This window comes from Manis javanica, chromosome 12, assembly GCF_040802235.1.
Source record: "Manis javanica isolate MJ-LG chromosome 12, MJ_LKY, whole genome shotgun sequence".
Lineage (NCBI taxonomy): Eukaryota > Metazoa > Chordata > Mammalia > Pholidota > Manidae > Manis > Manis javanica.
This window is the reverse complement of record NC_133167.1, coordinates 88,586,298-88,658,386: the sequence shown is the minus strand read 5'-3', so window position 1 is coordinate 88,658,386 and position 72,089 is coordinate 88,586,298. Positions and strand designations below refer to the sequence as shown.

Below are 72,089 nucleotides of genomic sequence, written 5' to 3'. Positions count from 1 at the left end.
TTATCCTTGGCTCATGTTTAATATGCCTTATCTTTACTATTTGTTTTCTAGAGCCTAGAGTCCAAAAATTCCATGGACATGGTCTCTCAGGCAAAAATAATCCTAAAATTCTTCTCTTGAGCCTAAATAAAGAATAGAATTTGGACGGCTGATTTATTGAGGTAGATTATGCCAGGCTTTAACAATTTAAAACTAGAACTTCATGAGTGCTCAGGAACTGAAAATTTAAGAGGCAAATATTCTGCTCATCAATGCCTAGAAGCCTAGTTATGGAAACACCATCTTGTCCTATAATGAATATTTGCTTTAACCATTTTTTCTCACTAAAATTTTTATGCAGCTGTAGCTTGCCAGCATCCACTTAAGTTTTTTCAAGGCCCATGAAATCTGTGCTAAAGCTAATGCCTTTGAATTCAAGATCAAGCTATAGCGACTTACACCTTAAAGCACTCACTGCTTGGCTCTACCCCTTTGTTAACACTCATGTTTGCTGAAGCAGTATGATCAAACTTGGCTCTATCCCACGCTATCCAGAATCTAGATGAGTCATGTGCACATTAGTATCTGATCATAATCCCCAGTCTATGAGGTTACTGAGGAAAGCTCTTTTTGGTGAGGCCCTCAACCTACTGCTCTGAAACTCCATATTCTCACTTCTCCTACAGTCCACAGACTTTGTCTTGTGGCACTTTCTTTTGCTAAAAGAGGGAAAAGTTTGTAGGTATGTAACTTAAGGACCAGGGTCAGTTGCCTTGCCTTTATAAAAATAGACACATACATGGGATTAAACCAAAAGGAATTATCAATGACCTACCAAAAAGAAAATCCTACAGAGGCAAACACTAAAGCTAATGTCATATGGCCAAGTTACAATAGTTAGTGGCCAAATATCTGACTGTAAGAAGAGGATATGTGACTTAAAAAAACATCTACAAATTTACAAGGTATAAAACGCATTGCTTTTTTGAAAATAAAAATATATAGTCACCATGCTGTACATCTCCAGAACTTATTTATCTTATAACTTATCACATATTCTTACCCATTTATCCCTCAATAGACACTTAGGTTGTTTTCATGTCTTGGCTATTGTAAATAATGCTGCAGTGAACATGAGGTTGCAGGTATCTTTTATAAACAGTGATTTCATTTCCTTTAGATATATACCTTGAGGTGGAATTGCTGGAGTGTATGGTAGTTCCATTTTTAATTTTTTGAGGAACCTCCATACTGTAGTGGTTACACTAGTTTGCATTCTCAGCAGTAGTGCACAAAGGTTCCCTTTTCTCAGCATCCTTACCAGCACTTGCTATTTTTTTTCTTTTTGACAATAACCATTCTAACTTGTGTGAGGTGACATCTCATTGTGGTTTTGATTTGTATTTTCGTGATGATTAGTGATGCTGAGCATCTTTTCATGTGTTTGTTGCCCATCTGTATGTCTTCTTTGGAAGTATGTCTGTTTGGTTCCTCTGCCCAATTTTTCTTGGACATTTTTTGTTGGTGTTATTGAGTTGTAGGAATCCCTTATATATTTTGGATATTAACTCCTCATCAGATGTATGACTTGCAAGTATTTTCTCCCATTCTGTATGTTACCTTTCATTTTGTTGATGGTTTCCTTTGCTGTGCAGAAGCTTTTTAGTTTGATGTGGTCCCACTAGTTTATTTTTGTTTTTGTTGTTTGTGCTTTTGGTGTCAAGTGCAAAAAGTCATTGTCAAGATCCATGTCACATAGCTTACCCCCTGTGTTTTCTTCTACAAGTTTAATGGTTTCAGGTCTCATGTTTAAGTCTTTAATTTCAGTTGGTTTTGTGTATAGTGTAAGATAGGTGTCCAGGTTCATTCTTTTGCATGTGGCTGTCCAGTTTTCCCAACACCATTTATTGAAGAGACTATCTTTTTCCCCATTGTATATTATTTGTTCCTTTGTCATAAATTAATTGACCATTTAAGTGTAGGTTTACTTCTTAAATTCTCATTTCCTCTAAGCACTTCAGAAGCCAAAGACTCTTAACATATTTTTGTTTCTCAAAATTTCATTCCCTGCTTATTTATCAATGCTCTGGGTCCATGCAACAGAGGCTGAACTTTTAATTGAACTTGTCTTCCATAATTCAGGTCTTCTCTCCCTATGAATTCAAGCCCCTTGTAAACTTAAATCGTGAGGAGTAGAACAGAATGCGGTTCACTTCCAAGAAAAAGGTAGAGAAATGAGATGAATTACATATGCCCATTTTCTTCTTCTGAACTCCTCTAAAAAGTATTACAGAGCTCCCTATATACAGAAGGAAATAGCAGAAAGAGAAAGAAAAACATCATTCCCCTGTACCAAAATAGTATTAAAGTCTGGCAAGTAAAAAAAAAAACACTGAGTACCAAAAGTTGTTTAGAGGAACAAAATCAATCAAGGAAGAAAGGCAAAAAGAAAACCCAAAATAAAACAAACCCACATACCCTTAAAAAAAGCAGGCACAGAATTGAATTTTCAACTATCTTCTCATTCCCTTAAAACTACTGGATCTTTCATAATTTAAATTTATATCAACAAGCATTGTTGCTTAAATTCTGAGGGTAATTTAATAATTACCTTGTAGAGAGAGAAAGTAACCAAGAAGAATGGGATTGTACTGTTTGCATACAAGCTCCAGGCCTTAAACAATTGGTAGTTTTTATCTCAATGAGACAGATGTAAACATGCAGACAGAATAGAAGAACAAGTAAACACACAAAACAAGGGGCCATGTAAAGACAATGCAGCTAAAAGGTAATAAACGTGCTTAAAGGAGGATCTAATTTTTCCAACATTTTATTATGAAAATTTTTTAAACACTCAGGCTAATAGAATTATACAACTGTTGTTTACCAGTTGTTGAAATCTCACTGTATTTGTTTATACATATAACTAAACCCTTGAGAGTAGATTGTAGACATCAGGTTTATAATCATCATCTCCTAAGACTAAGACATCTTCCTATGTAACCACAACACCATTATTTTACCAAAGAAATTTGATATCACAGTTTTTTTTATAGTTTTTTAATTTTCACACAAAGATCCAATCATGGTTAACATATTGTATTCGGTTGTTAAGTCTTTTTTCTTTAATCTGGATCACCTTTATTTCATTCCATGATAATGACCTTTGGAAAAGTTCAGGATGATTGTCTCCTAGAGTGGCTCCACATACTGAATCAGTCTGACCATTTCCTCATGGAGTATTTTTACTTATCCTGTTTCCTGGAACCTATAAATTAGCTCAACAAGAACACTTGCCAGTCCAGAAATTGTACAAAAACTGGCATTCTGTTTCAGTTCATAGGTACAGGAAATGTAAACCCTGTTCTACAACATTGCTCCCTCACCTCCAAAGACTGACAAACCCACGTAGCCTGGAAGAAGGAGTCTGAGGTATGGTTGCAATTGATCTTTTCCTAAATAGCTATCCAATTGTCTGTATTTCATATATTAAAAATTTCACACTTTCCTCAGTGATTTGAAATGCCACTTTCATAGTACACTAAATGCTTCTTCATCCATCAGTCTATTTTGGATTTTCTATTTTGTTGCATTTGTTTAGTCGTATACTAATATCACTTGGTTGTAAGTATGGTATGGTATGGTGTAGTGTACTTTATATTTGGTGCAACCATATCTTCTTTGTTACTATTTCTTCTGAAGGGTTTTCCTAACCAATATTTTTTTTCCATATGAATTTTAGAATCAGGTTGCTAGCTTCAGAATAAGAAGTACTTGTGGATATTTTTATTGAGATTGTGACAAATTTATATAGTAACTTTGGGAGAATTGCCATTTTTATGATGTCAGGTGTTCTTATCCAAAATGAAGATATCTTTCTTTATATTCAAATCTACTTGTATGACTTTCAGCAGCTTTTAAAATTCTTCACATGTGAGTTTTATAAATTTCTCTTTAGGTTTATTTCTAAGTATTCCATCTTTTATTGTTCTTGTAAATTAAATCATCTCCTATATTTCTTAACTACTAGTGTTTGTGTAGACAAATACTGATTTTTGTATATTTTATATCCTTCTACATGACTAAATTTTCTTATCATTTGTGTTAGTTTCAGCATTAAACCTACTGTGACTTTCAGACATAAAATTATATCACCTCCAATGAGATATTTTAATATTTTAAAAATGTTTTCTTTAGAGTTGTAATGCCTTTAATTGCTCTTTTCCTTCTGACTACAATGTCTGATGTTTTCAATGCAACATTAAAAAGGAGTAGAGATAGGAGCATTCTTGTCTTATTCCTGATTATAGAAAGCAGTCCTCTAATATTTCTCCATTAAGTTGGACACTGGCTTTTGGAATGAGGCATGTATCTTTTTCTTTTACAATTTTTTTTTTTTTTTTTTTACATGGTGAACAAATTCTTACATAGTGAATAAGTTCTTACATGGTGAACAGTACAAGGGCAGTCATCACAGAAACTTTCGGTTTTGATCACGCATTATGAACTACAGACAATCAGGTCAAATATGAATATTCGTTTGATTTTTATACTTGATTTATATGTGAATCCCACATTTCTCCCTTATTATTATTATTATTATTATTATTATTATTACTTTTATTTTTTATTTTTTTATTTTTATTTTATTTTATTTTATTTTTTTGAGAGGGCCTCTCTTGTATTTATTGATCAAATGGTTGTTAACAACAATAAAATTCAGTATAGGGGGGTCAACGCTCAATGTACAATCATTAATCCATCTCAAGCCTAATTCTCGTCAGTCTCCAATCTTCTGAAGCATAACGAACAAGTTCTTACATGGTGAACGAATTCTTACATAGTGAATAAATTCTTACATGGTGAACAGTACAAGGGCATTCATCACAGAAACTTTCGGTTTTGATCACGCATTATGAACTATAAACAATCAGGTCAAATGTGAATATTCATTTGATTTTTGTACTTGATTTATATGTTGATCCCACATTTCTCCTATTATTATTATTATTTTTATTTTTAATAAAATGCTGAAGTGGTAGGTAGATGCAAGATAAAGGTAGAAAACATAGTTTAGTGCTGTAAGAGGGCAAATGTAGATGATCAGATGATCAGGTGTGTGCCTATGGACTAAGTATTAATCCAAGCTAGACAAGGGCAGCAAGACATCCACGGATGCAGAAGATTTCTCTCAAAGCAGGGGGGGTGAGGTTCTGAGCCTCACCTCTGTTGATCCCCAAATTCTCACCTGATGGCCCCCCTGCGACTGTGCCTGTCTTAGATTGTTCCTCCCTTGAGGAATCTTACCCGTCTCTGGCTAACCAGTCATGTTCCGGGGCCATACAGGGAAATGTAAAGTTGGTAAGTGAGAGAGAAGCCATATTGTTTGCAAAGGTTAGCTTTTTACTTCTTTGCAGATTTATGCCCTGTGGCTTCTATGGCCAGCACTTGTCTCGAGGTATCTTTACCACCTGGAGGAATTATGATACTCGGTAAATTCGATATGAGGCACGAATTCTATTTAAGGGTTGTAATTAGGAAGGAAGAAGAAAAGCTATAGATGTAGCATATGAAGGAAACATGGGAGGATTGATTATTTCTTTGACATATCTTCTTGTATAGTACCTTAAGTATGTATAGGTTTTAAACTACTAACTAATTTGCACACACATATTAACATAATAGGAATACGGTGACATAAACAAAGCAAATCTATAATTACCATCCATCTCCAGTGAAGCCAAGAAAACCATTTAGGCACCCTAGGCATTTGTGAAAATTTATCTATGATATGATGGATATTGTCCAACTGTACTTGAACCATCAGACAAATTAAAGCAGCCCATTTCTGGGATCTGTTCACATCCCATATGTTCTTTTAACCATAGATAGTCTATAGTCATGAGATTTTGGGGTGCTACAACTTGCACCCCTCCCAACTCCTGGTTGAGTTCCAACAGTACAGATCCGGTCAAATTCGTTGTCTCACTGTATGCACATGCCAGCCTAGACATCTCCCTCCTCATTCCTATGGCAAGTCCAGGAGACGGTGGGCTGGATGCAGCCACAACCACAGCATCGTCCGGATCCCTGTGGAGGCTTTTTGATGATCATCCCCCGGCACAAGTCCTCCAGAGAGTGCTGATGCTGGAAGCTCCTCCTCATATCATATCTTAGTTCATTTTCTGGGTATCCAAGCTAGGCCTTGATCTTCTGCATAGAAACAAACAGACCCTTTGCCCACACTTTGACATGCCCTCTATACCACTGTGCAGAACTCATTGGAGGTCAGCACACAGTAACTGCTTTTTTTTTTTTTTAATTAAGAGAAAGGAATATTATCAGAAAAGAGTACCTCCATAGCTGATCATCTGACACCCTTTAAGTGATCAACATTAAGGATATTTAAAGCATGTGTTGATCTTTGATTTACCAATAGTTTTATCCTGTCAAGGAGTAATCCCCCTTTTCTTTCTTTCTTTCTTTTTTTTTTTTTTTAATTTTTAATCTACACTTACATGAAGAATACTATGTTTACTATGCTCTCCCCTATATCAGGTCCCCCCTAACAACCACATTACGGTTGCTGTCCATCAGCTTAGCAAAATGTTGTAGAGTCACTACTTGTCCTCTCTGTGTTGTGCAGCCCACCCTCCCCTTTCTCCCTCCCCCCCATGCATGCTAATCTTAATACCCCCCTTCTTCTCCCCCCCCCCCTTATCCCTCCCTGCCCACCCATCCTCCCCAGTTCCTTTCCCTTTGGTACCTGTTAGTCCATTTTTGGGTTCTGTAATTCTGCTGCTGTTTTGTTCCTTCAGTTTTTCCTTTGTTCCTATACTCCTCAGATGAGTGAAATCATTTGGTATTTCTCTTTCTCCGCTTGGCTTATTTCACTGAGCATAATACTCTCCAGCTCCATCCATGTTGCTGCAAATGGTTGGATTTTTCCACTTCTTATGGCTGAGTAGTATTCCATTGTGTATATGTACCACATCTTCTTTATCCATTCATCTACCGATGGACATTTAGGTTGCTTCCAATTCTTGGCTATTGTAAATAGTGCTGCGATAAACATAGGGGTGCATCTGTCTTTCTCAAACTTGATTGCTGCGTTCTTAGGGTAAATTCCTAGGAGTGGAATTCCTGGGTCAAATGGTAGGTCTGTTTTGAGCATTTTGATGAACCTCCATACTGCTTTCCACAATGGTTGAACTAATTAACATTCCCACTAGCAGTGTAGGAGGGTTCCCCTTTCTCTGCATCCTCACCAGCATTTGCTGTAGCTTTTCTTTTGGATGTTGGACATCCTAACTGCTGTGAGGTGATATCTCATTGTGGTTTCAGTTTGCAGTTTGCATTTCCCTAACAATTAGTGATGTGGAATATTGTTTCATGTGTCTGTTGGCCATGAATTTCTTCTTTGGAGAAGTCTGTTGAGATCCTCTACCCAATTTTTAATCAGGTTATTTGCATTTTGGGTGTTGAGGCATGTGAGTTCTTTATATATTTTGGGTTTTAACCCCTTATTGGATATGTCATTTGTGAATATATTCTCCCATACCATAGGATACCTTTTTGTTCTGCTGATGCTGTCCTTTGCTGTACAGAAGCTTTTTAGTTTGATTTAGTCCCATTTGTCCATTTTTGCTTTTGTTTCCCTTGCTGGAAGAGATGTGTTCAGGAAAAAGTTGCTCATGTTTATATTCAAGAGATATTTGCCTATGTTTCCTTCTAAGAGCTTTATGGTTGCATGACTTATATTCAGGTCTTTGATCCATTCTAAGTTTACTTTTGTGTATGGGGTTAGAAAATAGTCCAGTTTCATTCTCTTGCATGTAGCTTTCCAGTTTTGCCAGCACTAGTTGTTGAAGAGGCTGTCATTTCCCCACTGTATATCCATGGCTCCTTTATTGTATATTAATTGACCATATATGTATGGGTTTATATCCGGGCTCCCTATTCTGTTCTTTTGATCTATGGGTTTGTTCTTGTGCCAGTACCAAATTGTCTTGATAAGTGTGGCTTTGTAGTAGAGCTTGAAGTTAGGGAACATAATTCCCCCAGCCTTCTTCCTTTTCAGGATTCCTTTGGCTATTCAGGGTCTTTTGTGGTTCCATATTATTTTAGAACTATTTGTTCTAGTTCAGTGAAGAATGTCATTGGCATTTTGATAGGGATTGCATTGAATCTGTAGATTGCTTTATACAGGATGGCCATTTTGACAGTATTAATTCTTCCTATCCATGAGCATGGGATGTATTTCCATTTATTGGTGACTTCTTTAATGTCTTGCATGAGTGTCTTGTAGTTTTCAGGGTATAGGTCTTTCATCTCCTTAGTTAGGTTTATTCCTAGGTATTTTATTCTTTTTGTTGCAGTTGTAAATGAAATTGTTTTCCTGATTTCTGTCTGCTAGTTCATCATTAGTATATTGGAATGCAACATATTTCTGTGTATTACTTTTGTATCCTGCAACTCTGCTGAATTCAGTTATTAGTTCCAGTAGTTTTGGAGTGGATTCTTTAGGGTTTTTTATGTACAATATCATGTCATCTGCAAAAAGTGACAGTTTAACTTCTTCCTTAACCAATCTGTATGCCTTTTATTTCTTTATCTTGTCTGATTGCTATAGCTAGGACTTTCAGTACTATGTTGAATAAAAGTGGGGAGAGTGGGCATTGTTGTCTTGTTCTCAATCTTAGAGGAAATGCTTTCAGCTTTTTGCTCTTAAGTATGATGTTTGCTGTAGGTTTATCATATATAGGCTTTATGTTGAGGTTCTTGCCCTCTATAACCATTTTTTTGAGAATTTTTATCATGAATGCGTGTTGAATTTTGTCAAATACTTTTTCAGCATTTATGGAGATGATCGTGTTATTTTTGACCTTCTTTTTGTTGATGTGATATATGATGTTGATGGATTTTCAAATATTGTACCATCCTTGATTCCCTTGAATAAATCCCACTTGATCCTGATGGATGTTCTTTTTGATTTATTTTTTAATTCAGTTTGCTAATATTTTGTTGAGTATTTTTTCATTTTTGTTAATCAGGGATATTTGTCTGTAACTTTCTTTTTTATTTGTGTCTTTGCCTGGTTTCCATATTAGAGTTATGCCTGCTTCATACAATGACTTTGTAAGTATTCCCTCCACCTGTCCTTTCTGGAAAACTTTAAGGAGGATGTGTATTAGATCTTCTCTGTATGTTTGATAAAATTCAGTGATAAAGCCATCTGGTCCAAGGGTTTTGTTCTTAGGTAATTTTTGGATTAGCAATTCAATTTCCTTGCTGGTAATTGGTCTCCTCAGATATTCTGTTTCTTCCTGGTTCAGTCTTGGAAGGTTGTATTTTTCTAGAAAGTTATCCATTTCTTCTAGGTTATCCAATTTATTAGCATATAATTTTTCATAGTATTCTCTAATAATTCTTTGTGTTTCTGTGGTGGTGTCTGTAGTGATTTTTCCTTTCTCATTTCTGATTCAGTTTATATGTGTACATTGTCTTTTTTCTTGGTAAGTTTGGCTAGTGGTTTTCTATTTTGTTTATTTTCTCAAAAATCCAGCACCTGGTTTCATCATTTCTATTGTTTTATTGTTCTCAGTTTTATTTATTTCTGCTCTCATCTTTATTATGTCCCTACTTCTACTGACTTTGGGCCTCATTTGTCCTTCTTTTCTAGTTTTACTAATTGTGAGTTTAAACTGTTCATTTGGGATTGTTGTTTCTTGTCTTAAGCCTGTATTGCAATATACTTTCCTCATAGAACTACCTTCACTGTATTGCACAAGTTTTGAGGTGTTGAGTTGTTCTTTTCATTTGTCTCCATGTAGTGCTTATCTCTGTTTTTATTTGGTCATTGACCCCTTGATTATTTAGGAGCATGTTGTTAAACCTCCATGTGTTTGTGGGCTTTTTTTTTTTTTTGCATAATTTATTTCTAGTTTCATACCTTTCTGGTCTGAGAAGCTGGTTGGCATAATTTCAGTATCTTTGAATTTACTGAGTCTCTTTTTGTGGCTTAGTATGTGATCTATTCTGGAAAACGTTCCATGTGCAATTGAGAGGAATATATATCCTGCTGCTTTTTGGTGGAGTATTCTGTAGATGTCCATTACGTCCATCTGTTCTAACTCATTGTTCAGTGCCTCTTTGTCCTTACCTACTTTGTTTGGTTGATCTGTCTTTTGGAGTGAGTGGTGTGTTGAAGTCTCCTAAAATGAATGCATTGCATTCTATTTCCCACTTTAATTCTGTTAGGATTTGTTTCACATATTCAGTGCTCCTGTGTTGGGTGCACAGATATTTTTAATGGTTATACCCTCTTGATGGACTAACTCCTTTATCAATATATAATGTCCTCCTTTGTCTCTTGTTGCTTTCTTTATTTTGAAATCAATTTTGTCTGATACAAGTACTGCAACTCATGCTTTTTTCTCACTATTATTTGCCTGAAATATCTTTTTCCATCCCTTCTTTCTTGTTCTATGTATGTCTTTGGGTTTGAAGTGAGCATCTTGTAGGCAGCATATAGATGGGTCTTGTTTTTTTGTTCATTCTATAACTCTGTGTTTTGATTGGTGCATTCAGTCCATTTACATTTAGGGTGATTATTGATAGATATGTACTTATTGCCATTGCAGGCTTTAGATTCATGGTTACCAAATGTTCAAGGGCATCTTCTTTACTATCTAACAGTCTAACTTTAGTCACTTATTATGCTATTTCAAACACAATTGGAAGGTGGTTATTTTTTCTCCCTTCTTATTCTTCCTCCTCCTCTCTTTATATATTGGGTATCATATTCTGTACTCTTTGTGTATCCCTTGACTCTCTTTGTGGGTGGTTGATTTAATTGTACATCTGTTTAGTAATTAATTTGTCTACTTCATTTACTGTCGTTTTATTTTCTCTGGTGACATCTATTTAGCCTTAGGTACCCTTCCATCTATAGAAGTCCCTTTAAAATACACTGTAGAGACTGTTTGTGGGAGGTAAATTATCTCAACTTTTGCTTATCAGGAAACTGTTTAATTTCTCCTTCAAATTTAAATGATAGTCTTTCCAGGTAGAGTATTCTTGGTTCGATGCCCTTCTGTTTCATTGCTTAAGATATCATGCCACTCCATTCTGGTCTGGAAGGTTTCTGCTGAGAAATCTTATGATGCCATAATTGGCTTTCCTTTGTATGTTATCTTTTTTCTGAAGTGTTGGTGGGGATCACAGTTGAGGGGCCCTGGTGTCTGCTGGGATGAAAGAGCTCTTTTATGCTTCCTGGCTGCAGTTTCTGTCTCTATTGCCAGGGCCAGTTGGCTGAGTGTGCCGAAGGATCCTCTGCATTATGCCTTTGTAGCTGTGGTAGGTGGAGCCGCCATCCAGCTGGTCTAGCGTGATTGTGGGGGCCACAGTTTTATGAATCAGTGCCATCCAGGACTATGGAGTGGCAGACTGTGTATCACACTTGGGGGCTGTGGCTCTGTATTGCCAGCCTGAGAGATGGAGCTCTTGAAGCTCCAGAAGTTTCCCCACCTATGTGGCTGCATGTGCCAGGACGATTTTGTCTACCTGTTCTTTCTCCTGAGTAGCAAGCTCTGTGAAATCCTTGCCCCTTTATATGCCCTCTCACCATTGGGATGTCTTTCAAAGTGCCTGCCTTTCTTTTGTCCTGAAGTGGCTGGTTGTGGGTACCTGTTCCCACAAGTGGCTGGAATCTCAGTTTCTCCAAATGTTCTGCCTGTCTTAGCTTTCCATCCCAGTAATCTCCACAACAACGTGTAATGTGGGTTCATGCTCCCAGAGCAGATCTCCAGAGGTCAGTGTTTAGCAGTTTATAGCTTCTATTCCCTCCCCACTGTGTTTCTCTTCCTCCCATCTATGAGCTGGGGAGGGCAGAGGAGTTGGGTCCTGCTGGATTGTGGTTTTACTACTTTGCCCTTTTCTTTGAGGTCTTCTCTTTTCCCCAGATGTAGGCCATCTGTTGCAGTCTTCTTCCCAATACTCTTTCAGAATTAGTTGTATTTGCTTTATTTTCATGTTATTTGTGGTTTTTGGAGGAGGTTTCTGCCTCACTTCTCACTGTGCCATCTTTTTCCCCAGGCTCCTGTGATACTTTTAAATCTTCTCTTTAATTTGTATTTCCCATAATTGTTTATTTTTTCTTTTCCTCATTTAGAAAATTAGGTGAACTACTGTTTTAGGATTACTTGTCATTTTTTTATTCTTCTAGTTTCTAGTGTTTGTTTCTTCTCTTATTCTTATAATTTTTTCTGTTTTTTAAAATATATTTTTCTAGTTAAGACAAATATTATAATAATTTAATTCATTATTTAATTGTATTAGTGTGCATACTAAAGATAATAAAAACATTCATTCGAATATCTTTATGGCTAAAGTGTGGTGCTATGCTGTGGATGATCCAAATATTCAAAAAGGTCCTGTCTGTTGCGTGAATCTAACACTGTTTTAAAAAATAGTCTATTTTAAAACAAAAAGGCATGTTTGGTTCTTGGAGGAACAATTCCATATTACAAAAAACAAGGTTGTTTGAAGTAGATGGAGAATGTGAGTACACGGTATTGTCTGATGGTTGATATGATCTTCTCAAAGATTCATGCTGGACCATCGGTTTGATGGCGTGGAGTTGCACACTCTTCTTTTGGCAGCAGCATACTCAGCATAATTAATTTTTATTTAATGTGTTTCAATAGTTATATGATTATGTTGTGTTCCTCAGACAAGTGGAAGAGAAAACATGATAAAAAATGGAGCAAACTTAATTCTTCAAAGGCTATTTTGAGGCACTAACTGATATTTTATATGTATATTCTTTATAGTACTTAGTATGAAAAAGTACCCATGAAGTGGGTCACTTAAATTTTACTCACCTACCATTCACTAATACAAATTCACAGTTTATACACAGTTCATCTATTATATCATTTTGCCCCCAAAAATAGGAGAGAGAGACTAGAGACACCGACTTTTGCTTTTTCTACTGAGAGCTTAGGTTGGTGAGTGAAAAAATAAATCTATTATTGAAAGTTGTATTTCTGAAACCAGAGAAAAACAGTGAATAAGAAAATGAATATTTTATATTTCACCTGCCAGGAACTAAAATCCCAAATGGCATAGCATACCTAAATACAGTTATTAAGGCCATGTAGTATTTGGTCTGTAAGAATATGGCATTTATTAAAAATGTTCAATTGTTAGTTTTCAAATTCATCATATTCATGTGTTTGTTAGTTTTCAAATTCATCATATTCATGTGTATATGTATATATGTATGCATGTGTGTATGTGTGTTCCAAATTCAAAGGCAGCTTCTTTGTACTCAGCCTGTTTTAGGAGAACTGTCAGTTTATGATAGGCTTAAATGCTCTGTACTATATATTGTTTTCTAAGCCACTGCAGGACACTGAGTTGATTTCAGTACAGAGTTATTTCCAGCTGTGTCAAGCTGTGCATTGAATCTTCTAGTTCCTGAGCATGTTTCACTGTAGAACACTTGTCCTGACCAAAGTGAAAAATATTTCCACCAAGCATTCTTGGCTATAGAATTTTAAAACCAGGATCAAATCAGTGTAGTTTAAATTCATTTGGGCAAAATTTCTATAACATAACAGGAAGATCTGTTCCTCCAGTTAGTAAATCTACTCACACACAGAGTCTCTCTATGCAGCCTAACAAGGTTTATGGTTTCCCTAGCACTCGACACACACTCTGCCTTCTCTATTCTCAGGGTATTCTCCCTAAATAAAATGCTTCCCTTTCTTTCCTCTGGCTGTACCCTTCTAATAAGAAACAAAAGTTGTTTCTCAAAGAGTGAAGTATTACCTGCCATAGAGTACAATGTTCTAAAATCCTACTAGCTTGGGCTGTGGTTCCCCCAGGAGCGATTACCACAGGCTTCATTTAGCGTCCCCACCTGCTATGCACACATAGTGAAGCATTGTTTGGTACATTGGTCAAGTGGCAGAACTGCTTGCTCTGCAGCTCAGTCAAGAAAACCACTCATAGTTGGAGTTGGGGGTCCTACCTAAAGCTGATGCTTTATAATTTACTTGCCAAATGTATCAATGTGATATATTTGCCTTCAAGTTTCAAAGAGACCCCCTTAAGGATTGTACTTTCTTTCAGGGTAGTAAGTGTAATAAGGTATAGTGATTTTTCTTTCACTGTGGTGGTGATATACAGCAATGTTATATACCACTAATTTCCTCCATCCCCAAGAATGCCACAGGCATGGCAGAAACCTGAATACTTTCAGAGTTTTTTTCGCATCTTTTGTCAAGCATAGAGGTGTCTGCTTCTTCCTTTGGCATGATGCCATCAATATAGTATACCAGCGGGGTGTCCTGGATTAGTAATCCAAATTCTTGGAAAGTAAATCACGAATGAGAGCTGGAGAGTTGCCATAGTTTTGAGGTAAGACAGTGTTAGTGTTCTATCTGTGTCAGGTGAGTGGAAACTTATTCTACAGTTCTCTGATAACTGCACAGATTTCTGGGGTAGAGTAGAGGCCAACTTGGTATCTGCATTCCAGAGGTAAGGCGTATGTTGTTAACTTCAATGAGGAGACAAGAAATGGAACAGCACTTGTAATTTGTTAATCACTTTATAAAATTTGTGAAGTCCACTGTCATTTTTCGTTTTACCTGTTTATTTTTTTATAACTAAAAAATAATTAAATGGAATTGTGGTAAGATTCACTGACCTGAATCTTTCTGTTATTGAATGATGGCTGTAATCTTTGTTTTCTCACTAGAAACATGGTATTGACTTTGAACATGGCAGAAACCTGAATACTTTCGGAGTTTTTCTTGCATCTTTTGTCAAGCATAGAGGTTGACTCACTAGAAACATGGTATTGACTTTGCATGCTATTTTGGTAGGTAGCATTATTTCTAGGGGCTTCCACTTATTCCTTGATACCACAGTATCACCCATACCATTGTTCAGGAACCAGTGTGGGAAGTCTGCCTATAGCTTATTTCAAGTATACATTCAGCAATCAAAGAAATAATAAGAGCTTGGGTTTTCAGGTTCCCTGGGCTCATAGTTGATTTGACTTGGGCAATAAGTTATTTATCACTTGAATCTCACAACCTTGACTCTGATAAGTGGACCAAAGCGATATTCCTGATCCATAGAGATTAGAATTTGCTCAGAGCTACTTAAGGTTGAGGATTTACTTTCAGTCTATGCACAGATTCCCTGGTAAATATTTACTTGTCTCTCTGGATGTGTCTGTGAGGAAGACTTAGAGCTATAATGTCTCTAATAGGATAATTGTTGAAAGTGTCATAGGCCCTCCTTCCTGCAGAAGCTATTAGTCTGTAAACTAAGTAAATCTGGGGACTGGGTCACAAAGTTAAGCCTGTGTTCAACTGAACTGTAGTGGTTAAGAAGTGTTGCCATGTAGCTTCTGGTACTTGGTGGTCTGATCATTTCTACCAAAATCAGGGAAAACCATTAGGTGGAGCATCTCCTAATTTTATCCTTGGTTTTAGACAGATAGATAGATTGATTGATTTAAGCAGTGCCGATTCTCTCTTCATTCACGTATTTCTTACTTATTTATTTTATTTTTTATTAAGGTATTATTGATATACACTCTTAAGAAGGTTTCACATGAATAAACAATATAGTTACTACATTCACCCATGTTATCATGTCCCCCCCATACCCATTGTATATATGTTACCACATCTTCTTTATACATTCATCTACTGATGGACACTTAGGTTGCTTCCATATCTTAGCTATTGTAAATAGTGCTGCAGTAAACATAGGGGAAACATAGGGGTGCATATGTCTTTTTGAGTCTGAGAAATTATATTCTTTGGGTAAATTCCTAGAAGTGGAATTCTTGGGTATTTCTGTTTTTAGTTTTTTGAGGAACCGCCATATTGCTTTCCACACTGGTTGAACTAGCTTACAATCCCACCAACAATGTAGGAGGGTTCCCCTTTCTCCACATCCTCGCCAGCATTTGTTGTTCTTAGTCTTTTTGATACTGGCCATCCTAAGTGGTGTGAGGTGATACCTCATTGTGGTTTTTGTTGCATTTCCCTGATAATTAGTGATGTGGAGCATCTTTTCATGTGGCTGTTAGCCATCTGAATTTCTTCTTTGGAGAACTGTCTCTTCATATCCTCCTCCCATTTTTTAATTGGGTTATTTGCTTTTTGGGTGTTGAGGTGTGTGAGTTCTTTATATATCTTGGATGTTAACCCCTTATCAGATATGTTATTTACAAACATATTCTCCCATACTGTAGAATGCCATTCATGTATTTCTTAAGCCTTAGTGAAGGAGTGTTGTCCAGATCTTCCAAAGGGGTGGATGTGTGGGCTTAATGTGTAGCTTACACATAATGTGCGCATTGCTTTCTCCCTGAATATTTAGAATCCTTTCTTTCTATTATACCCAGAAGTTTCTGGTGTTTCAACTTCACTTGACATAGTCTGCCCCTGAGTCTAGATTTCAGTCTGTACTGAGAAGCTAGTAAAACCACTACCAGCTCCATAAATTAATTCTTTGAATGCAGAATCTCTGATAAAGATGTCCTAAACTTGGATCAATATAAAATTTTGGTCCTTATACTTAGGTAATGACACAAAAAGTCAATTTACACACATAGTACCTAGATTCTTGCTGATATAAATTAGCAAATCTTTGAAGTTTTTGGTGTATAACTGTCCTTTAAGGTCAAACTTTATTTTTGTCCCCCTGGGGTCTGGTGAGCTATAGGTCTGAGAGGTGGCAATAGAGGTGAGGATAAATGGCTTCCCTTTACAGAATAAATCTTTAGGTGAAGCTGTTTTAGGGTTCAAGTCTAAATAACATGACCTGACTGCACCAGAGGAAATAGGGTTTATTTCTGCTGTCATTGTTCTCGGTCACGGATACTCTGAATCATCCAAATCTGTTTTAAAGTTCTTAAACTCTTGAAGCCCAACTCTTTCTCAAATACTCCCCAGTTTTCAATGGCCAGTTTAAGCATTCAAATTTGTTGTCATTCAGTAGCTCTCAGAATCAGACCCAGCTGTAAACATAAACATATATCTGCCTTAAAGTGAGAAGAAATAAGGTGCTATGTGACAATAATCATAGAAGGTGTCCTGGTCTCCTGTCCCCATGGCTTCAGCTGAGACTATAAAACCATGGGCTTACCATTTGCTTCCTTTAAGCTCTCCATCACATTCACGGTTCTTGTATTCTTGACTTGTGCAATAATGACCCTCAGTGGCGAATAGCCACTTGTCCACTTAATCTTTGCCTTCAACCATCCTTTGTATAATTAAATATAGTGTCTACCATTGGTCCCTTGGATTACAGTGCTAATAGAAACATCTCTTCATGCACACCTAATTGGCTCAGATAATGAAACTCAAATTCTCATGTCCTTTAGTGTCCTACCTACAGTCCCTACTGGTTCCAATTGTAGTTTCAGTCCAGGTTTAGTTTAAGAAAACAGTATCTACTCCAGGTAGTTTGAGCAATACATATTTCCCTATGTTTTAGGACATGGCTTCTAGAATTGTTGGTGGGGCAGAACAGATTCTAACTGAAAGCTCAGGACTGACACCAAAAGATATACTGCAGAACCTGGCCAGCAGTTTACACTGCTATTGCTACTGTGAGTAAGCTATTGAAGTCTAGAAAATGCTTTCATCAGGAAGTAACCACAACTACAAAACTTGCCAGAAAACTCATGAATGAAGTATCCTGCCCTTTTTGAATCATAACAGAAATAACATACTTCACCTTCCCTCTAGACATCTAGGAAGCTAGAGGCTGGATGGATACCAACATCTCTGCTAACACTGACAAAGTGACCCTAATAGCCCATTGACTGCCTACCAGCAGAAACTCAAGAGAACAAAATGAAGCCTCTATTTCCATCTTCCAGAATTCACAAAAATCATCAGAGTGTCCAAACACAAATCATATTTTGCAAAGTACCTATAGGGAAACCTGGGAGGTGAGGTTTTTTGCTTTCTCTCTCCTAAAGTTAAGAAAAGCTCCAAAAAGAGTTGTGCCTCTATTTACCATATTCACCACTTCAAGAGAAAAGGGCAACTGTCAACATTTGGAACATGCATAGCTATTCCTGGCACCAGGGCCTACAAAGGGGACAAGCTCTTAACCTCTGCATGCTTCACATTTCCATCATATGAAATAAACTGAAATTATACAACTCATGAGGACATTGTGATAAGTCAGTGAGAGTGTACTGAATGCCATGCCGTGATGGGTGAGTACAAATAAAGTCACCAAAAACGAGCTGAGGCATTACTTCTTCCTGTACACGCACTGCTTGTGTGTTCCTTTCCTCCTCAAACCCACGGAACACAAAATGCAGCATATAATCCATTCTAAATATCATGCTAGCTAATATTCAAAACATATTCCTTTATTAGATATTAACTCAGATAATGAATGAGTCAGAACCACAATGAAATCATTTGCCTTCCTTTCACTCTCTAGCTGATGCAGGTGGTCTGATATTCAATCCTTGTGTACCAGTAACGAGAGATGTTCACAAGCAGCATCCATTCTGAGTGACCAGTAACTTTGCCTTTCTATTGTTAAGTATTTTGAATACCCCTCAGGAGTAGATATTGGTAAAGAAACAAATCAGAAAGCAAACTGAGCAGCCAGCTTCGGAATATTAACAGGTACCTAAGGGTAAACAGACATTGTTCAACTACTGAATGCATTTCTTCCCTACAAAATAAAATTGTCTTGTTTCAGATTTAAACAGACTTCTCATATTGCTTTACAGCTTACTTAGCATCTTCCTATATGCTATTGTATTTAGCCTTCACAGCCACTTTGTGAACCATGTTGTAGGAGTTTCTACTTGTTAGAATAGTGTTTTTTTTTATCCCTGCTTGACCATTCCACAGCCATAAAATACTTTTTGGACTTTCCTGCTTTTTATATATTGGATCAATACAGGGAAAAATTTGCTCTCTGCATACAGGTGGTAGGACCATAGTTAAAGAAAGAGGTTGTGTGTGTGTGTGTGTGTAAATAGTACTTTTTTCATCATGATCTCAGAATTAAATAAAGTCCTAGGTAGGGAAAGATTAAGAACTCATTTTTGTATTTGAACAAAGAGGACAAGATATCTATGAGATATTTTTTATGTGTGTATTCCATGATAGTTCCTAAAATATGGAGATAGACTTGTAGCTAACAAACAAGAAAAACATAACTTCTATCTGTTCTTTGAAGTGTGTGTGTGTGTGTGTGTGTGTGTGCATCTCCTCAGAGAATAGTTTCCTTTGTCCCTGGGTACAATTAACTGAAGTCAGCATCAGAAACATATGTGTATGTATATCATATGCTAATATAATGTTAGTATTTTTTGTTTCCATCATCATTTTTATTCTCTTTGTGCTTTGAAAGTTCTTTGGAAAAATGCAACCTTTCCTTCTTTGTTATGGTAAGTAGAAACAGGGGAGATATTTTTTTTGCTCAGAGGTCAGATAATTAAAGTGGGGGGGGGAAGAGGGAAGGTGCTAAGGTGTATTTTATCCACAAAATGTAACTCAGTGCAAAAGATTCAGGGAGACAGGTCAGCTCGTTTACCTCACTTGAAGACCAAACTTTTTACTCTTTGTATAGTATGACTCTTCAAAAAGTACATACCCACTGCAAACCCATGATATTTCCTATTGTTAATACTTAATACACATTTCTTCTACATGCATTTCTCTTTTATGAGTAAATAAATCAAAACAAAGATAAATTAATTTTATCCAGATCCCACAGCTAGTATATGTGAGAAACAGGACCAAAACACTTCTGTTCCTATGTGAAAAATCCTGCTTCTGCTTGGGTTCCAGGAAGAAAACTGGGCTTTTCAGATCTCTGAAGCAGGTAGGCATGGCTATAGCTGATATTGAGGTGGCTCGAAACTAAAGAGATCATAGAAACAGCAGCTGTGCAGTGATAAAACATTTCCTCAGGATGCTCATTTGATCCAGATGCCATGAAGCTGATAGATCTGCAAACATAAGAATTGTTCATCTTTCTAGAGTTTTGTGTTATAACATAGATTAACACAAATTGAGATCTCAATTTTTGCACTGTTCATTCACAGATTTGTGCAGCAGTGGATTCTGCTATGAAAAGTTCTCAATATCAAAACAAAATTGCCTTTAAACCTATTTCACATATTTAAGAAACAAATAAAATAAATAAAGCAATGTGAAGAGGAAGAGAGAAAAGGGAGAGGAAAGGAGAAGAAAGGAAAGGAAAGGAAGGAAGGGTGAAGAAAGAAAAAAGGTCCTAATAAATGTGATCACACTGGAATGCGGAGACTGAGAATCCATATCATGTCCTGATCTAAGTATGTTACCCTCTTCCCATCCCATGCAATGAGTGAGTGATAACACAACATTATTTTTTAATAGAGATAATGACAGTGTTCTTTACTCAACATCGACTCAAAAATTTAAAAGGATGTTTTGCATCGTTGAAAATTGTTATTCAAACATTTATTATGGGTATGGTAAGAGCTCATAATGTAGCTGAAAAGATAAACAGTTGTGATATAAGAGGGTGTTTTAAGAAAATGTTACCTTCACATTCTAATTTCTAGAATAATAACAAGTTTTTTTTCAAAAGAAAAAACTCAGATACCTTCCTCTTGATTTCTGCATGTTGGTCAAGGGCACAGACTTGGGCCAAAGGTATAATGAATCAATAAAAAGGGATAAAATTCTCCTTGTCTCTTATCTTATCTTTTGTAGATTTCTTCTTTCTGTATTTCTTTGTCTGCCCTCTTTTCTCTTCTGCTTTGGTAATCTGGGCACACAGCCATTCCTGCATTTGAGAAGTGTCATTCCTTATATTTCTCCTAGTTTTAAAGAAGAGAACTATGAGAAAATGGTATACAGTCAAATAAAATAAAAGAGTTTTAAAACTAAAGCCAATGCAAATGCTATAGAGAAGCTACAAAGACTGGGAACACAATGGGCTTACAGGATTTTTCCTAAGGATGGTGTTGGAAATTAGAAGGTTACAAATGACCTTCTGAAGTTCAGAATTAGTGGTGGGATGTATCATAAGACTCACTTCAGTGGGTTGAATAAAATGAAAGAGAATAATAATACAGTAGTTCTTTATCTATATTTAAGATTTAGATCAAATATAGCTTTTTAGAAGAGAGTTTAGTGTGATCAAATTTCTATCAACTAAAATATCATTTCAGCTACCTATTGTTATATACAACCTAGTGGCTTAAAATTAGATTATTTCCTACAGTCATGTGTGCTGACTGGGTTCAGTGGTGATTGTTGAGATCCCTCATCACTTGCAGTCCAGTATCAGCTGAGGCTGCATTCATTTGAGGACTTTGTTGGGCTGGAATCCCCTATGGCTTCCTCAAATGCATGGCAGATGATACTGACTACAGGCTGCAGGGCGACTGATGCTGTGGACCAGAACTCAATTCATGTCTTCATGTGGCTCTCCAACAATATGGTGGATTCCTACAGGGTCCTCCCAAGAGTGAGTGTTCCCAAATACCAAGATGGAAGCTGCAACATTTCTCGTGGTATGTTACCAAAAGTCATGCAGAATCACTTTTGCCACAGTCTGTTGGTCAAAGCGTGACAGGATCAGCTGCACTTCTAGAACATAAAAGCACTGGGTCCACTTTGAATGTAAACCTTATTATTAGCAACTCAATCACTGCCTCTAAGTTGGTTTTCATATAATACTGTTTTGAAGGACACAAGGCATTAGGTTGTGATCAATATATATATTTTAAGATGAATTTTAAATATTTATCTAATGTTCATGATCAAGATGCTATTTTAGAGATCTATATTATATTCTGTAGTGTGGAAGGGGTAAGATGTAGGAAATCAAGACCTTTTTGCATTTATCCACTTATGTTCTATTCCCAAACCTGGCTGATGTCACTGATGATATGATCATGTCAAAGGAAGCTATCAAGACCAATATAATGAAAGAGTGTTGAATTCAATGCCTTTGGCGAGAGAAAAATCAATGTATACATGTGATAAAAAGAACAAAAGTGATCAAAGAAATGAGTCCTGTCGAGCTTCTAGAGGGGACAAGTCTAATCATTAAAATAAACAAAAGAACTAATATGTAATGAGAGGGTAAATATCTGTTGAAATAAGTGTTAGGAGGCGTTCTTTACAGTAAGGGTCCTTTGGGCCTATAGAGCATCATTGTATATTAGACATTATGTTGAGCTTGCATTCTGAATACGTAAATGGCTGAGAAAGAGTTGATGGATTTTTTTTTTTTGCACATGCACTCCAATGCCTAGATTTGCTGAAGTGTTGTGCTCCCAGTCAATAGTATTCTTGTAGCTTATTTGTTTAATTGATTGCAATGCTATGTCAACCTTCATGACAAAGTGTCAGATATAGCAGACTGCACCAAGTAGTGTTTGGTGCAACTTGGTCCTCCCTGCAATGCTGCTGCAGATGCTCAGTTTACATATTATACTCAGCCAGGCAGCAACTCAAATTTACTAAATTTAACAGAGTTATGTCCACAGGCTTTCTCAAGTCCATCAGCATTTCTAACAATTGTGATTTCAAAGGAAAAGAAAACCCTAGAGTTTCCAACTCATTTATATTGCTGAGTGGTTGTTTTTGATTAATCACCCTTAGTATTTAAAGATTCAATGAAGGGAGAATATTTAGGGAGACAAATATCGGTTCTCTAGTTGTGAAGATCTCTTCTTGGTACCTCATTCCACCTCTAAATATTCATCTGCAATGGATTTTGCTCCATTTGAATGAAAAATGTGAAGTGGAGAATTGCTTTAAATATGTTATTGATACAGCTTTTGTTTGGGAACATCACATGAGTCCCATGCTTAACAATTGTCACTTCAACTCGAACAAGGACAACAGCATCTCAGTGTGTCCATTAGAATCTTAGCAGGGTGGGATCAGTAGAAGCCAAGATGAGGACCATATGGTACAGTGAGGCGGCCCAGACAGCTGCTTCCAGGGGAGCAAGCGGCAGCCCCAGCGTGCGGCTGGCCAGCATGGCACACTGGCACTACATGTGGTTGTTTTTCTCCTCGGCTTCCCCTGCTGCCCACATTGTAAACATAAAGCTTCAAATATGAAAGAGGTCCTCCCTAGAGGATAGATAAAATGAAGGTTGGGGAGTATAAAAAAGGCTGGCTAATGCAGCTTTGGTATTCAGTCTTCAGGAGCTTGCAGGGTAGAAGAACAACACTGCACCAAAGCAGCAGCAGCCCCATCCTATATGATGAAATATGTTCAAGTATGTGAAATAATTTTCCCAAGACCACTGAGAGTTGTGAAGCAGGAAGTCCAACCCAGGTGTGTCAGATTTCAAAGTTCATAATTTTTCCACTCTTCCATGCTAAAAAATATACCTGCATAGAACTCATAATGGTATTTTAATAAGATATACCTACAAAAATGACAGTTGGGGTTTCATATAGTTGATGCAGATTTTTTTTCACTTAGCATAATGTTGGAAGCTTTGTGAAACTAACCAATACCAAGGAACATGTTGTAAGTCTGACAGGGAAGAATAATTTGTGTTTATTTACTCTGTAGAAACCATGAACTCAGTTCAATATGGGTGCTGCTTAAGTGCATGTGTACTGATTGATCTAAGAACTCTCGGATGTAATGATGTAATAATAGTATCAGGTACCATTTTTTACTGCATTGTATGTGTTAGATTCTGTTTTGGGTTTAACTAAACTCTCTGATTTACTCCTTATAATGCAGTAGTATTATTTTATAGTACTTGCACAGCAGTTGTACAGGTACGGAAACAAGTTCAGAATTTGATTAAAAGTAGTGGAAGTGTGATTTAATGTTGCATCTAATTTACTCCAAAACATGTATTCTTAGCCACTATTCAATACAGCCTTCCTCTTTGTTACTTTGGGAAAGTTGATGGAGAGCAGTGCTGTATTGTTAATCTGTGATGAAATTTCATCTGTTAAGAGCACAGTCCTGACAACTCCGATTCTCAGGATGCTGTGAGAGGGCCTTAATTTGGATTGTGCTTCACTCTGATGGGACAAGGCTTTCACAGTGGCTGAACAGACTATGATGTTGCTGAGATTGCCTATATTCTTCCCCAGAGCAAAAATTCCAACTGAATTCTTAGTAAACAGTGCAGGTTATTAAGCTCAGTGCTCTGAGTAATAAGCAACTCAAATTTAGTAAATATGTCCTCAAATTGTCAGGTTGAGACATGGTACTATTACAGGTAGAAAGCTGGTTAATCATGCAGATACTGGCAGTAAGGGGGAGAATGCTTAGGGTCCCTTGTCATTATACTGGATATTCCATGATGTTGATGCTGTTCTCTTTCATTTTAAAAACTAAAATTCTCTAACTACCTAGGGCACTAAGTAAGCACTGTGGTATATGAGGAAAGCATCAAGAGGTTCAGAACTAAAGTCTAGTGCTGGGTCTTAAACCAATTTCTTCCTATCTTTGCAATTTTCTCTTTCTAGGTCTCAGCTCTCTGTAACTAAGTAAACTAGATTATTAAAAGATCTTTTCAACTCCAAATCTTCAATTGAAAAATAAAATTATGGTACTTGGAAAAAATTCTACAGTTTGTAATGATGACAGGAGTTGGACCTGAGTGCACCATTTCTGATTTCTCAGAAACCAGCACATTCCCTCCTCTAGGCCTCCAATCAGGTAGTATGGCATCTGGAAAACAGACCGCGCTCTGGAATTTGAGCCTCTGGAGCTATATGGCCACCTGTCTCGAGAAGTACAGAGACCTTTCACAGGTAGTTCTCCAATTTTGAGATCAGGGAGTGCTAAGGGCAAGTGCACAAAAGATCCATAATTGTGGTGGTCACACCCCTGTATTGGCAGAGATGTCATACTGAATACTCATGGCACCATAGGCATTCCTTACGAAATTAAAGGATTTCTACACACTATCAAAGCACATTTGAGGTAGATTTCTGAAGCTTGCACTTAAAATGTCCTGGCTAATTTGGGCAAATGTGAATTGGGAACCATTCCCTTAGTGGAGATGATACTGAACTTTGGTCTATATTGTTAATAGTGTGATACTGTTAAAATGCTGTTCATAGATGGCTGTAAGCAAAGGCAAAGTCAAAAGCGAGCCCAAACCTAAACTTCTCTCCTCTTCTCTCTCTGAAACAGACACATGCACACACATACACAAATGTCCCTTTGCATTTGGCAAACACCCAGGACTAAGCACACAGTGACAACCACCATGTGAAATCTCCTGTCCATTGGAATTTTTCTATAGAGCTTTAAATAACTCTGGTAATAGTTTCTCTTTTCTTGCTTTTTTTTTGCGGTACCTAGAAAGGCAGCCCTTAGCCTGAACCAATTTATCGGTTTCAAAGGAAAGGATAATAAAACTGTCATTTCCGGCCATAGCACCAAGGGTGCTGCTGATACCCTGATATTAAAGCTTATTAAAAGTAGAGCTCTCTCTTCGTTTTTGATATCAAAATTGCTTCCAAGTCTTGTTAAGACTATATGTTATTGTGGATGGAAAGGAAGTCAAAAAAAGGACGTAAAGTGACCCCAATGGGGCACTGAAGTGACTGAGCTATTAAACACCTAGCTATGTGGATGATTTTGTGCAGTTCTTCAATCTATCACAGATACAACCTGCCAGGAGAAAATTAATTTAAAACTGACTTCCCTCGCAGACCTGTTCAAGATACTCAAAATATAGGAAAGCTTTACAGAAAGAGTCAAAATAACTGTTGACTCCCTAGAGACATCCCTGGTTTCTAGTCATCCAATAACTCGTACCTCTGACAGCCCTTGGTCAACAGGATTTCTGAATGAAGGAAGTAAATTCATTATTTATTCCTAATGTGGAAAAATCCACAGGAAATGGTTTTGCTCGAGGTAGAGCCGACTCAGGGTAAATAATTTCTTCCATCAGCTGACTGAGTGTGAAGGGTCTGGCTTTTCTAATGAGAGGTAGCATGTATTATTGGAAAGAGTTTGGAGTCAAGCAAACCTTTTTTCAAATTCTGGAGCTTCTACTTATTAGTTGTGTAAAGTTTGGCAAGTTCTCTAACACTACTGAGCTTTCTCCTTCATCAATAAAATGGAAATATTAGTGCCCACATATAAGGTACAGGGAGAATACTGAAGAGTTGCTGTAATTACCCCTTTTGTTGGTATTATTATTATTATTATTAAATCATGTTCTATCTATATGTTGACTATGTTAAGATTTTAAATGTGGGTGAAACTTGTAAAGATATTGAATTATGTTTAAGATAGATATTTCTATGGACATAGGGCATTTGTTAGAAATGTTTGTGTGGCCATTAAAATAGAATGCTGATCCTTCTTTCCTAGTCTGCTGTGTTAATTGTATCAGTTCTTTTGTGGCAGAATTTACTTTGATTCCCTGAGAAGTATGTTAGTTTTGTGCCTCCCAACTACCTGTATCCTGGCTGCACAGCATAGCCTGATGTTAACCTCAGAAAAAAATACCAGATTAATGGTGGGAAATAAAGATGCTAAATTCTAGTTTCCAAATATAAGAGCTAAAGATTAAGGTGAGAGAAAGAAGGGATTTGGAAAATACAGCAAATCATTTCTTTCTCCATCCCTTTCACTAACTCCTAGACACTACAAGAACTTCACATGAGAGAAAGAGAGCTAAAGGGATTTGAAATACATGGCAAAACATCAGTCTTTGTGGTCTTCCCCAAACTTCTGTATCAGGGACTGAGCTGCGAGAAAAGGATGGAGTGTTGATAGAAGCCTTCCTTTGAAGTTGGGGGATATGAGGAAAGAGAAATCTGGGCTCTGCTGAAAATTTCTAGAAATCTAATAAGTAGCTATGAAAGGGTGCCCATTCAGAGCCCTGAGTTTTCTGTAGCACCCTAAGTGTCATGGGGTAGCACTCAAAATTTCCTAGAAGCTCAGTGGGGAGTGCAGGTCACTGCTGAGAGGGAGACAGAGAGAGAGGGAGAGAAGAGAGAGACAAAGGCAAAGGCAGAAAGAGAGAGCAGGAGGGAGGGAGGCAAGGAGAATTTTATTTCGGGGGTCAGGGGACACTCACTCTTCAGGATCGTGTGGCATGCACATTCCTCCCTGGGGATTACAGGCATCCTGCTCCCTAGCTCCAACTCCAAAGACCACCAGCATCAAGGCACTGTCCAGCCACCATTCAAGGGCACTTAAACATTATAGAGATCTTGGAAATAAGCAGTGAAGAATTTTTTTTTAATTTAGTTATTGGCTACTTTCCCGAACAAAACTGCTCCAATAGTGTCTTAAGCCTCTCTTTTCCTCTGTCTACTTGCAAATGTTAAAACCATCAGAGGACAGGGATAAAGGAAAAGGAATAGCGGATGGAAGGCACCAAGTTAAGATTTTTAAAATACAAAACACAAGACTTGATATCAGAAAATAAAGTGGAATTATCACAAAATAATCATAATAAATATAATTACAGCCACAGCCATCACTATAAGAGCAGACACGGATATGATGTGTTTTATGCCAGACACTGCTCTAAGTACTTTATATAAATTAATGCACTTAATATTCATAACATGTTATCATTTAGTTAATGTTATTATCCCCACTTTACAAATGGGGAAACTGGAGCACAGTGGGGTTGATGTAACTTGCTTAGGGTGATGAGCTGTAAGTGGCAGAGCACAGTCTTAGCCCCTTAGTCTGTGCTGCTAGACAATAAGACAGCTGCTTTGTATATGAAGTAAGTATCACTCCATCTGCTAGTCAGTTCTGTGACTTTCAGATTTATATGCACTTCCTCAGAGTTGTCCCTGTGATGTCAGTGACAAAATTCCAAATTTTAAGTGTCTGCCAAAAGCTGAGACTCAACATGAAAACATTTATGTGAAGAGGACCTTTCTAATTGCAAACTAAAAAACGGCATATGAAGAAGTGACAGTGGTTTCTAGTCCTAGGTCCTATTTTCTCATCTGATTCTTAGAGCTGCATAAATGATTTGCTTCAGTGAAGTGTTGTCATCAAGCCTTCTCAATTAACCCTTTTCCTCCTTGAGTGTGAGCCATTGGGAAGACGATTGTTGCCAGGTGGACTTGTCTGCTCATTATTTTTAGAGAAAATGTCATGATGAGGTTATAGAAATTCATATATGCCACAAGAAGTTAAAATATAAAATACATAAGTGAACATTGATAGACAATTTGTGTCACTCTCCCTCAACTTTCTCCCTTTCCTCATTGCCCCACATTTAAAAATAAATTTCAAAATTATTTCCAGACCTCTCTCCTGGGAAGAAAAAGTTCCTCCTTGTTTTGCTTCCACTGTTGTGAAAGCTGGAGGGGAGGATTTGGTTAAGAAAAGAGTGTTCGAATCTTGCTGTGTGCTCCGTGTTCCATTGTAGAGTAAACAGCTCGGTCTTTTATTCGAGGCAGATCAAACCGCGGCCACATTATTAGTTATTGTTTAGCTGCCTGGGTTTAGGATGAAATTACCCGGCTGTGCAGGGACCCAGCATTTTAGCTTCAGATCCAGCTGTGCCAATAACACAAGGCACAATGCTTAGTGGCAATGTCAGCCATTTAACATAAAAAGAACATGCTGTAATCAAGTGGGGACTGTTCAACTGTGTCACTCTTGGGTCTCATTTCATGGAGCCTAGGAAACCTGCCACTGATTTTTAAAGGGAAAAGAAAACACAGAACATGCTCCAAATGGGGCAGCAGTAAATTTTGTCTATATTTTTTCTAAAAATAATTTTTTAGTTTCTGCTAATCAGCATGTCCCCATTTTGAGGAAGTTGTACTGATGGCTTTAAATATAAGTTACTATCAGATGTCTAGTTTTTCATCCATGAATTGGAAGTCAAGGAAAGTCAAGCCCCCAAAATGCAATATTTAAGCCATCTTGGTTGCCACAACCCTTGAGAATGGGATCTAGTTCTTAGCAAGAATAATGTTACCTGCCACCTAAATAAATGCTAAGGTTTAGTGTGTGGAAATAATAAAGCCAGAGAGATGAAGTGGATTCCAGATATATTAAATCTGGGATAGCTTCAGATAACAGCCTTAAGCAATAAAATGAAACTTCCATCCTGTATTCATAATGTCAGTGTTACTGTGGAAATGCTAGCTGTAAAATACAAACACCCAAGGTTGCCTTCTCAAAAAAATCTCTTCAGACATTATTTCAAGCCCCTTTTAACATGGAAACATAGTGTTGGGGACCCTTGACTTTTGATGGAAAGAATACCTGCCGACACCCTAGTGTTAGAGATGTTTCTCTTGAATTATTTGGAAGAAGACGTTTTCATATGAACAAGTGCTTCTCCAAGAGGACAGAATTAATGATGAAAAATTGGGCCTAGATAGGAAGAGGGCTTGGATAGCTGTCCTATTCTTGACATTGTGAGATAGAAGACTGAGGGGGTGATAGTTTGAGGAAGATAGATGCATTGTTAGGGGTAGAAACAAAAACTAGCACATTTAAGTGCAAAATTCACTACAGGCTTGAGGTGAGATTTGAAAATATATAACTGCTGACTGTATTTCTTTTTCCTTTTGTGAATAAATAGCAATTCTATTTGATGTATTTGGAATATCTCAAATGTGGAATCAGAAGTCCTGGGTGGAGTCTGGCTCTTTTAACCAGCTGGGTAACAGTGCACAAATCAGTTAATCTGACTGAGCTTCAGTTTGCTTACCTGTATATTGGAGCTAGTGAGGTATTGTCTAGTTCATTTGGTTCTTACGATAATCAAAGGGAATAATGCAGGTGCAAATGTATTGCAAAGTGTAGAAAGGTATGGACATTTAATATGATGTCATACTTAGGAAGTTAAAAGGTGTAAAAGAATCAATAGGTACTTGAATGTAAGTTTCATGAGGGCAAGGACATTATTTTGTTCATGATAATCCTCAGTACCTGCAAAAGCATCTGGCATATGATAAGTGCTCAATAACTAACTGTTGAATGAAAAAATAGTTGTATCACTTCTCTCTGGAAGGACTAAAAACATTCTCCTTTTACTTTTGGATTTTTTGTCTAAAAGCACAATACCTTTGCCAGCAATGCACAACCATGCATTTTTTCTTCAGTAAAATGAGAATATCATCTTACTTACCATCTCCAATGGAAAAAATACACTATTTTATTGATCTCTTTGAGTAATGAAATGTTGCAAAAAATGTGTGTGTATATACATATACACATCAAGACATCAAGCTAGGTCAATAGGAATGCCAGTAAAAATTCAAAATTTGGATTTGCTGTACCAAAACTACCTGTCCACACACACCCATTTTTTTGCAGTTCTAGTCATTATTTTAAACTGTGACCTCACAATAACCATTAGAAAAAAAAATCTCAGTTTTAGGATTGTAAATGTCAAACCACTCTGTCATATTTGGGATATTCTCCCCCACCCCTTTTTTTTTTTTTTGCCTTTCAGAAATAAAAATTCATTTCTGTGGTAGAAGCTTTTTCTTTTTAATGGCATCTAGGCTTGCAGAGTACTAATCATCTAGCAAGAAAGTACACCAGACAGCATCAAATAAAAATTGTGATAATTTTGATTTGAGGTGGACTGAATTTTATCTTTATGCTTGCAATAGAGAAAGAGCATTCTAAATAATTTATGGCATAAGTAAGTGTGCTAGAAAGATATTTAGAATACTTAAACAATTGTTTTCAAGAGCCTTCTAGCACTTGAGAAGTACCATTTACAAGCAATTAATTGACATGCTACTTATAAATAATCCTTGTGTGTGTGTGAAAAAACAGGGTACCTAAAGACCTCTATTAGAAAACAATTTGCCACTCTTATTTCCATCTATTGCATATATTTGAAAGCTCCAAAACTGCCTTGGAAATATTCTAAAACACAAGTTTTAAAAAAATTTTCTGCATGTTCGAAATGTAATCTGCACTCCCAAATTCCAATATACGTCTACTCATATACATTCAGAAATACTGAGGTTTTACTATATTCTTTTCCCATTCAGAGAAGAAAGCGATATGTTATGACTTTATCTATAAGAAAGAAAAATAGGGATCCCATTGCCCGCATCAGGCCTTTGCTTCTGGTCCTTCTTACATGGCTTCCCCAAGACAAGCACCACAAGAGCCTTTCCCCCAGGCTCTGCCTTCTGTCTATGGAAGAATAATTTTTACACATCTCTCACCCAGATTTTGGCAAAGAATAGAGATCATTGAGGCCAGATTTCCTTGGGGAATGGTCTGAATTACTTATCCACTTGAAGGATGGTTCTGGTGAAATGTCTAATTGATTGAACTGCCTGGTGTTTATTATTCTAATAGTCCTGAAGAAAGTCTGGATGATTCTCCATTAACCCACAATGAAACTCTAGGGGAGAATTTCCACAGCACTTCATAGCTTGTTAACCTAAAAGTAATTGGGTGTATAAATTTGGAGGGTCTTATTTGTTCTGCCAGCACTAAGTGGAGGAAAAGAATGACCATATTTACCCTAGTTAAATATTCCATTCAAAGAAAATATGCAGAAATGATGCTAACTATCCCAGAATCCTAAGAGAGAGATCTTGGAGAGACACCACAGCACACACATGAGCCATTATACTACTGACATTTAATCACAAATAGCCACGTATGACTCCTCTAACATTTGTGCCTTTATTTGTGGCAGCAGATGAAACAACAGATGCATCCAGTCATGAAAATAATATGCTGGCTCATGTTTAGTGTGGCTTTCCACATGTCTATCTTCAGCTGGTTAATATTTAATGTACAGTGCAAACTGGGGATAGGAGAACGGGGAAGGAGCATTACAAAAGTGGACATAGAAATGTTCGGTCACTGTAGAGCATTCTAACAATTTGGTGGAATACATGGGTAACAGGGTTAGCAAGATAAGCAGCAGAGAGTCTTTGAGTGGGTACCCACAAAGCTGAAGGGAGTAATCAAAGATTGTGAATAGTGAAGAGGAAGGAGGTAGGCATTGGAAATAATTTGTCATAGTTTGATCCAGATTAATTCTGCTGAATAGTCATGGTGTGATTGCTGTTGTGTTTTGTTTTATTCACAGCTTGCATTTGGTTCTCACCTGGGAGCACTTTAAACAGTTGTGACCTTTGATGATACACTTTTTCCTTTTATATCCTTTCCCCTCCCTCCCTCAGATAATGCAGTGATAGATCGAGAGCCACTCTGCAGAGAAAGTTATACGGGTGGAGACTGGCTCAATGAATTGATACTAATCAACAAATGGGTGGGTTAGTCTCATTTTCTAGAAATAATTATGAGTGAACCAGAGTAAGCATGGCTATCTTGCATGGTGAAACTTACTTGTTATAGGAGATACTACTTCCACTTCATTTAAAATTTTCTTGGCCTCGCATACCTCTGAACCCTTTGGCCATCTTTTCTAGCTCCAGAAACCATTGTAATGATCAACTTAATGTAGACTCCAAACAGCATATATGGGCACAATCCAAATGTACTTTGCTGCATAACTGTCATGTACCCTTCACCTCCAGCCCAGGAACCTCCCTGTTGATGCTGAAGCAGGTGATGTCACAAGGCTTCTCTGCATCCCTGCATATGAAGTCAGGAAGTGTGAAGGGATTACCATCCCATGGGATAAACTTTTGACCAATGGGAAACAGGAAATAGTTTATAAATTTTTCTCCCATTCTCCTTCAATGGGCAGTCAATGACTTGAGTAGTTAGAGGATAGCTAAGCTGTGGATGGTAAGAAGTAGTAGGGGTAAAAGGTCTATTTACTGAACAAAAATGAAATTTGAGGTATTAGCATGGGCTAGGTTGTTGCAACAGAGCACTGTAAGGGATTGCAAGGTGATTCATATCTGCCTGGTATGAAGCATAGGATTTTAGAAATTGTCTTAAGTCCTATGAGATATATGCTGTTGTGCTTAGATTTCAGATAATTGGCAATGTGTATGTGTCTTGTGGTTTAGAGAACTTCAGAAAAGGTCTACAAAAAAATGGAGAGCATTAGTGTCCAAAGTCTGTCTTACCTTACTTTGTGTGAAGCTTGCAGATTTCTTGCAGAAAGATAATGGCTGTCTCAGCTCTCGTACGTATTTGAGAATAAAGTGCCTCATTTTGTGGGACAAAACTGAAGAGGTCCAAGATAGCATCATGTACCTGAAGTGGGGAGAAAGAGTTGTAATCCATTTTATTAAAATATTTCTCAGAGTACTTGGGGCTTGGGCTTTTTGGTTTTTTACGGCCAATTGATGTTATAAATTCGTGCCATGTATTGTGTTACTTTGTGGTCATTCCAAAAATTTCAGTTGACCTCATTAAAGGTATTATGCCCTCATTTGATGCTTTATTTGGAATGTATCATGTTACCTTTGGAGAATTTGCATTCCAGGATCCTAAAATTGGGGAGAATATTCATGTTGAAGATAATCCTCAAGGGAGAGTTATCCAAGTCTGACTCTGGATTGACAGTAAAGTCAGCCTGAAAGTGTTATATGAATGGTTCATTTACTGGAGGCCAGACTCCTTTGTATGGAGACAAAGATTTCAAGGTAGAAAATCACTCCCTGTGTCAATGTTTCTATGGATTTTGAATATAGAGATATTCAGAAAGAGTATCAACATGGAAATTTTGGTCTTTGAACATTTAGCTTATTCTAGAGCCAAAGCCTATTCATAAAAACAATTTTCTGGTATAAGCAACTCAATTACTTGGAGGTATGATAAATTCAAAGATGAAGTTTCGCATTAATTTTGCCTCCAATTAATGGACCTTATTTAGGAAATGGTTTAAAACTTCAGATGCCACTCTTAATTGTCAGACATTTTTTTTCTTCTCCAACATTCATCAGAAATTATTCTTGGAAAATGGATTTTGGAAGCCAATATCAGGGTCTTATTGGGAAAGGATGGTGTTGAAGACTATCTTGCCAATGTTAATCTTAGGAAATCAGGTATTCCTCTTTGAGGCATATCAGGATAGGAGCTGCCATAAAGTGATACTTGAGTTTTCCTTAGCCATGGGCTGGGAGGAGGCTTAAAAATGTGTGAACATTCTTTAGCAGGCTTTTTTTTTCAAAGGGAAGGGGGCCAAAGAGAAGTGGGACATAAAATATCAGAATTATGTAGTAAATTCCAGGAATTATTGAATTTTCCTAAGTTCTTGTCAGTCAGTCAACCAATACTAAGATTCTTTAGTTAGTATTAGCTGTTTCACTTAAATGTCACAGAAAACTCAGCACTAGCTGAGGAATTTCACATTTGCAAAGGTTAATATTCAAATAATTTCACCTACAATAGTATCACTGGTTTTCCTTAATTGCATCCACCTAGCTTCTAATTATCTCTCTTAAAATATTTTCTTCTAGATCATAATTAAATGTAGTGACCATGTTTGTCTTGTTTAAAGCGATATACCTGGAAACTAGTTATCAACAATTTGTGGAACTAATGAATGAGTGAACTAATATAATTTAGGATTCCCATGTTAATTGTATCAAGATTGAACCTTTAGAGAAAAAATATCTCATCTAGATTTAGAGTTACTCCTTGTTCTTCAATTTATCCATTTCTGTTGTATATGAAATCACGTTAAGAATTTTGTATGTACCTGATGTCATGCGAGGCACTAGGGATTTACAGGGAAACAAAAACAACACAAAACGAACATCAAAAAGTTGTTGCAGACCTTATACAGGTCCCAGTTACTAAATTTTTTTTTTTTTTTTTTTTTTTTTTTTTTTTTAGGAGAGCAAAGCAGAGGCTTTATTTAGAGAGAAAGCGAGAGGACAGAGCTCCTGGCTCACGCCTGGAGGGGACAAGAGAGCCCCCAGTTACTAAATTTTAGAATAAGATAAAGGAAAACATGTACATAATCTCTGTATCACAAAACTTGAGTCATAAAAAGTTGACATATGATAAAGTTTTGAGTATACATTCACATATCACCTTCCTAAATCTTGAGCTGATTACTTACTTTTTATTAAGGAAAAAAACTACCTTTCAAAAAAAGTATTTTCTTCCCCTAAAATAGTAGAGGACTGTTTTTAGTGGATCAAATGGTTACTCAAAATATAAGCTACACTTTTCTTGCAGCTAATGTGTGTTGCTCTGAAAAATAAGATATGAATATAAGAAATGTGGCAACTTTCTGTGTGCCCTAAAAAGAAAAGGGCATTTTCTGTTTTTCTTCTTCATTTTTTTTTCTTTCTGTCTGAAAGATGGATGTGATGTGCAGCCATGTGGAATCATATGAACATTGGACATATTCTATGGGTTGTTGAGCCATAGGGTAAATATGATCTTTGGCCCTTAACAAATTCATAAAACAGACTGGCATACAAGCTCAGATTTTACATGATTAAAAGGAATAATTCATAGGAAAATATAAAAATTATAAATATATGCATAGATGAAGATAACAAGATTCAAAGGAAAAATAGGCAATCCGTAATCATAAACTCATTAGGAGATTCTGATAAACTAGAAAAAAATCAATATAATTGAATAGAAGATCCAAACAACACTATCAACCAACTTGATCTAATTGAATTTATAGAACACTGCTTCCAACAACTGTAGAAAATACTTTACTTTCAAGTACACATGATATATTTGTCAGGGGAGGCCATAAACTAGATTATAAAGTAAATCTCATAAATTTAAATAGAGTATGTTCTATGAGAAATATATGATTAAAATTAGAAATCAGTAACACTAAGATACGTATGAAAGATCCAAAGATGTAGAAATTAAACACTACAATTATAAATAACTCATGGAATAGAGATGAAATGACAAGGAAAATCAGAAAATATTTTGAAATGAATGACAAGGGAAAAACATAAAAATTTATGGGATGTAACTAAAAGCAAGACTAAGAAATTTATAGCTTTACATGTACACAGTAGAAAAGAAGGCAGACCTAAAATCAATGACCTAAGGTCCAACTTAACAAGCAAGCAAATAAAAAAAGGAAAACCAAAGTAAGTAGGATATAGGAAATAATAAAAACAACAGAAGAATAAATAAAATAGAAAAATTAACAAGGTTAATAGAGAAAATTAGCAATATCCCAAACTACTTCTTCAATAAGATAAATAAAATAACTAGCTAGATTTTCTAAAAATAAAGAGAATAAAAATGACCATTGATAAGAATGAAAAAGTAGTTAAAATTTTACAGAGTGTTAAAAGAATACTAAGAGAACACTGTGAACAACTTTAGACAAACAAGCATAACAAGTTAGATGAAGCAGAAAAATTCTGGAAAACACAAGTTGTCAAAATCGGCTCAAGAAAAAAAAAAGTCTGAATAAATTTGAATATCTGTTTCTATTAAATAATTATAATGTATATCATATCTCTACCCCAGAAGAAAACTCCAGGCTTACATCCCTTTGTTATGGAAGTCTACCAAACATTTAGGGAAGAAAGCTCCAATCCTACAGAAACATTTTCAGAAATTAGAAGAAATGGGCCATTTTATTGGGCCAGCATAATTCTAATTTTGAAATCATAGAAAACTCAAAAAAGAAAATTACACACCAGTATTCTTCATGAATATATATGCAAATATTCTTAAAAGTAATGAACCCAATTCAACAATATGTAAAAAGGAAAATACATCATAGCCAAGTGTGATTTATCCCAGTAATGCAAATTTAATTTTACATTTGATAAAAAACAATCTACATGAATCACTCCATTGACAGAATATAGGAGTTAAAAAGAGTTTATTTCAATAAATTTGGGAAAATCATTGGAAACAATTCAACATACAATCATATTTACATGCTCAACAAATTAAAAATTGTAGGAAAATTCTTCAAACTGACAGTCACCTATAACAAATCTTTAATATCATAGTTAATAATGAAAGACTGAATTGGTTCCTCACAAGGTATCATTGCCTGCTTTTACTCCTTCTATTCGGCATTATACTGTAGGTCCTAGCCATTGCAATAAGATAATAAGATGAAATTAATAGAATTAGTTTCAGAAAAGAAAAAGCAACATTTATTATTTCCAGATGATGTAATTTCTTATGTACAAAATCCCAAGGACCCTACAAAACAACTGCTAGAATACATGAATTTTACTAGGTTGCAGGAATACAAAAATTACATTGAAATACCAAATGTATTTTTATAGATTATTAGTAAACATTTCAAAAAGGAATTAAAAATAATTGCATTAATAATAGTTTCCAAGACCATAAAATGTTTAGTATTCAACATAATTAAAGGTGTTCAAGATCTCTACACTGAAAAATGGGAGTAATCAAAAAATAAATGGAGAGATATACTTGCTCAGGGATTGAAAGACTTGATACTGTCAAGGTAGCAACTCTCACAAAGTTGATCTATGGACTCAAAATAATCTAATGAAAATTCCAGCAGGATTTCTTTTTAACAGACACTAATAAGATTATTGATATGAAGTGCAAAGGAATTAGAATAACCAATGAAATTTTTAAAAAGAGCAACAAATTAGGAGATTTACTTTACCTGACTTTAAGACTGTAGTCAAGGTAGTTTGATAGTAGCAAAAAGTTAAGCACATTCACTATTCAGTTCCACTGAATAGTGAGTTGAGGAACAGACATGATATGTATGGCTATTGATTTTTCAACAGATACCAAGGTAATTCAGTGGGAAAATAAATGTCTAAAAAGCAGTTGTTGTTGGATCAACAAAATATTAACATGGGAAAAGAAATTAACATTGATTAATCTACCTAACTCAAATTTACCTAATTTATAACTTAACTTTACTCAAAATGTATCACTTAATTTCTAGAAGAAAATGTAGGAGACAAGTTTTATAACCATGGTCTAGGCAACAGATTGTTAGATAAAACACGAAAAGCATGAACCATAAAAGAAAAGAAAAGAATAAAGACTTTATAAATTTTTTTTCTAATTGGCAACTTTGTACTTGAAGGATAGCATTAAGAAACAAAAGACAGGCCAAAGTTTGGAAAACGATAATATTTACAACATTATATCAGACACAGAACATTGCAACTAGAAGATATAAGAACCTTTACAACTCAATAATAAGAAAACAAACAACATAATAAGAAAATGAGTAAAAGAAATGATCAGATATCTCAAAAAACAAGTTCGGTAAGCAGCTAAAATAATTCTCAATATCACTGGTCATCAGATAAATGCAAATTATAACTAAAGTGAGACAACTCTATACACATATTAGAATGACTAAAATTAAAATAACTTGGTACAAGTGTTGGTAAGAATCTGGACAAGTAGAAATTTTGTATAATTCTTGTGAAAATGTAAAATGACTATAATCACTTTGAAAAATAGTTCGGCAGTTTGTTAAAATGTTGAATACTTACTAATCAACTCAGTCATTCTACCAATTTACCCAAAAGAGATTGTGTGTGTCCACACAATCACTTGTGCATCAGTGTTCTTAGCAGCTTTATTTATAGTAGTCCCCAAATGGAAACAACTCCAATGTCTATAAATAAGTAAACAGAAAACAAATTGGAATGTACCCATACTACATTGGAATACTACTTGGGAATAAAAAGAAAAATGCTATACATACAAAATGTAGATGAATATCAAAATATTTATCCTGAATAAAATAAGACAGATTTTTAAAGTGCACATATAGTGGCAGAATGTGGATCTGTGGTTGTCTGGAGCTGAACATAAATGAAGGGATAAATTAAAAACTACTATAAGGAAACTTTTAGACATGATGGCAGTGTTCACTGGCTTCATTATAGGGATGAATTTGCATTCTGGAGATGTCAAAACACATAAACTGTACCTTTACATATGTGCAACTTATTTTATTTCAACTGGACCTCAGTAAAGTTGTAAAAATCATGATAAATATAAGAAAAGCATAGAGAACATGACCATAATTCTATTGGGAAATTAAGGAAGGATTTTTGGATGAGGTAGTGTGTTCAGGGTTAATGTCACAATGTTAGGCAGAAAAATATATATGAGCAGGTGGAGGGAGAATATGGCCAGTAAAGCCCACTAAATGGGGCTTAAAAGAGTTGGTCAGATAGAACTAGGAAGCCAGAAAGGGCTCACAGAGTTAAAGCCCTTTGCAATGTGAGTTAATTCCACATGCTCTGAATCTGGGCTGACCTTGAGACTTGCTCTAGCTAATGCAGATGAGATAGGGCAAAGACATGGAACAAACATCATGATTAATTTTCCTAAAAAAATGCCAAGATATGAATAGCATAGTAAGAACAGGAGAGACTTACCTTAAGGCAAGGCAAGCAGCCTTAAGGGATATGTTCCCAGTGCTTGGGGGTAACCACTATCTTGGAGAGGAACAGGAAATTTATCCTACAGAATTATCCAAAGGAGTGACTGTGGATAAAGACATTGTCGGTGACCAGAACTAGACATCATGAGTACACATGACAAGCCTATGCTCCCTTGGCCTTTACCTTAATCCCATTCTTGAAAATCCTTAAAGGACAGAATCTCGGCTTTTAAGCACACCGCTTCTCTGAGGTTGCCTGCATTCCCCTCTCTGAGGTTGCCTGCATTCCCCTCTCTTCGTGTACTCTTGAATAAAGCCTTCTCACTGCTCAACTTACTGTGTTTTGTCTCTGTGCTCTTCCAGTGGTGTCTGTGTTACTTGCTATTTCATACTATTCTCTAGGCTTAAGCACAAGCCTTCACTCTGTCTTTGTCCTACTTCAGGTAAGTAGGGAGGGGCTGCTGAAAGCTCTGATTTGGGCTTGCAAGTTTCCGTTGCCTGGATGACCAAGACAGAACTGCAGTGCTCTTCCGTCGTCTGCCTGAAAACTCCTTTCTTTGCTTTGGGAAGTTTTCAGAAGCTAATCTCACACCATCCAGTGCTCTGTGGTTTCCCCAAATCCTGGGGTGGTAGGGACTTAGTTCCCATGCTGTGCAGATCCAAGTAGACACTGGATGTCAGGTGACACTGCTTAGGAGTTGGCAGGGGAGGTGCCCTATGCCAAGCAGGAGTTCAGTGACCTTCCCTTATCTCTCTGCTGCCTGCAAGGCAGCTGCCATTCCTTCCTACTCTCACTTTAATGAATTCCTCACCTTTTTTTTTTCACTCTAACTTCCCTGCATCTCTGCACCGAATTCCTCCCCAACAACAAGAACTGTATTTTTAGAAAACCACAGCTGGGTTAGTGAAATTTTCTGAGTCACCAGACTTCTCAAAGACATATTTGGGTAGGGAAAGTCTTTTTCTGACTTTTCAGGTGTCAGTAAGAAGAAAAGGGCAAAAAAGTTGGCTGCAGATCCCTAAGTCAGCCTGGCTTATGTGAAAATTTTCATTTCCTTTGCTCTTGCAGTTCTGAGGATACTTTGTAGGGTAAGATCTCTCTGCTACAACTGAGGCTCCAACGTGGGGGAGAGCTTCTTGCTGGGAAGTTCAATTTAGCAAGAGGACAAACATTAGATTCCACTGGGATAGGCTCAAGTGCTTGGGCACATTTAGTCATCTCTGCATAGGACTGGGATTCCTTAAGTCACACTGTTCAAAATTTTAAATACATCTCAGGAATTTAAAAAAATAAAGAAACATCTAAAAAATTAAAAACTGAATAAATATTAATATATAAAAATATATTAATAATATACATGTGTATATACATATATATGCATATGTATATAAGAATCAATATTTTATAGAGAGACTGAAGACAAATTATCTTTGCACTTCAAGTAATCAATTTGCTTAAACGTACCCTTTAATTATCTCTTCCCTTCTTCGGTTTCCCTTTGACAAATGCTTAGCAATGGCTCCATTCTACAAGTTCTTCCGTTTCTCTAAAATCCCTGTCCCTGCCTGCAATGTGTTTTTTCATATACAACATTAACAGTATTATACACAGCAGTAATAGTAGTGTAAGTCCATTTGGGTTCCCAGAACCAATTCCAATGGGTGTATATGTGTGGGAGGGGGCCTTCCTGTACTTAACCCCAAGCAATTCTGAAACACCAGTAGGGTGTCTGAGAATTCAATTCTAATGCTATCTGTCTGGAGACAGCACCAGATTCCCCAGCTTAAGGGCTCTGTCCTGTAAGACTGCCCTCCACCCCCACTCCAGATGCCAGTCTCAAAGCTATAGGCTGTTACCTGTGCTTCTGACCTACCGGCTACAGATTGGAGGTTCCCACAACCTGACCTCCCCCTTAGATTAGATTACTTTGCTAGAGCAGCTCACAGAACTCTGGAAAACACTTACGTTTCCCAGTTTAAGAAAGGATACCATAAATGATACAAGTTAACAGCCAGATGAAGAGATACCTAAGAAAAAGTCCCAAAAAAGGAGCTCTATCTTCCTGGAGCTTGGGGCCTGGCTCATTAGCATGTGGAGGCATTCTAGTTCCCCAAATTTATGGAAGTTCTATCTGACAAAAGCAGGATCCAAGAGATTGATAAGCTCTTCTCGGGGATTTTGTGAGGGCTTTACTGCATAGTCATGATTGGCTAAATTACTGGCCATTAGCTGATACAATTTCCAGCCCCTGCTCTTGAGAGGGGGTCCAAAAGTCTCATTAACATGACAAAATACCCATTTCACCTTTAAGACTCTGCAGTGTTTTCAGGCACTGTGGATGAAGACCAAACATACCTGGGAAATATATATATATATATGTATTTCTTATTGCACTGCCTTTCTAGCCACTTTCATGCTATTATATTCTTCAGCTAGTTGCCCCTCACCTGGTAAGGTTTAGGAAAATAAAAACCCATTCTTTTATCACAACTTTTGCACTTCCAGCTTCCTTTTGTCTTTTATCACTGATGTAGAAGTAAAGTCTGTTGTCAGTTTGTTATTTGTTTCTGAGTAATCAGTTATTTCTCTCCTAGATGCTTAATTTTTTTATGGTAAAATTTCAAAATATCACAAAGGGAGAATATCTTAGCATTTAAAAAATCATTCTCATGGTAGTTTTAATGTTGTTTTTGAAATATCTATTTCCTCTTAGAATATTTGATAGAATTGGTCTTTCCTGATCCCTTGAAGTTCAGTGTAACCATGTGACTTAGTTTAGCCAATGAGATGTGAGCCAAAATATTATGTGCCATTTTCTGGTAGAAGTCCTGAGATTGTGCATGATTTGCAATGTTTCCCTTTCCTGCCTTATCAGCCATAAAAGTGCCGAGATAGAGACTCTAGCTGCCTACATCCACCATAGATATATAACATGAACGGGAAATGACCCTTTGTTGTGGTAAGCTACTGAAATGTGGGAATCTGTTTTTCACTTTAGTGTAACTAGTTTGTTCTCAGTGATTGGAGTAATAGAATTCTGAATGTTTTAAGCTCTTTTATCTAAAGAATAAGAAAGCAAATTAAAAGAAGTATGCTAAAAGCAAAACAAGAAAAAGCAAAAACTTGAGTCCTATTGTTATATTAGCAAAATTTTCTTTTATCATATTTTTATTATTATTTTTCTTCCTACTAGTTCTTCCACAGCAAAATTTTTAATTCTTAAGTGGAATCTCCATTCACCTATCTTAAATGTTATATTTTTTTATTGTATTCATTTGTTTAATCTTCCTCCTGAATTATGTTGCTAATTGTCTAAGATGGTCCTCTAGATTACTGATTTAATTATTTGATGATTATTATTATTACTTTAAAACTAATAACATAATAGCTTCCTCCTAATTCACATAAGTGAGGTTTTCTTTTCCCCTATGATAGATACATGGGATAAAATTTTTAGGTCTAAAAATAATTGAATCACTAATTTTCATAGATACTGTCAAAATGTCTTCCTAAAGTTATGTCAATCAACAATCCCTCTCAAAATTTATGAGTACCAATTTCCCACTCTGTTCATAACCTGAGACACTAACATTTTTTTAAAAATTTGGTCCAATTGATAGCAAAGATATTCCATGATTGTTTAAATTTTCTCTCTTTGATGTCTGTTTATACTTACTTTGCATGGTGTCCCATAATATCCCTGCATGCCCTGCTCCCTTCAATTCTTTTTCTGCCTCTTTTTTCTATATATATATATATATATATATATATATATATTTTCTTTGACAGGAATTTCAGAATTTAGTTGACTCTGTGAACTTCTACCAAGCCAATCTGCTTTTTGCTTTGTTGAATCTTGTGAGCTATTAAGTCTAAATAGCAGTCTGACCTTAATGATTATAGTGAAAATGGGGGAAAAGAAGCAATAGCTGTGGCCTGCTCAGACATTGTGCCCAGACAGCTGGGAAATCAATTGCCTATTTTTTTGGTTAGTGCTATACCTGTATCCAAGAATTCAGGACAAGTTGAAAGGAAAATGAAATTATATCCTTCCTACTTTTATGACAGTATGCCATTCTAGTTCCTAAGTTAAATCAACTGTAGTGTTAAACAAAAGTGCTTTTTAATAGTTGTTGAAAAGTTCTCTTAAACTCACTATATGAATTCTTCCCACTGACAGTTTATAATTCTGTTTAACTTTCTTTTCATATATGTTCTTGAGTATTTCTGTGGAAATTTGGAGATTGAATGTATGATAAGGTGAGTGGGCTCTTGATTAGCTCAAAATTCTACCTTTTCTGTTCTTCTCAATATCTCCCAGGACATTTATAATGATATACTAATGGAAAGTGAGTCTTTCCAAGTACTGTGTCAAAGAACTCAAAACAACAAGGAGGAAAGTTACAATTAGAGCTTAGATTTTTTTTTTTGAAATTATGAGTCCTGTTTTCATTACATTTTGGTGTTCCCTTTAAGATAGTGGTAGTGTAGCTGCTTCTACTTAAATTTTCAAAGCACCTTTTAAAAAACACATCCACTTAATAATGAGAACTCTACCAATAGAAGGGATAATGAAAGCCTTTCTGGGGCTTAGGTGATCGCATATCCTTTAAATTGTTTCCTTGTTCAAATCCTAGGAAGTTCCTAGTGCCCCTAGGCAGCGCTTGAAAAGAGAAATCAACCAAGCATGAAATAATGCTCCTTACTGACCCATTAAGCTAACAAATCAGGTGAATGTAAAATACCACCTTACAAATTTCCACTCTTCTACTCTTCTGTTTGTGCTATAGTAACAACATTGGATAGGCAGGTAAAGGCATATAGACAGCCTTAGTTTTACAATCTGGAAAGGAAGAAAAGACTATTTCTTGCTGTTTAAGGGGATACTCATCACAGTGTGGGGAACAGGAAACATAGGTGTGTCCCCACTGTGCCTCCTTTGCTCAATGTTTGAGAAACAGGAAGCAATCTACAAATGAACCAGATGAAATTAACTGAAATGAGCCAGGGCCTTGAAGTTCACACACATCACAATTTTTTCATATAAGGTACTTCCTCATTACCTCTGATTATTTCCTGAGGAAAATATATTCCTGTGGAAGAGACTAAGAGTTAGGATTTTATTCTCATCTCTGTTACAGACTTAGTTGACCTTATATGAGTAACAAAATTTGTTTTATCTAACTTATCAAGTAGGAAGAACAGTCTCTGCTTTTACAGAACTGTAGTTGTGTATAGAGAATTTGGATATAAAATTCTCTTGACAATGATGAGAGCATAACACCTATTTGAATAACAGTGTTTCAGTATTAAAATTGCATACTTTCTGTGGTATGATCACATGTGTTTTGAAATACATGCTCTAAACAGCCAAAACTATAAAATTAATGGAAGCTTGTTCATTCAGTGCCAATATTCATTAGTATCCAATAAAGATGAAAGTAAAAATCAAGTAATACAGTTAATTATGAGTTAATTAAGTAATGGAGGGGGGGTCACTATGTAAATGACTCTTCTAATTATGAAATATCAACAGTGAAAATCATTAGGCCCCCACATCCATGGGGAAAAGAAAAAAATTCCTTCTTTTAGCTTTGAATAACTTAAAGAAATTAAAATTAATAAAGCACTTTCCCTGTACACATTAAGAGTGGAAAAATCAGAGATCATTATGAACAAGGAGGCCAATTAGGAAAGCCAATAATATATATTTTTAAAAGCTTAAAATCTTCTTACTGTGAGTTATAAATATGTGGGTCACTAGAAATTGAAAGGGCTTTTGATGCCAGGAACTCTAGTATCAAAACTAGAAATGCATCTTCTGGATATTAAAAAAAAGAATAAAATAAAAATCATTTTCTTCTCTCAGAATAACATAAGTAATGTTGGAAGTTGACAATCAGGGAGGAGGGAACAAATTATATGTAGGTGCTTTTATTTCACATTTTAACTATTTGCCCATGTTTAAAATCATTTAAAATGCTACTAATAAATAAAATTTTTATTTTTACCTCATTATGGAGCTATTTTTATACAAAGATATAAATAACAGGCATATAATGTATTCTCTGAGACTATATTATTCACATTAAATGTGTAAACATTTTTGTAATACACTTGCAATCATAAACTTTCTACCTAGAAATCATTACTCAAACAGTAAACATAAAGTTTATAAAATAATTTTGTAAAAGAAAACACAATGGATATCATAATACTGACTTGTGACAAAATGTGGCTCCTACCCATTCATCTTTTAAATACAGTTTCACCCATAAAGTTTAAGTAGGAGGCCCTTACTTAGACCATATTTTTGTCAATATAACAAAATCAGCTGTTTGACCCCAGCACCATTCCTTGTCACTCTAATTACTAACCTTTCATTTATCTTGACCTGAATTAAAATGCATTCCTGGGAAGACTATCAAGAATGGTCTGGAGTACTGCCAAGGTCCTAGTTTATTTTTAATCCTGTAAGGAGAACTAATTCTGTGAGAAAGTTTGATCAGACGGCAAAACTAGAAAATCACCTATGAATACAGGAACCACAAATGCTGACCGTCTGCTTCAGCGTAGCAGGTGCACTTGTCTCTGGTGACATTAGAGTGATGTAAATGAACCAGTTGGCATGTGAAAATGCACGCATCTCATCAATACTAACTTTTAAGAGAGCTTCGCAGCTCATCCTGGAAGCAGAGAGAAGTGGTAACCACATTAACAGCAGAAGCCACATGCTTCCTCCCTTTACCTCCTTCTTTTTTCCTCAGCCCTAAAGCTGAAACACTGTAGTATATGCCTTGTTAACAGGGGTGATATTACCTCCAAAGGGGAGAAATTTTGTTCTTTAGTGAGGAAGGTTCTTAAATATTACTCCAAAAATCCATGCTACATCTGTGTATTAAAATTATATGAGTGGGGGATAATTAAGGGGGAAAATGTCTAAAAGGTTTTATTTTTTCCCCCAATAACAAATAAAATGTTGAGAAACACTGCTGGAGTATAACAGGAGGTGGGGAATGACTATTTATTCATCTTGTTCAAGTTTTATATTAAATAAAATATAATTTTGAAATATAAATGGCTAATGCAGTCTGAAGGCCACTTAGATGGGCAATATACAGTGAAAACATTCTATGCTTGAGGGGTAGTAATTTCTACTTGTTAATAATGATGACAAGTTGCAGATTCGTGGGACCTTGACTATTACTGAAAGTGGAATACTTTCTGGGTTGGAGTAGAGGGCTATGGAACCCTTTTCCAGAGTACTGATGACAGAATGGGGTGGCACAAAATGTGGTAGATAAATAAGCTGGTATTTGACTCTTTTAGGGGCTGCATCAGGAAAGAAAAAATCTAGAGCCCTAGATATCCCTGGCGGTGCTGACTGGGACTGGGACAGACATACAAAGGCACATTCGGACCTTTGAGTCATGAGATCTAAGTTTGTATTCAGTTCTTCATAGAAAGGAAAAATGACATTACAACAGAATGTCCCATGATCTCTTTTCAGTATGTCATTGATTAGGAGCCAATGAATGAAGAGATCCTAAATCTATCTGCCCTCAATTTCCTACTCTGCAAGTCACATTATGGGTCTTAGAGAGTCTTAACTTTTGCAAATGAAGCTTATTGATGATCAAGATTCAAAGATAAAATCATTTCAATAATGTCTGGACTGTGATATAAAACTAAGACTTTAGACGTTAATACAACAGAGTAATAACAGCTTTAAAAATCCATTGTAATAGAGGGACTATGTCAATCTTCCACATACCTGTGTATGGCAACTCTGTTCTAAACTGATCAGGCCAGAATCCCACTATTAATCTTAACCTTTCTTTCATATTTTATAGGAAGTTTATTATAAAAGCCATACATTTTACCTTCAAAATACATCCTGAATTTACCACCTGTTAATACCCCCACTGACACTGCTTCTGTCCAGGCCACCATCCATTCCCACTGGAACTGTTTATTAGTCTCTGATCTGGTCTTGCTTTCACTTCTGCTCCCTAAAATGTTTTCAGCAGGACAGACGGTCTGTTAAACCATATCAGGTTGTGTCACTTCTCTATTCAAAACTCATAGATGGCTTCCACCTCTGAGTATGAGTCAAAGTTCTCAATATGCCTTAACATACTTAGGTATGTTAAGGTGTAAGCTTTTTCAGTAGTAGTGGCATTCTTCCCACCTACTTCCAGGAAGGGATTGCTGGTCTCTCTCACTAAGGCATACTCAGTATGCCTGAACGCCACTTCCAGGCACACACATACTCATCTCCCAGTGCTCTTCCCTTAGGTCATGCTACTCACATTCTGCATCTTCCTCACTGTTTCTCAGACTCTCGGTGTGTGTGTGTGTGTGTGTGTGTGTTGGGGCGGAGGCCTTTGCATTTGTTGTCCCCTTTTTCTAGAATGATCTACTCTGGATATTTTCATGGCAAATTCTTCCTCTTCCTTTATGCCTGTGCTCAGAAGTCCTTGATACTTAAAATTTTACTTCCTACTCCAGGAATTTTATATCCTGTTCCATAGTTTAATTACTTTCTAAGAGCCACATATTTTACCTGTTTGTCTTATTTACTGCAGTTTTTCTACTACTGCATTGTAAACTCCATGAAGGCAGGAAATTTGTCTATTTTATTCACTATTATATTCCCCATAACCTAGGACTGAGTCTGTAACAGAGTCAATAGTTTCTAAATAATTGTTAAATAAAGGAATGCATTGCCAATGATTTTCTTTAGTAGTCCTAATTTCAAAGTTTGTCCACTTCATGTAGCAGAGATGAGTACAGTATTGAAAGTGGTCTTATAGTCTCTGATCTTCTGAATCTATGCTCCAGATTTCAGTGTGCATTACTGTAAGGCTTCTGGTAAAGACAACTATTTTAATCATACCAAGCTCTGGGAACTTCCTGGGCCTCATTGCTTTGCTCAGTCAGGTTCTATTTCACCTGCTCAGAGTCAGAGAAACTGGAGTCACTTCACTACCCTTCATTAAACATCAGGGAAGGACTCCCCTCTGGCCCTGTAAGAGGGCTAGATAAATTGCACTGTTCAACTTTCCCAGGCTACATACCTTAACTTAATTAGCAGATGCCTTTATTTCCCAATGTTCTTCTCTACCCAGGGAGAAATTGTGCCTTTGGGTTTTGAAACTGGCTGACATAGCCAAAATCTTCCACCTAGTCCCTATCCTTGCCCCTACACTGCATGTATAACAGAAACTATCAGGCGAGCAAGCTCTATAGAACTCTCTGTGTCTGTATTTGGATCATGAGACGACCAAATTTGAATGTTAGAAGAAAGGAACAAAGAGTGAGAGGGGCAAGCTACTCACAAGTGTAGTGAACCCGGTGGGTGGGCTGGTCTTGAGGAGGGGCAGGAAGCTGAGCTAAGAGATTCAGAAACTGAGTCACATTGGACTGAATGTTTATCCAGAGTGATCTGAGATTACACAACTAAGGACTAAAATCTGAATTGTGATCACAGAGAGCAGCTGTGATCATAGCCAGGAAAAACAGTGTTTCAAGTCTTTGGAGAAGATATAAATGAAAGGAAAGGAGAAGTCAGGTGGATAATGCCACACAGAAAAGTTGGCAGTTCCTCACTGAGCACATGAGTGATGAGAGGGTGCTCAGGCCCTGCTTTTATGAAGCCCAGCATTAGAGAAGCTTGTCTGCACTTTTAGTAATGAGAGAGACCAGCAGTCCCTTCCTGGAAGTAGGTGGGAAGAACGTCACTACTGAAAAAGCTTATACCAACAGCTGCCGTCCACATCCAGTAGCACAGTGGTTGACCCCCCTGTACACAGACCCCAAACATTGACACAAAGCCTTTCAGAGGTGGCCGAATACTGCATATGAAGAAGGAAGTATTTTGTCTCCTCCATGAGTTAGGTTACCAAAAACTCCCCTAACTCCGCCTCCTAAAAACTGGGGGACTTGACCAAAGTATTTTGCACAAATAACCCTCTGAACATTCTGTCAAAATCATCAGAGGTACTGATGGAGTTTCTCAGTGACCAGAGCTGCAGGATTAAATATTCACCCTATGCCTGACAATTGTGTGAGCTGTGCTTTCAGTTTACCAAAGACCACCTTTGCCCAGGGCCTTGATGGGTGCTTCAGGTTCTTTCTTGACTAGTTGAGTGGACTTGACATTGAAAGCCCTTTGGGTCCGGCAAAAATGACAACCAGGAGCCAAAGCAGAACACAAGGGAATGCTCTGTCAAGGTAACCTGAATAAATGTAGCCCATGGCATAATATAAATAGCATTTAAGTGCAGAGTCAACATTGCGATAACAAGGTTAATGGGCAAAACAGCCAGCCTGGTTCACGCTGTGTGTGTCAAAATCCTGGCTCTGCCGTTTAGCTACTACTTGACCTTGGTCAGGTCACTACTGTTATAGCTGTGAAAGGAATCCAATCATCAAGTATGAATTCAACCCAGAAAATAGGAAATTTTAGGAACATGTTTAGAGGCGAAGGGTACTGAGAGATGTTTAAGGTGTGGCACAAGACTAAATACACAGCGCACAGTACTAAGTACTAAACTTAGCTAAAAGTAAGAGATTCAGGGCTGATGCTTCATTTATTCATGGTGCTAGTTCTGTGCTATCAGATGTTACAGCTCACTGGATCCAGAAAGAAGTGGACATAGAGGAGAGTTAAGTATATGTAATTGATAGCATGTACTAACATTTAAAAAACATTTACATGTGTGTCAGGTCCTATGCTAGCAATTACACCAATTATGAGATATGCACTATAGTGTTCATCTTGTGACCTACTGGTGTTTGAAGTGTTAGTAACATACCCAAGGCCTACTGCAGTTGTGAGAAGCTGGGGAAAAAAACAGGCCTGTTTGACTCAAGTCCATGTTCACATTTACTACAATACACTACGTCACAGCATGGCAAGAAAGGCAAGCTATGATTGCTAGAAATTTGGTCATAAATGTCTTGTGTGTTTTAGAGCTGAGAGAAGGCAATTAAAACATGGGCTTGGTATTCCAAATATCTTTCACTCTCTTCCTATAAACCTATCAGAAATGAGGTTTTATTTGTCCAATAACTAATAAAAGTAAGTTCATTCCATCTTCTATGTTTCTTATCAGGGAAATATATTCGATTATAACAATTACCATTTCTTCTAATATTTTAGCAAGGCTTTAGGCATTATGGTATAGAAACAGGATATAACCAGGAATATTAAGAGGCTAAAACTTAAAGGCTTTGCATTGAAGAATCAGTCACTACTCTAAAAGAGCAAAATCACATAGAGGAATTCTTGATAAAGCAACAAAACCAAAGTTCCAAAAAAATAAACTCTAACACTCCTCTGTACGGTGCTAAATCAAAGACTTAACTCTGATTTAACATCTAATTTGGCACAATCTAAAGTCTCATTCATGCCCAACCTGGGATCTTTAAATTTGTGAGTCATACAGCATATTCTGTATGCAGGAAAAGAGGGCTTCTGCTCACGTGGAACCATGCAAGGGTGGAGAAATAAGAAATGAAAACTGGCCATACTGAGGTCCTTAAAAAATGATTATGTCAACTACCTATCTACTGTAGTGACTAAGAGCATGGACTTTTTATGTCAGATATACTTTGCAGTATTTCTGAAGAGTTGCTGAGGTTATAGAGGGCTTAAATAATTTTATTGTGGCAAAATTAGAAATAAAATCATTTCTAATTTTAAGCCCATTGGAACAGCAAGGCTAGAACATTTCTTCTCTCTGATACACACATTTACTAAATCTCACACCTCCACCTAACATCTTTATAATAACTCTAAATACTAGCATTTTACTAATGGGAAGCTATTGGCTTCTTTTTAGCTGTACCTTCCTATAATGAATTTTATATTTTATTTTTCATTAAGCTTTTTGGAAAAAGGTTGATAAACTGAAATGTATTTTCAGTTAATCCAGTGCCCTAAAAGGTGATATTCACCTTTACTCATAGAGTCACTTAAGTATTCAAACAAGTGTTTTGTCTACTTAAAGATGAGGTAGATATAAATCAACAGCTGGGTCACTCAGCTGTTTGTCAGCTAGACCTCTGGGGTGGCTGGGGATGCACAACGTGCCACATTGCCCTGAACTGCTTCTCCATCATTACCGGCTCTTTGCCCCTATTCATGAGGTCTCCATTTTGGGAACTTGACCTTCCCTGCACACCATCTTTGTTAATCCTTAGCTTTAGCTTTCAACTCCAACTCACAGATTACATTCTTGACTTCATTGTCTGTCCTTTTACATTTACTTTCTCGGATCAAGCATTTTTTATTTTAGATAACATTTGTCTCTCTTACGTTCAATTTAGTAATTTGCTTCACTAATTTTTTCAAACTGAAGCTTAGGCAGGACTTTCCTGCATCCCAACTTCTACTCATTGGCTCTCAGAATTAATTTCTATAAGATGTGTATTTGATTTCTATCCCAGTCATACTCCCAACTTTATTAGTTGGCTGCATGTTTTCACTAAGAAACATTCACTCTAGAAGCAAGCACCTTATGAATGTGTGTCTGTATCAACTGCCATCAATACATGCATTCATGCTAAAACATTATAATGCATTAACATACCTAAGGAATTTTACATTTTGATAAATGATTGCATTTCTGCAACTCAGAGAAACCACCTTCTGGATCCAACTGTATGATTGCAAGCCTACATAAACAACAGCAACCTATTCCACTTATGTTCATTTCACTCACTCAGCAAACATCTATGAACACTAATATGAATCTGGTCTTTTGAGATGTGCCTGGTACAACGAGCAGATCTCTTCCTGGTGTTGGGGAGTATTGCATACTATTGTAAAAGATGCCAATAACAATTGAAGCATTTCATAAATATTCTAATTTTTCTAAAATTTGAATCATCTATCCTTCACAAATATTACTGTGCTTTCTGAGATTCTCTTCTGATCAAGAATGCATTTTTTTTTTCAGTGAACAGAATAGGTTTTGTACTGCTCTGTAGAGATCTTATGCTTCCTTCATTAGAGGAACTGCATAGCTGATCCTAAATACTGAAAACCCTTTCATGTCTTTAGTGCTCCCAGTTTCATAAGCCAAATCATAGGTCATGATTTTTCTTTTTAGTCAAAATATAGGTTAGCAGTTAAAAATAATATTTTCTAGAGTCAGCTGTGTCAGGCTCAAATGTCAGCTCCATCATTTGAGTAGGTTGCTATGAGGAATAAACGAGTTGGCATAGACAGAAGATTTTGCACAGTCCTCACATGGCAAGTGCTCTGTGTGATTGGTGTTATGATTATTATTAAATAAATAACCTGCTGAATAGTACATTTCAAAATGAATCCTGCATGTCCTATATTATCAAACTGGAGGTGTATTTTTTTCATTAAAAAATATAAGTCTGGAGATATGACAATAAGACAATTTAAAATTCAGCTTTTAAAATTACATGTAATGGAATTTGCAGATTCAAGATGGTGGCGTGAGAGGTGAGGCAGAGAACTCCTCCCAAAACCACATGTAATATGAAAATATAGTTAATACAAATAATCCTAAAATAGCAACAGGAAAGAAGACTGCACCAGACTGCATACACCTGGAGAACAGAGAAGACCTCATAAAATAGGGTAACATACCAAAGCCTTGATCTGGTGGGACCCAAGCCCTTACCCCACTCTAGCTCATCAGTGGGAGGAAGAGAAATGGAGCAGGGAGGGGGTGGAACCCTAGGACTGATGAACACCCAGTCCTGTAGATCTGCTTTGGGAGCACAAATCTACATTGCATGGTGCTCTGGAGATTAGTGGGTTTGGAAAGCTAAGACAGGCAAATACTTGGAGAGACTGAGATTCTAGAAATTTGTAGTGGACAGGGATCCACATCTGGCCACTCTGGGACAAAGGAATGGCAGACAGTCTTGGAGGCTTCCTAGCAGTGAGAGGGCTGCTGAAGGAGGGGGTTTGCATGGAGCTTGCGGCACAGGACAAGGGATAGGTGGACAAGGTTGTCTGGGTGCACTCTGCCCAGCAGGTTGGAAACTTTCAGGAACTTCAGGCACTCCATGACCTGGCCGACTGCTCAGTTATGAGGCCCCCACTGTGATACACAGCCTGCTGCGCCTTCCCCCTGAGCTGCCAGCACCAGCTCACAAACTGCATTGGCAGTCCCTGCCCTGGCATCAGGCCAGCCAGAGGGAGGACCAACCTATGGCAGCTACAGATGCAAAGTGCAGAGGCTTACACTTCTGCGCTCAGCTGTCTTGTTCTGACAGTGGAGACAGGCACAGCAGACAGGAATTAGGAAACAGCTCTTTCCTCCCCACAGGCACCAGAGCCACTCCCCTGCAACCCCCAACATCACTCCAGGGGCTGAACAGATCCAGAGACTAGAGTTTCTGGGCACTAGAGGGTGTCACATGCAAATATGAAACATCAAAGCAACCCGGTTCAAAGAAAAATCTCAGAAACACCAGGAACGAGAAAAATGAAACTGAACTCACCAATCTTACTGAGAGTTCAAAGTAAAAATCATAAACATGCTCATGGAGGTACAGAAACATATTCAAGAATTCAGGGAAGAATTCTGGACAGAGATTCAATATTAAGAAATTCCATATCTGAAATGAAACATACAATGGAGGGATTTAAAAGCAGATTAGATGTAGTAGAAGAGATGGTAAATGGAATAGAAATTAGAGAAGAGGAATACAAACAAGCAGAGGCACAGAGAGAAAAAAGGATCTCTAAGAATGAAAGAATATTGAGAGAACTGTGTGACTAATCCAAACGGAGCAATATTCACATTATAGGGGTACCAGAAGAAGAGAGAGAAAAAGAGATAGAAAGTGTTTTTGAGAACGCACTTGCAGAAAAGGTCCCCAGTCTGGTTAAGGAGATAGTCTCTCAGGCCATGGAGGTGCACAGATCTCCCAACACAAGGGACCCAAGGAAGACAACACCAAGACATATTAATAATTAAAATGGCAAAGATCAAGGATAAAGACAGACATTTAAAAGCAGCTAGAGAGAGAAAAAAGATCACATACAAAGGAAAATATATCAAGCTATTATCAAACTTCTCACTAGAAACCTTACAGGCCAGAAAGGAGTGTCATGATATATTTAATGCAATGAAGCAGAAGGACCTTGAACCAAGAATTCTCTATGCAGAAATATTATCATTTAAATTTGAAGGAGGGATTAAACAATTTTCACATAAGCAAAAGCTGAGAGAATTTACCTCCCACAAACCACATCTATAGTGTATTTTGGAGGGACTGCTAGTAAAGAAAGTAGAACAAATAATTACTAAGCAGATGCAAAATCAAATCACCTACCCCCAAAGTCAATCAAGGGATAGACAAAGAGTAGAGAATATGATACCTAATATATAAAGAATAAAGGAGAAATAAAAAGGAGGAAAAATAGAAAAGAACCTTTAGGTTGTCTTTGTAATACCACACTAAGTGAGTTAAATTAGACTGTTAGATACTAAGGGAATTACCCTTGAAACTTTGGGAACCACAGATCTAAAACTTGCAGTGGTAATAAGTACATACCTATTGATAATAACCCTACATGTAAATGGTCTGAATGCACCAATCGAAAGACACAGAGTCAATGCATGGATAAAAGAAACAAGACCATCTATATGCTGCCTACAAGAGACTCACTTAAAACCCAAAGGCATACACAGACTAAAAGTAAAGGGATGGAAAAAGATATTTCATGCAAACAACAGAGAGAAGAAAGCAGGGGTTACAGTACTAATATCAGACAAAATAGACTTCAATACAAAGAAAGTAACAAGAGATAAAGAAGGACACTACATAATGATAAAGGGCTCAGTCCAACAAGAGGATATAACCATTATAAGCATATATGCACCCACACAGGAGCACCAGCATATGTGAAACAAATACTAACAGAACTGATGCATTCATTTTAGGAGACTTCAATACACCAGTCACCCCAAAGGATAGATCCACTGGACAGAAAATAAGTAAGGACAGAGGCACTGAACAACACAATAGAACAGATGGACCTAATAGACATCTATAGAACTCTACATCCAAAAGCAACAGGATATACATTCTTCTCAACTACACATGGAACATTCTCCAGAATAGACCACATACTAAGTCACAGAAAGAGCCTCAGTAAATTCCAAAATATTGAAATTCTACCAACCAACTTTTCAGACCACAAAGGTATAAAACTAGAAATAAATTGTACAAAGAAAACAAAAAGGCTCACAAACACATGGAGGCTTAACAACATGCTTCTAAATAATCAATGGATCAATGAACAAATCAAAATAGAGATCAAGGAATATATAGAAACAAATGTCAACAACAACACAAAGCCCCAACTTCTGTGGGACGCAGCGAAAGCAGTCTTAAGAGGAAAGTATATAGCGATCCAGGCACACTTAAAGAAGGAAGAACAATCCCAAATGAATAGTCTAACATCACAATTATTGAAACTGGAAAAAGAAGAACAAATGAGGCCTAAGGTCAGCAGAAGGAGGGACATAATAAAGATCAGAGAAGAAATAAACAAAATTGAGAAGAATTAAACAATAGAAAAAAATCAATGAAACCAACAGTTGGTTCTTTGAGAAAATAAACTAAATAGATAAGCCTCTAGCCAGACTTATTTAGAGAAAAAGAGAATCAACACACATCAACAGAATCAGAAATGAGAATGGAAAAATCATGACAGACTCTGCAGAAATACAAAGAATTATTAAAGACTACTATGAAAACCTATATGCTAACAAGCTGGAAAACCTAGAAGAAATGGACAACTTCCTAGAAAAATACAACCTTCCAAGAATGACCAAGGAAGAAACACAAAAGTTAAACAAACCAATTACAAGCAAAGAAATTGAAACGGTAATCAAAAAACTACCCAAGAACAAAACCCCTGGGCCAGATGGATTTACCTTGGAATTTTATCAGACATACAGAGAAGATATAATACCCATTCTACTTAAAGTTTTCCAAAAAATAGAAGATGATGGAATACTCCCAAACTCATTCTATGAAGCCAACATCACCCTAATACCAAAACCAGGCAAAGACCCCACCAATAAAGAAAATTACAGACCAATATCCCTGATGAATGTAGATGCAAAAATGCTCAATAAAATATTAGCAAACCAAATTCAAAAATATATCAAAAGAGTAAATCAAAAATATACCATGACTAAGTGGGATTCATCCCAGGGATGCAAGGATGGTACAACATTTGAAAATCCATCAACATTATCCACCACATCAACAAAAAGAAGGTCAAAAACCACATGATCATCTCCATAGATGCTAAAAAGGAATTCGACAAAATTCAACATCCTTTCATGACAAAATCTCTCAGAAAAATGGGAATAGAGGGCAAGTACCTCAACATAATAAAGGCCATATATGATAAACCCACAGCCAACACCATACTGAACAACGAAAAGCTGAAAGCTTTTCCTCTGAGATCCGAAAAAAGACAGGGATGCCCACTCTCCCCACTGTTATTTAACATAGTACTGGAGGTCCTAGCCACGGCAATTAGACAAAACAAAGAAATACAAGGAATCCAGATTGGTAAAGAAGAAGTTGAGCTATTTGCAGATGACATGATATTGTACATAAAAAACCCTAAAGACTCCACTCCAAAACTACTAGAACTGATATCGGAATACAGAAAAGTTGCAGGTACAAAATTAACACAGAAATCTGTGGCTTTCCTATACACTGACAATGAACCAATAGAAAGGGAAATCAGGAAAACAATTCCATTCACAATTACATTAAAAAAGAATAAAATACCTAGGGAAAAAACCTAACCAAAGAAGTGAAAGACCTATACCCTGAAAACTACAAGGCCCTCTTAAGAGAAATTAAAGAGGACACTAACAAATGGAAACTCATCCCATGCTCTTGGCTAGGAAGAATTAATATAGTCAAAATGGCCATCCTGCCCAAAGCAATATACTGATTTGATGCAACCCCTATCAAATTACCAGCAACATTCTTCAACGAACTGGAACAAATAGTTCAAAAATTCATATGGAAACACCAAAGACCCTGAATAGCCAAAGCAATCCTGAGAAAGAAGAATAAAGTGGGGGTGATCTCCCTCCCCAACTTCAAGCTCTACTACAAAGCCATAGTAATCAAGACAATTTGGTACTGGCACAAGAACAGAGCCACAGGCCAGTGGAACAGATTAGAGACTCCAGACATTAACCCAAACATATATGGTCAATTAATATTCAATAAAGGAGCCATGGACATACAATGGGGAAATGACAGTCTCTTCAACAGATGGTGCTGGCAAAACTGGACAGCTACATGTAAGAGAATGAAACTGGACCAATGTCTAACCCCATACACAAAAGTAAATTCAAAATGGATCAAAGACCTGAATGTAAGTCATGAAACCATAAAACTCTTAGAAAAAAACATAGGCAAAAATCTCTTGGACATAAACATTAGCAACTTCTTCATGAACATATCTTCCCGGGCAAGGAAAACGAAAGCAAAAATTAACAAGGGGACTATATCAAGCTGAAAAGCTTCTGAACAGCAAAAGACACCATCAATAGAACAATAAGGTACCCTATAGTATGGGAGAATATATTTGTAAATGACAGATCCGATAAAGGCTTGACATCCAAAATATGTAAAGAGCTCACGCACCTCAACAAACAAAAAGCAAATAATCCAATTTAAAAATGGGCAGAGGAACTGAACAGACAGTTCTCCAAAAAAGAAATTCAGATGGCCAACAGACACATGAAAAGATGCTCCACATCTCTAGTTATCAGAGAAATGCTAATTAAAACCACAATGAGATATCACCTCACACTAGTAAGGATGGCCACCATCCAAAAGAGAAACAACAACAAATGTTGGCGAGGTTGTGGAGAAAGGTGAACCCTCCTACACTGCTGGTGGGAATGTAAATTAGTGCAACCATTGTGGAAAGCAGTATTGAGGTTCCTCAAAATGCTCAAAATAGACTTACCATTTGACCCAGGAATTCCACTTCTAGGAATTTACACTAAGAATGCAGCACTCCAGTTTGAAAAAGACAGATGCACCCCTATGTTTATCACAGCACTGTTTACAATAGCCAAGAAATGGAAGCAACCTAAGTGTCCATCAATAGATGAATGGATAAAGAAGATGTGGTACATATACACAATGGAATATTATTCAGCCATAAGAAGAAAACAAGTCCTACCATTTGCAACAACATGGATGGAGCTAGAGGGAGAGGGTATTATGCTCAGTGAAATAAGCCAAGCAGAGAAAGACAAATACCAAATGATTTCACTCATCTGTGGAGTATAAGAACAAAGGAAAAACTGAAGGAACAAAACAGCAGCAGAATCACAGAACCCAAGAATGGACTAACAGTTACCAAAGGGAAAGAGACTGGGGAGAATGGGAGGGTAGGGAGGGATAAGAGTGGGGAAGAAGAAAGGGGGTATTATGATTTGCATGTATAATGTAGGGGGTGGCGGAAAGGGGAGGGCTGTGCAACACAGAGAAGACAAGTAGTGATTCTACAACATTTTGCTATGCTGATGGACAGTGACTGTAATGGGGTATGTGGGGGGGACTTGGTATAGGGGAGAGCCTAGTAAACATAATATTCTTCATGTAATTGTAGATTAATTATAACAAAAAAAGGGGGGGATTACTCCCTGATAGGATAAAATTAACTGCAAATCAATGATTAATGCATGCTTTACATATCCTTAATTTTGGTCTTTTAAACGGTGTTGGATGATCAGCTATGGAAGTACATTTTTCTGATAATATTTCTTTCTCTTAAAAAATAAAAAAAAGCAGTTCCTGTGTGGTGGTCTCCAATAGGTTCTTCACAATGGTATAAAGGTCATATCAAAGTGTGGGCAAAGGGTTTGTTTGTGTTTATATAGAGGATCAAAGCCTAATTTGGCTACCCAGAAAATGAATTAAGATACGATATGAAGAACTTCCAACATCAACATCCTCTTGAAGAGTCATTCCAGAAGATGATCATCAAAAAACTTCAACTAAGACCCTGGCACTGTTGCAGTTGTAGCTGCATTCATCCCACCGGTTCCTGGACTTGCCATTGGAATGAAGAAGGAGATATCTAAGCTGGCCTGTGCATACAGTAAAACAACAAATTTGACTGGATCTATACTGTCGGAACTCTACCAAGAATTAGGAGAAGTGCAAGTTGCAGTGCTCCAAAATCTTGTGACTACAGACTATCTACTGTTAAAAGAACATATGGGATGTGAACAGTTCCCAGGATTGTGTTGTTTTAATTTGTCTGATTTTTCTCAAACTATTCAAATTCAGTTAGACAATATCTATCATATCATTGATAAGTTTTCACAAATGCCTAGGGTGCCTAACTGGTTTTCTTGGTTTCACTGGAGATGGCTGGTAATTGTAGGTCTGCTTTTATTATATAGCTGTATTCCTATTATATTAATGTGTGTGTGCAATTTAATTAGTAGTTTAAAACCTATAGAAGCTTATGTTATTCTACAAGAAGATATGTCAAAGAAATAATCAATCTCCCCTTGTTTTCTTCCATCTGCTACTTCTATAGCTTTTTTTCTTCCTTCCTAATTACAACCCTTAAGTAGAATTCGTGCCTCATATCGAAATTACCAAGTATCATATTTCTTCCAAGTGGTAAAGATACCTCAAGACAAATGCTGGGCATAAAAGCCGCAGGGCATAAATCTGCAAAGAAGTAAAAAGCTAACCTTTTCAAACAATATTGCTTCTCTCTCACTTACCAACTTTACATTTCCCTGTATGGCCCCGGAAGATAACTGGTTAGCCAGAGACGGGTAAGATTCCTCAAGGGAGGAACAACCTAAGACAGGCATAGTCGCAGGGGGGCCATCAGGAGAGAAATTGGGGATCAACAGAGGTGAGGCTTAGAACCTCACCCCCCCTGTTTTGAGAGAAATCTTCTACATTCGTGGATGTTTTGTTGTTTTGTTGACCTTATCTAGCTTGGATTAATACTTAGTCTACAGGCACACACCTGATCATCTACATTTGCCCTCTTACAGCACTAAACTATGTTTTCTACCTTTATCTTGCATCTACCTACCACTTCAGCATTTTATTAAAAAAATAAAATAAAATAAGGGAGAAATGTGGGATTCACATATAAATCAAGTATAAAAATCAAATGAATAATCATATCTGACTTGATTGTTTATAGTTCATGATGCGTCATCAAAACCGAAAGTTCCTGTGATATGACTGCCCTTGCACTGTTCACCATGTAAGAACTTATTCACTATGTAAGAACTTGTCCACCATGTAAGTACTTGTTTGTAATGCTTCAGAAGATTGGAGACTGTTGATCAACCATTTGATCAATAAATATGAGATATGCCCTCTCAAAAAAAAAAAACAATTCTCATGTCAAGTCACTGAATATGAATGAGAAAACAGCCTCTGTTGTTTTTGTGTCTGACAAACAAGACTGGAGGTCGGGGAAAATAGCATAACTTGTCACAGCTCTATATACTGAGAAGTAACTTAGAGGCTAATATTTGCCATCCCAGTATCTCTCAGGAGAGGAGCAACACTGAGTATTTATGCTCTGCATCCTGACAGAGTCTAGAATAAACAGTGTCCTGGGCTGACCAAAGAGATAGAAATGGAAATCTTACTGATGTAAAGATTCAACAGCAAAGTAGCAAAGAGGACGCAATTATGAACACCATCAACTTACTCGTTGCAAGACATGTCTTCGCAGCAGGAGTAGGCACTGATGAGAATGACAATGCATGGGTTTATTTATCTCTTTTATCTCACTTGCTTTGTTACCTGCATTATACTTGCTCCTTTTTGTTAGTACATTGATTCTGCTAAAATGTTACTACAAAAAACATGCCACCCCCCCCACAAGAGACAAGAACTTAGTACTGCCAGGATTCCTTTGTCTAGCTAATGCTGGCAACCACTTAATTTTTGTGATTACATGAACCCTTAGATAGGACTCTGCTTTTAAAACAGAGTCCCCATTTATTCTTGCCATCATGTCTCCCTAATTAGGAAAGCACCAAAGTCTCTAGGTGAGGTGACTAATTGATTTTTTTTTTTTTTTTTTTTTTTTTGCTGCTGGAAATGTCCCAAAGATAAGGAGAGGATAAGTGGATTCCAGTGTGTATGTGTGGATGAGAATTGGGTGTTTGTCCTGGAGGGAGGAATGAGTACTGCAAAGGATCTGGGCTGCTGAGGAAACACATTCCACACTCTAATACTAACTATGCTCTTGCCGGCTGACTGTGAGCATCTCTTCCCAACTCCGCATTCAGTTACATCACGGTGGTAGTTTGAAATTGTGAGGGCATTTACACCATGGAAATTGACAAATGCTAAATAAATTAATTTTTCCTTTTTTCCAGGGTGCTAGTTGTTGAACATTTGCTAGCATATCACTGAGTGTGGCTGAACATTAGTGCCATGCCTGTATGATACCATGAATATTCTAACCTGGGTTACTTTATTCTGAGGAAATGAAACATAGGCATGTTTGATTGATTTAAAAGGCAAATTTCTATTTTTCTATTCCTCAAAATCACTGTGCTTGCCTCTTTTGAATTTCTTGCTGCAGATAATAATCTGTTTACTTATGTTCATCTTGTCTGTGGCATGGTGAGTTCCATACAGGTAGAAGAGTGTTTGACATTTCTTCATTTACCTAGTCTTGTCAGAGCCCTGATAGTTTCTGGACTTGCTACTTTTGGATTTCTTCATCTCTAACAAAATGGAAATATTATGTGTCCTAACAATGTCTTGAGGTTATTGTGAAACTCAAGCAATAGAATGCAAATGTTAGCCACTCTCCTTGGTAGGGGCCTCACTTAAAATTTTTAAAAGCATGCTGCAAAATGCAGAACATAATATGCATATCCTTATTTATTAGATATAATTTGGAGACAGTGTAAAGAATCAGAGGGACCTTTGTTAAAACAATAATTTGCTACTTCTAAACTGTATGACTTTTAAGAAAATCATGTAACTATTTTGAGCCTGTTTCCATATTAATTTACAAATATATAAAACCAAGGTGACAGGATTAACATGAAAATGACAATGACATACTATATAGGAAGCTCCTAACCAGCACCATTGCAGGCAGGTAGTAAATGCTTGACAAGTGTTCATTCCCTCCCCTAACCTCCTATGCAATAGAACCTTTGTATAGATGAAACTGCCTAATGGTGTGAATCTCAGTCATCTCGATCTTAATGATCATACTTTTGATCACAACTATGGACAAGAAGCTTTTCAAAGTGATGATCTTTCACTACATCGATAACCAACAGTGAGCTTCCAAATCCAGCCTCCTTTAGATGTTACTTCTGTTTTATAAAGAAGAAACAAAATTCCAGCCAATTAATTACCAATATCAACATACCAGCAGCAGATGAATGTCTTCCAGCAAAAGCCATTGGATGTTTTATGCAGAGTATAACTTAATTTTGGAGGACTGTTGTTAAAAGTTCCCATGCCATTCCTCTTTTACAACATTTAGCATAATGTGATGCTCACAGTCAGAGGCTGCTTCTGTTAAGTTTGTGTAATAAGAGATGCATCCTTCAGTGGGCTGGGACATCAACCTGTGTGCACTTGAATGATAGATTGGTTTTCTCTGTCTGGGCCCAATTTATGAGCTAAGCGAAGCTCAGGGCTCTTATCTTTTCAAAACAAATATACTAGATGAGACTAGAGCAGAGGACCAGAAACTTTGCCAGACAACTCTCACCACTTCCTGGCCTTTGCTTTATTTGTGAACATACTCACTCAAAATCATCTAACTACACCATTTTTGAAATGTGCATATGGAATTAGGACTGATCACTGATGCCACTTGGCAGTATATTTTCCAGACCCTATGACGCCATGACAACTTGCTTTAACTGAACCTCAGAAGTGGGCAAAAGAACATCTTACATGCCATAACCTATATAAAATGAGACATAAAGTGGTATTATTCAGTTTCTTAAAAAATGTTGGTAGGGTCACTTAGATCACGTGGTTACAAATGAACTCTACCATTTGTAAATAACTTCCTGAGTTTGAAAAAAAGCCAGTGTTATTATCCTGCTCTTTAAGTAGCAACCAGAGCTTATGAGAGAAGTATCTTAGCTCTTGCTCATAAATGACTTGGACTCATGTTGGCTTCTCTGGGCTCCTAAGCCCTCATACGTACTGTTTACTTTTTAAATTTTTTAAATTAATATATCATTGATATATAATTTTATTAAGGTTTCACATGAAAAACATTGTGGTTTCAACATTTGCCCATATTATCAAGTCCCCCCAACCCCATTGCAATCACTGTCCATCAGTGTAGTAAGATGCTATAGAGTCATTACTTGTTTTCTCTCTGCTGTACTGCCTTCCTGGTGACTTGCCTATATTGTGTGTGCTAATTATAATACCCTTTAGTCCCCTTCTCCCTCCCCCATTCACAACCTTCTCCAGCTCCTTCCCTTTGGTAATCACTACTCCCTTTTGTAGTCTGTGAGTCTGCTGCTGTTTTGTTCCTTCAGTTTTGCTTTGTTCTTATACTACACAAATGAGTGAAATCATTTGATACTTATCTTTCTCTGCTTGGCTTATTTCACTGAGCATAATACCCTCTAGCTCCATCCATGTTGTTGCAAATGGTAGGATTTGTTTTCTTCTTATGGCTGAATAATATTCCATTGTGTTTATGTACCACATCTTCTTTGGCCATTCATCTACTGATGGACACTTAGGTTGCTTCCATATCTTGTTTATTGTAAATAGTGGTACATATGTCTTCTTGAATCCGGGATCTTGTTTTCTTTGGGGAAATTCCTTGGAGTGGAGTTACTGGGTCAAATGGTGTTTCTGTTTTTAATTTTTTGAGGAACCTCCATATTGCTTTCCACAATGGTTGAACTAACTTACATTCCCACCAGCAGTGTAGGAGCATTTGTTGTTCCTTTTCTTTTGGATTTTGGCCATCCTAACTGGTGTTAGGTGCTATCTCATTGTGGTTTTAATTTGAATTTCCCTGAAAATTGGTGATGTGGGGCATCTTATCATGTGCCTGTTGGGCATTTGAATTTCTTTTTTGGAGAAGTGTCTGTTCAGATCCTCCTCCCATTTTTTAATCAGGATTTGCTTTTTGGGTGTTGACATATGTGAGCTCTTTGTATATTTTGCATGTTAACCCCTTATCAGATAAGTCATTTATCTTCTCCCATACTGTAGGATGCCTTTTTGTTCTGCTGATGGTGTCCTTTGCTGTACAGAAGCTTTTTAGCTTGATGTAGTCCCATTTGTTTATTTTTGCTTTTGTTTACCTTGCCTGAGGAGATGTGTTCAGAAAAAAGTTGCTCATGTTTTATATTCAAGAGAGACTTTTTTCCTATGTTTTCTCCAAGGAGTTTTATAGTTTCATGACTTCCATTCAGGTCTTTGATCCATTTCAAGTTTACTTTTGTGTGTGGAGTTAGAGAATAATCCAGTTTCATTCTCTTGCATGTAGCTGTCCAGTTTTGCCAACACCAGTTGTTGAAGAGGCTGTCATTTCCCTGTTGTATATTCATGGCTCCTTTATCATATATTAATTGGCCATATATGTATGGGTTTATATCTGGGCTCTCTAGTCTGGTCCATTGTTCTATGGGTCTGCTCTTGTGCTAGTACCAAATTGTCTTGATTACTGTGGCTTTTTAGTAGAGCCTGAAGTCAGGGAGCATAAACCCCAAGCTTTATTCTTCCTTCTCAGGATTGCTTTGGCTATTTGGGGTCTTTTGTGGTTCCATATGAATTTTAGAACTATTTGTTCGAGTTCATTGAAGAATGCTGTTGGTATTTTGATAGGGATTGCATTGAATCTGTAGATTGCTTTAGGCAGGATGGCCATTTTGACAATATTAATTATTCTTATCCATGAGCACAGGTTGTATTTCCATTTATTGGTGTCTTCTTTAATTTCTTGTAGTTTTCAGGTTAAAGGTCTTTCACCTCCTTGGTTAAGTGTATTCCTAGATATTTTATTCTTTTTGATGCAATTGTAAATGAAATTGTTTTCCTGATTTCTCTTTCTGCAAGTTCATCATTAGTATATAGGAATGCAACATTTTTCTGTGTATTAATTTTGTATTCCGCAACTTTGCTGAATTCAGTTATTAGTTCTAGTTTTTGCATGGTTTCTTTAGGGCTTTTATGTATGTACTATTTATTACTGATAATCTGTATGTATTTGTATCTGTCTCTTTCCTTGGAGTATAACCTTTTCTAGGCCAGGAGCTGTAATGTTTTCATCTTTCTACTTTCTGGACCTAGCACGGTAGCTGGTGCACAGTATACACTCAAAATTTTTTATTAGTTCACTCATTCTCTTAAATCCAATTTAAAAGGAGGGGCCGGGGGAAAGATGATGCCAAACAATAAATGTGCACAAATCTTACCCAATCAGGTGAATGAAGCTGTGATTGCTTGTATCTATAATTTATTCAAGTCAATAGTTACCTCCCAGGGCACTTCTGGACTAATTAGATTAACTGTTACTGTCAGGGCTATCTAATTGCTTATACTGAAGAAAGCAAATTGCAGACAGTAGATATCAATGTAAAATCAAACAGAAAACAGGTGTTTGCTAATTAAAACTGAGATTTTAATGAATGGCCCATGTGGTTTTGGTGAATAAATACCACTCCCAACATCTGCTGCATAATTTACACTCTCTGTCTCTCTCATTCAATCTCTCTCTCTCTCGCTCACTGTCTTACTCTCTCTCCTCTCCTGTCCTCCTCCACCCAGTTTGCCAACATCTCAATGAATAACTATGAAATGACAAACAAAAAGCCCCATAATCTTTGCTCTTTGATACAGGACAAAAACAGATGTTTCTGTCCAGGCAACTGTAAGTAAACCAATCATAAATAACTAAAAATAGAACACAGCCAATTACATACACATATGCATGTACTTAACAGTTCATGCATTAAAGATAGTAGTATATTGGTAAAAGAGGTGGCAGGAGTGAAGGGATGGGGAAAGATCACATTAAAACATTTTAATGCATTAATTGGTCATGGTACCCGGGAGGAGGCCTATTGTGAGTTCTGGTTCATGTAATATTTGAGACTTTATTTTGAGTTAATTGGTTTCTTGCTGAGATGACCTCATCTGATGGATGTTGCTTTTTGCTTTTCTATCCACTTGAAAGTAAAAGAGAAGAAGAGAATTTTAAAATATAATAAGTCTATGGAATATAGTTGGTAAGGTTTAACTCTATTTTTAGGAAAGCTCAAATAAGGGAGCAACTTAGAATGATATAATAGGAAGGATACGAGCAAATGTCAGGGCCTTTTGTTGAAATCATCATTGCAGAAACATTTTTCCACCATTAGTCTTTGTGTGTTTGCATGCTTCAGTAAGTGAATTTCTAGTTGTAGCTATTTCATGCAATTAAAGTTGACTGTAATGTCTCAGCCATAGAAGCTTTGTGGGTTTGGCAAAGGTATTGAGTGCTGTGTCAACTAATAAACTATCCAAAGTATTGAAATCTAAGGAAATCAAGTGGCTTCTGGACAAGTCTCTCCACCAGTCTAAAAAGCCAGATCAGAAGGCTATAGGCTAAGAGCTAGTATCAAGTCTCTAAGATGGGTGGGGAATATTCTCTTCTACCTCCTCACCCCCCATGCCTTCTTCTCTCCTACTGCTCTTTTCCCTGACTAAACTTCCCTGACTGAAAGTGAAATTCCTTTTACTCTTAGGCACTTGAATTTTAGTTTTAAAAAATCAAATATCAATTACATATGAAAGGACTTTTATGTTGGTATGTATGTTAAAAAGCACAACTGTGCCTTTTAAAATGCAGGGTATGCTATCACTTAATTTAAGAAAGGAAATATAACTAATAATCTTGAAGTCCCACATTTTAGAGATTTCCCTGAATTTTTTTTTTGTCATTCCTTTGCTTTTATCTTAAGAGTTTTAACATATATGTATGTATCCCTAAAAACGTATACATCTTAGTTGTGCACATTTTTCACCATTTACCAGTGAACCATGACAAATGTTCTCCTGTGACTTGCACATCATTTTGTTAAGAAATCCATCACTCAATTTCAGTATGTTGAATTACATTAATTGAGTCACTAGAAAAACAAGTTTGGTCATTATGTGTCATACTTTTTATATATTGTTGAACTTGATTTGCCAACATTTTGTTCAAGATGTATTCATCTATATCCATGAGTGAGCTAGCGTGGCCTTCTGTTTTCATATACTGTACTGTCTTTTTATTATTTTAGAATAAGTAACTTCCATGTGTCTCATTTTCTCTTCTACTCAAATGAGAACATTTATTGTGGTGTCTCTCCCCTTTCATTGTTTTATTTTAGGGGTGGAGGACAGGGGATAGGCATAACTTGTCTTCTCGAAGTAATGGTTTGCTAGAATATGAGGATCCATATGTTTTCCTAATGGAGAGTAATGGATATCAACAGAATCCTGGATTTTCAGGTGTGAGCAATAAATGATTTAGGCTTTGAGTTGTCACCACTGGGTAGGGCCTGAATATGTTTAATGTGTGTGGAGATGGGGGAAATGCACATTTGATGATCAGAAGTGTTGACTATGACAAAACCTACTGATTAATCATCAAATCCATTCTGTGTTCTTCCTAGAAATTAGCAAGGCTACATTTTCTGACCACTCCAACAGTTAGGTATGACCATGCAATGGGTGTTGAGCAAAAAGTGATAAATATTATTTCCAGACTTTTACCCGAAAGTCCTTCCCCGGATGATCCTCATTGCTCTTTTTTCTTTGATACGATGCCACAAACACATCCACATTTGCAATTGTGGTTACAAGGTGGTAGGAGGTGCTGCAGTCTCTGATCATGGGGTAGGCGACCTAGAGATCAGGAACACTTACTTAGCACACCACATGATAGAGAAATAAACTTGCTTTCTATGTCTGCTGAGACAGTGGGGTATATCTGTAAGAATAGCTGCATTACTCCAACTGACCCATTCTAGTGTCTTTGTTCTCTGCTCCCACAACTTCAGAAATCTGGCAGACAAGCTAGCTAATTTATGTTTTTCTTAATCTCGTTTTTATTTTTTGCTACACTTTTTTTTTGCTTCTTTTTTGCTACACTGAATCCTAGGTAATTATCTCCCATCTATCTCTCATTTCACTAAATATTTCTTTACACATGGCTAGTCTGCTAATTTAAATGATCACATTACTTATTTCCAACATATTACATTTAAAACTATTTTTTTGTTCATTTTTAATTTCCTGTCTGTAGTCCTTGTACTTTTAAAATGTTTTCCTTAAATATATCAGGCCCTTCATATTCTTCAGTGAAATTCTGAAAACTTGTTTAGGATCTGATTTTGCAGTCTTTTTTTCTGCTTTCGCATAGCAGTGGCTTGTTTATTTGCACAAGTTGTGATTATCAGTATCTTGCAAGCTTATTTTCCCTGCAACTTTTTCTCTGTTGCCTTAGTTTCTGTATATGAACTGTGTTTCTTGAAAGATTATCTGAATTTACTTCTGTCTCATGCCTGAGGACACTAGCAACCCAAGGCCACTGGACTGAGCACTCAATTTAAAGTTATTTCATTTTAGGGTTGGAGAGAACAAATGGATACTATAGATTTTTTTGCCAAAATTAGTATTGCTGAGTTTGCAATAGCAATTCTTATAAGACACACTGTTTTTCTCTCTTCCCATCACCTCTTTTTCTCCAAATCAAGACTGGAAGCCAGTGCTTTTTTTTTTCTGGTGTCCTTCTTTAGGAGGAGTTTTTGTTGTTATTACTTACCACAAAGTTAAAGAGTTTATTTTTCTTGGTGAGGTGGGATGGGGGGAATTTCAGCTTTATGTAGGAGTGTCTAATCTACCACCTTTCTTGGTTATGCCTTAGTTGTGTCTCCGCATTTTCCTTAAGCAGTCCATTAAGATGAAACTCCAGACTCCATGATCAGCAAAATGTCCCAGAGTGAATATTAGCTTCATAGTGCATTCACCCATCTGTAATTCCACTTTTTTAGGATTTCTGTCCTTAAACTTGGGTAACTTTGTTCATATATTATAAGATATACTGTCCATATTTATCCAGGCCTTTTATATGCTTATCTCTAAAAAGTGGACATTGAGTTCCTTATAGTTTCAGAAATGGAATCCCTTCTTCCAGTCTTCATGCATAATCATATCTATAAATAGATATCTATGGTGTTGCCTTACTAGCAGCGTTAACACCTCAACCAACTCAGGCAGACTGTGTTGTTACACACACATAAATTCGTATCAACAGCCTTTATTCTTAGAAACTGGGAAGTGGGTTGGTAGAATGATGGTGCTAAGTAGTGTTCCTGTGAATAAATAATAGAGTTCTATGAAAGCTAAAAGTACGCAAGAAATATTGAATGAAGATGATAATGATTACATCCTGGGCTGAATAAAGTGATGATGAGACCTTGTTAGCAAATAGAAAAACTGTAAGGGCTCATGTCTGTGGATATGGAGATGGCTCAAGTTTGTTTGTATAGAAGGATATACGGAAAAATCCACAGGGAACAATGCCAGTTAGTACCATATTACTGAAGAACTTTCAAACCTAATGGGAAAGATAAAATAATTTAAAATATATTCTACACATTATTTATAACCCACTTTGCACCAAAATATATTTCAGTGGAGACACTCATAAATTTTTTCCATTACCTATATTTTTATGGCCTTGCTAAAGTGGGTCCAGATAATAGCCTCAGAGCTAGAAGGCCAAACCAAAACCAAACAAACTGACTCTTTTTTTATTTATTCAAAGGCAACATTTGCTGAGGTTGGCTGTTTACCCCAAAACAATAGTCTGCTTGCTACACAAGGTAGGAGTCTGTTCCTACTATGACCATGTCCATTTTCAGAAAGTCTCTCCCAGTATTCCTGACCTTAGAGATTTGCTATCATGAAAGATTCAACTCATTAAGCAGTTATAAGAGATTCTGATTAGTTTTAAGGAAATAACCCTGTTAGCTGATCCTTGCACAGGGGAATCATGCTGGACCATTGCTCATCAAAGCCGCATTCTCGCTTTCCTTTGCACATGGAATATGCAGAGGACATGCTAACATGTAATGAGCAGATCTACTCTTAAAAGCTGTGCTAGCAGGCTTGCATATTAACAATAAGATTTATCTTCAGGCTGACACAGGTAGTCTTATTTTCCAAAGCAAATTTCAAAATTAGCAAATTACAACGTTATTACATGGCACAGAAGTACCTTGTTTGGCATGTTGTTCTGTTTCCTTTTATACATAAGAATATTTAAATAGCTACAAGAGGACAAAAACCTGCTAGTTCTCTGTTTCTGGCAGCTTGCCATCTGAAGTGATCAAAGACTATAAACACCACGTGATAGATCTTTTCTAAAGAGAAGATTTTTATGCAGTTTTATGAAGCAATAAAACTCCGTAAGCATCATAGGTGAAATTTGGGGAGTACTAGGGTCATTTTTATCTTTCAGGCTATAAACTACAGGATCTAAAGGGAGTGACTTCATAAAAATTCCAGTCTCCTTTCGGTGGGCACACCGGCATCACGGGAGGATTTAGCTAGCCTAATGGTGAAACTTTCAGGATGAACACTTCGTACTCATCATCCTGACCAGAAAGGTCCTTGATATCCTTGATATTATAAAATCTAGCCATTTGGAGGTTAAAGTAACAAATTAATCATTGCCAAGAACATAGCTTAGATGAGCCATTCAGGAAACTATTGTGTTGCTATGTTCTCTGATAAGGGAGTAGATGGAAACCAATGAATGAATTCATATTACAAGTGTACTTTTCATATTGTATTTATGAAACCCAAATGTATTAACTGAATATGCTTGCTGCACAGCCAATTAGCTTGATTTCATGGTAAAGATTTAATTTTCTTTTAAATATTAAAAAAAATGACCCAGTTCAAATTTGTAAGTGTTCTTAAAGCTACTCAGAAAGTCTCTCTGGAATATTAAATGGTCAATTTGTATTAAGAACAGGTATAAAATTATAATACAGTAAAGAATACAGGTGTGTCTATAACTCATAATTTATTTTCCCTACTCCTTCTTAATGAATCTGATACTCCATTATGCTGTTCCTTAGAACTTGCTTCACACTTTATGTGTAATAGGCTGGAACACATGAAATATATTATAACTTATTAACATATTTCCAATACTACCCTTAGTAAAGGGGCTAATGTTAATAAATAAGTTTATAATTATGTCCTTCAAGAACTTAGAAAAGCTGTGGGAAATAAGTTGTGGATTTTAAATCCCATGCTCCCACTTCCCGTGATTCACAATCACTGCCAGAAGAGCAAGTTCCTGTCTTACATACATCCCACATTTGCATCATCCTTGTCTTATCCACAACCTTCATATAGTGAAATTTTTGACCACTTTCCTTGTGTCAATCTCTCTACTAGCTCCTTTCAATGTGCCTTTAATCCTTATGTTTGTCCATGACTTGGCATTTTAAAGCTTTTCCTAATTACTTCCTATATCTACTTCCTTGCTTAGATACGACCCAATTTCCTCTGACCCTTCAAAATGATAAGATTATTTTTCCCTTTCCATATTGGGGCCTGAAAATAAGTGATACTGGATATCAGATTTCTCAATAGCTTGTGCCCTCTTCAGATCCTTTTTTTTTAAATTTCAGCTTTATTGAGATATAATTGATATATAAAAATTGTAAGATATTTAAATTGTACATCATAGTGACTTGATACATGTATACATTATAAAAGCATTTCTCCCATC

General features: G+C 36.7%; 1 long non-coding RNA gene across 2 annotated transcripts; it reads right to left on the bottom strand.

The window, feature by feature from the left end:
- Positions 1 to 15,431: 15,431 nt before the first annotated feature.
- On the bottom strand, positions 15,432 to 38,427 carry LOC108410120 (uncharacterized). Of its 2 annotated transcripts, XR_001856400.3 has the most exons (4): positions 38,339 to 38,427; positions 33,008 to 33,137; positions 20,641 to 20,857; positions 15,432 to 20,002 (listed from the first exon to the last, which is right to left on the bottom strand). It is a non-coding gene; the product is annotated as an uncharacterized lncRNA (long non-coding RNA). The 2 variants fall into 2 exon arrangements; XR_001856399.3 differs by lacking the exon at positions 15,432 to 20,002 and having other exon boundaries at positions 20,051 to 20,857.
- Between the last annotated feature and the right edge of the window lie 33,662 nt (positions 38,428 to 72,089).